The sequence below is a fragment of the Acipenser ruthenus genome, chromosome 28, assembly GCF_902713425.1.
Source record: "Acipenser ruthenus chromosome 28, fAciRut3.2 maternal haplotype, whole genome shotgun sequence".
Taxonomy (NCBI): Eukaryota; Metazoa; Chordata; class Actinopteri; order Acipenseriformes; family Acipenseridae; genus Acipenser; species Acipenser ruthenus.
The window spans coordinates 7,746,191-7,807,138 of NC_081216.1; the positions used below are offsets into that span (position 1 = coordinate 7,746,191).

At 40.1% G+C, this 60,948-nt stretch overlaps 2 protein-coding genes across 9 annotated transcripts in view; both read right to left on the reverse strand.

Moving 5' to 3' along the window:
* Window positions 1-12,788, reverse strand: part of LOC117435177 (ataxin-7-like protein 3) — a 36,453-nt gene extending 23,665 nt beyond the window's left edge. For 2 of the 4 annotated variants that reach the window (XM_034058193.3, XM_034058194.3), the window contains exons 1-3: window positions 11,847-12,264; window positions 5,535-5,648; window positions 1,750-1,863 (exon numbers count right to left, since the gene is read on the reverse strand). In XM_034058193.3, the coding sequence (XP_033914084.2) occupies window positions 1,750-1,800 (51 nt within the window). In that variant the 5' untranslated portion in view covers window positions 1,801-1,863; window positions 5,535-5,648; window positions 11,847-12,264. The other 2 variants (XM_034058192.3, XM_059003207.1) reach the window with 2 other exon arrangements.
* Window positions 12,789-21,666: 8,878 nt separating this feature from the next.
* Window positions 21,667-60,175, reverse strand: LOC117434981 (nucleolar transcription factor 1-like). Of its 5 annotated transcripts, none has more exons than XM_034057750.3 (22): window positions 59,851-60,173; window positions 58,842-58,944; window positions 56,182-56,294; window positions 53,269-53,450; window positions 48,846-48,929; window positions 48,194-48,349; window positions 46,586-46,650; window positions 45,480-45,600; window positions 44,920-45,030; window positions 44,072-44,205; window positions 43,270-43,411; window positions 42,232-42,273; window positions 40,828-40,935; window positions 36,326-36,481; window positions 35,018-35,164; window positions 30,962-31,072; window positions 30,510-30,598; window positions 28,004-28,193; window positions 25,882-25,929; window positions 25,455-25,523; window positions 25,160-25,270; window positions 21,667-24,878 (listed from the first exon to the last, which is right to left on the reverse strand). In XM_034057750.3, the coding sequence occupies exons 3-22, from the start codon at window positions 56,231-56,233 to the stop codon at window positions 24,768-24,770; spliced, it is 2,229 nt and encodes a 742-aa protein (XP_033913641.2). In that variant the 5' UTR covers window positions 56,234-56,294; window positions 58,842-58,944; window positions 59,851-60,173; the 3' UTR covers window positions 21,667-24,767. The 5 variants fall into 5 exon arrangements, with proteins under 5 accessions (XP_033913641.2, XP_033913642.2, XP_033913643.2 ...); XM_034057751.3 differs by lacking the exon at window positions 59,851-60,173 and adding an exon at window positions 59,525-59,728; XM_034057752.3 differs by lacking the exon at window positions 59,851-60,173 and adding an exon at window positions 59,240-59,435.
* Between the last annotated feature and the right edge of the window lie 773 nt (window positions 60,176-60,948).

The window sequence follows — 60,948 nt, forward strand, 5'->3', positions numbered from 1 at the left end:
TGTTCAGTTCTGGTCACCTCGCTACAAAACGGATATTGCTGCTCTAGAAAGAGTGTAAAGAAGAGCGACCAGAATTATCCCAGGTTTAAAAGGCTTGTCATATGCAGACAGGCTAAAATAAATGAATCTATTCAGTCTTGAACAAAGACTATGCAGCGATCTGATTCAAGCATTCAAAATTCTAAAAAGGGGCCGAATGGCCTCCTCTCGTTTGTAACCTTTCTTAAGTTCTTATGAATGAATGAATGGTGTACATTCTATGCATGGGATGACAGCTGAAAACCAGATAAGAGATAAAATGAACATCGACAAAATCTGTAACCGAGAGGTTGATACGTGATTTATAAACAGCATTTATGGTTATAAATCAAATTAAAGAAAGGTAGTTAAAAAAAAAAAAAAAAAAAAAAAGTAAAAATTCAACTCCAATACAACTCTATCCTTCTCTCTCTAAACCAGTTTCACAGGACATGAAAGTTTCTCATTAAAACCACTGGGGACATTACAGAGAAAATCCCAAACCTCCCAGGGGACTCAAGAATGAAAGTAAATTAACATTTAAAAGAAATAATTGCCATGCTTTCAAGTCCTATATGAATGAATCCATGTTTTTTCTTTTTTCTTTTGCAAGCACTTTTAACTCACATGAAATCCCTTATCAATAAGCTTGTATTTCTGATTCTCATAGTTTCCAAGGTTCAATATGAGGGGAAAAAAAAAACATCATGGTGGTGTCCTTATGTTCAACTTTGCTCTTTTGTACTTCTAATACTGTGAATGTTTGTTCTGGAAATACAGTAACACTGAAACCAGTGGTTTATTTGAAACAAAATCTGTATTAACTTCTTGACTAGTTAATGTGCAATCATTCCTCATGGCCTTTACAACAACAAAAAAAGATTGCTTACACACAAATCTTTATTAGACATTGCATTAGATTCCATCTGCTCTTCTCGAGTGCAAACGCCAGGAACGAAGCAGTAAGGGCTGGGTGTTTCCAATGAAAGTAACTTTGTACTTGTACTGTACTTGCATTTACATATACACATGCTACTTAGAAAACACAAAATAATGAATTCATCACTGGACTGGATAATTCGGGTGACAGGGGAATGTTCCCCGATTTCCTCGCTGTGCATCTGCAATGTTGATCCAATAAGGATAAACTGTTACACCGTTACAGAGTTCGGTTCAAACTTAGTTCCCAAACAGTGGCAGATCTGAACACTGATCTTTTTTAACTCTGTATTAATCCAGAGGGGGTTTCCCTCCTAAGGGGTGATTTATTGGCCCCCTTCTTAAATGTAGGTATAGACAATGTCGACCCACGCGACTTTTTTGACCTGAAAAAAGAAACAAGGACCAGGGGTCACAAATGGAGATTAGGTAAAGGGGCATTCAGAACATAAAATAGGAGGCACTTTTTTACACAGAGAACTGTGAGGGTCTGGAACCAACTCCCCAGTAATGTTGCTGAAGTTGACACCCTGGGATCCTTCAAGAAGCTGCTTGATGAGATTCTGGGATCAATAAGCTACAAACAACTAAACTAGCAAGATGGGCTGAATGGCCTCCTCTCGTTTGTAAACTTTCTTATGTTCTTATGTTCTAAATACGTACAATAAGAACACAGTGAATGAAGGTCAGCAGAAAGCGAGGTTTATATATATTGGAGTGGCCGTATTAAGATGCCACACTGCTTAGATCAGACTGAGGCACTGATTAAGCCAGACTCCCTTTCCTTCTTACCTCCAGTTTACTGTTGTCCAGGCCAGATAGAGACATTTCCTCCATTTTCATTTGCAAACACTAAATGGGGTAGAATTGTTGTCTACATAGTACAGGTGGCGTTGGGAAACAGCACTGCAAAACAATACAAAAATAATTCAGGTTAAAGACCTGGAAAGATCATCTCATTCGAACGTCTCATGAGGCAGTCTTGATGGAAACCCATGCAATATTGGCATGGCATATTATGACAGGCTCATGCAAAAAACTGCTTTCTTGGGTCTGTAAATAAATTGACTAATAGAGAGTTAAATAACAGAGGGTTAACTAATAAGGAATCTACAGTTAGTGGATTTTACTAGTTATTTTGCTAGTTGACTAGTTGCAACTGGTTGCGTTTTTTGGAAAAGTGCACTTTGCTCAGTCATTCTGTAGTTTGGATTTGAATGAATGCAAGATAGATTGCAAATTGGGATATGCAACAAAAAAAAACACAACAATCAATGCTAGAACTTCTTGGCCAGTAATAGTTATTTTTTTCATTGTTGTACATCGTAGATAATTTCTGCTCAAGCAGTTTTTCCTCCCCATAGAGGCACATATCCTGACATGGGCCTACAGTATTTGAACATCTGCAATGATTTTCATTAGTCATCAGCTAATAAAATGGACCGTACCCTTTGATGCAGGACAACAATCACTATTAAATGGATGCGTTTTGTGTGTGTATGCGGCAGCATGAATTCTTGCCTTTCTGTTTTTAGCTTGAAAACAGGAGTGAAACAGACAGACAGTCTCAGTCCAAGTGTTGACAAGCTTCTGCTTGCGAGTGCTGCGCTGCAAGTGGAGGACCTCAGTTCTCTACCCTCCCATCCCCAGACCTGCAGCACAGCCTGACATATGGGCAGACAAACAGCTCCAGGCTGGGGGAGGAAACAATTAGGAAATGCAGTAGCCTTGCTGAGGGCCTCCCTCCTTCAGACTATAGCAAATGGCAGCTCCAGGTGAAGGTCACATAATATCAAGTCAAAACTGCATTTTCAGTGTTGATCCAATATGGATAAACTGTAGAGTTAGGTACAAGATTGGTTCCCATTGTGTATCTATTAAATAGGTAATGAGATGTGGCGGAGTGTCCCATCCCTTTGTTTATTATTGTTTTGTATTATGATTTGGATTATATGCGACGGTGAAAAGCTGTGTTTTTGATTTATTGTTTGGAAAGGACGAGCGAGATGCACTTAGCAATTACTTCGTACAGCACAGACATACAGCTAGCTTACATAATTTCCTTGACCAAATTTGGTCTTATTTCCCTAGCATGATGCATGGTGTGAGACAAAGCACATTAATAGTGTTTCTTCTTCACTTCACCAATGTCAGCAGAAACCCAGATAACAAGAAGTTACATTTAAGAGTTTTGCTCAATTCTCGCAGGCACCAAAGCGCTATACCCACGCATCGCAAGGTCAAACGACAAAGCTGGTGACTGCAAACTTCCAATGTACACCAGCTATGTACAGCTTCATTTTAAGAGTTTTGATTCAGAGCTTACATTAAACACAGGAAAATCACACAATGTTTACAGACAGTTTCAATGATTTGTTTACCATTTAAAAGGGGCAACATATGCAACGGGTTGCATAATGGAGAGGAACAAAGGCTGATGAAGAAATAAGAGCTTGTGCAATTTAACTGGATCAGACACCGCCACGCACAGGGAGTGTGTTTATCATAAAAAATCGACATGTTCCATTTGTATAGTGTGTTATTATGCATTCCGTGACACCTAAAGTTATAGCATGTCACTTAACAAAAGTAAATGGTAGAACCAGTTTTAATTGGTTTGTATATAGGTTCAAAACAGCTTATGACAGATAACAAGGACAACAAAACGCAAATATATAGTCCAGGTAAGTGCAGGTTTGTTCTGGGGTATATTCTCAATATGAATACGTCCATTATAGTTATCAAATGTATTTGACAGACATCAAGTCTTTGATAATCAATTGTTTTATGATTTTGAATAAGTTTTATTAAAAACATAATAGTACTCGCTGGAACCGGATCCTTGATATTTGTATCCAGTTCGTCGGTTCCAAAGCAGGAACCGGGTACCCGAATTTCGAAGGAACCTCTAGATAAAACATTTTTATGCCGGTCCTCCTACAGTACCACGCGGAAAGCTATATTACAGTTAATTACCCCTCGCATTCAATTGTTGTGCACAAGCTTTTACTTAATAGCAATGATATTAAAAATAATCACGTCTGTGGAGTTGTGGGCGGTACAATCACCGATATTTTTTGGAACGATTATATTTTGTGTGCCCAATTAATCGATTGCTATTTTGAGGCGAGAGAGAGAGAGAGAGAGAGAGAGAGAGAGAGAGAGAGAGAGAGAGAGAGAGAGAGAGAGAGAGAGAGAGAGAGAGAGAGAGAGAGAGAGAGAGAGAGAGAGAGAGAGAGAGAGAGAGAGAGAGAGAGAGAGAGAGAGAGAGAGAGAGAGAGAGAGAGAGAGAGAGATGCATGGTCATCTTTAAAAGGTTTATTTAAACATTAGCATTCTTCTCATTGCCCCAAACACTGTGTTTCCTAAGTGTTACACTGAAGCATTTTCTGACGAAACGGTTCTTCTAACTGCGTTGTATGCGCGCTGAGTTTTTCCCCTGCTAAGCCCGGTGCCATGTCTCTTTTTAAAACCTGTACAGCCATCCATCACTAGTTTTAAAACGTGTCCTCTGGATGTAGTCGACTATGGAATAACAATGCTTTCTCTTGAAGCACTGCTCCTGAAATGGGAGTGCCTTTTCCCTTTCTTGCATGAACCACATGTACAAGCTCTTTCTCTCGCGTTGTCTTCACAGTCGCACAGTTCTGTGGCGGTGCTTGATTCTATGGTACTCAAACATTTTTTGTTTTGAAGTTTGTGTGTCAGAAATTTGACTTTCCCACACCGTACTCTTTAGCAAATTGAACAGCACATTCAGCCTTTTCCAACCGTTCAATAATTTTTCAGCTAGAGTGAGTACTGTCCTTTTTTGTTTGTCAGCCATATGAATTTGTTGGGGACACGCTTGCAGTGTGGTTAACAAGGCGATTCGGAAGAAAGGGGTTCGAAGTAACAGGCTTCTACTGTGTATGTATATATATTAGTATATATAGCAAGTCTCCGTCCCCCCTATGACATAGGTTGGTACAATGTTGCAATAACATTTTGACAAAAAAGAATACACTTTTTTTATTGTGTTATGACTAGTGAAGTACTTTTTAATCTACATCATTGCTATTCAGGTATATACCAAAAGTCCGGAAACCATCCCTCCACCCCAGCCTGCACCAGATAAAGTGATTTCACCTCCCCACTCTTGCTTTGAAGACAGGTGTTACAGAACTAATTGATGTTCCAGGTTTGGACAAAGGTATATTGGGCTCTGGACAAAGAGACCGGAAAGAAGAGTCGCTCTGCATACTCACAGTTATCAGTCATTGTCTGTCATTCCTCCACACAATCAGTTTTTAATCCCAGCCATATGTGTAGGATAGGAAGCGTCTAAATCGTGGATACGATTATATCATTTCTGTTTTCTAGCCAAAGTAAGACTAAATCTTATGTTGCTTTTATGTTACATTTATGTAATTGTCAACATTTCTTTCTCCCATCAATATATATTTTTTTCCATGGGCCCCACTGTACTTCAGTTCCGAGGAGTAATTTGTGAATCAGCCCCTTCCCCCGATTAGCAGACTTGGGCAGTCATTTTGTAGCACTGGACTCAACTTACTGGCCCTGTATTCAATACTTACAAGTATGTAGAGATGTGCCAACTGGGGGATGGGGCAATCTAGCCAGGGTTTGAGGGGAGTGGAGACTGGCTCTGCCCTGCAGAATAGCCTTTCCTTTCTCAGAGCGACGTTCTCCTTTAAAAGAAACAAAAATCGATATTACCATCTCAACCTCTCACATCAACATTCACAATGGATTATGGGAAGGCTGCTGTGGAATCTAATGCTGTTTTCAGGGCACAGCCTGTATAGAGAAGCATGTAGACATCAGGTCAAGGGAAATGTCAACTCATTCAGGTCGCTTTCTTTATCAGGGTGACTTAATAGGCCCTCTCGTTCTTATTGCTTTGCTGTTGATCGTTTTGTTTTCAAGGCTTTATTTTCAACTTGACGCAGGTGAAGCCCATTTTTCCTAGCACAATGTTGCCTGCTCACTTCCTGTGTTACAGGTAACTGGACCCCACCTGATCCTTACACTCTGTGGGAACAGGTATGGTCCTAGTACTTGGTACTTGTAACACAGGAAGGTAATAGGTCAAACTTGCAGTCGGATATGTGGTGCTTGAATAACATTTCCGTATCCCAAGCCTTGGTTAATACACCTTTGAAATCCAACCAATTCCAGTACATCTAATCCTGTGAACAGATCTCATCTGGGAAAGAATAATTCTATTTTTATGTTTAATAGACGCTCCTGAGTATAAGGTCTGTTACTGTGATTTATAATAAGTTAATACTGTGTGTTGTGCATCTCCTATTATAACAGACATTTTGCAGGTTTAGAAACTACAGTAACGACACAAGATGACATCTCTTAGTTAAACCTAGGAATGACACAATTTGCATTGCCTCCTGAAATCTGCTGCATCAAATCCTCCATTGGACACAGTTGCAAAAACATGAGCACAGGCTACGATTAGCTTGGGAATTTTTTTTTTTTTTTTTCCCTAAATGAACCTTTGTAGTCTAGCAATAGGTAATGCAAATGTCACTTCAGTTCTGCTAATGTACTGTAGATCTGTGTAGTTGAAAGCAATTCAGTCTGATGCCATTTAACAAGAGATCCGCTAACAGTTACAGTATGTGGTGTCTTACACTGTTTTTATTTTACACCCTCTATGCCTATTCTATTTCCCGTGTAGCCAGAAAAAAGTTGTATCCCATTGTTCTCCCTAAGGTTCTCCTGTGAGCAAGCCCTGAAAACATGAAAGTGGGACTGCTGTGGACTTAATAAATATTAACAAGTGCATACATTCATGGTTGCCACAGGGACATTTGAATGCTCAACGGGCTTTAACCCAAATACATATCTTGAGATTGCCCCTGAGCTACTAGGAAAAGGTCCTTTAAACCTGAGTACCCATAGCGATTGCTGGAGGGGTGTGGCGTTCTTGCGTGTTGTTCCCTTACTGAAGCAAGCAGACAGGCAGGGGAGCCGGAATGGAGGCATGGAGACACAGGTGTAGTGAAACACGCCAGCACGGCACTCAGTATTTATTAACACATAAAACAAAGAAAAACCAAACAATAATGTCATGTGACGCTATCAGCGATGGTAGCGCACAGAGGACGGTACAAGACTGTAGACACTAAAAATAAAACACAATACAACAAACTATAAATCAAAGGTGCCGTGAAAACGGCAGGCCTTGCAGCAGCCCCGATCACAGTGATTGCTATGTTTTTATACTGACGCTCCGCTTAGACATGCCCACCTGCCTGCTGGAACAGCTTATTGCTTTCAGCTGCTGCTCCACGCAGACAGGTAATCGAACCCGGCGGAGCATCACAGCAGTTAAACAATTATTTAATTTACAACAAATAACGCAAAAATATACAATAAAACTAGATATTTCCCATGTGTAGGGCTTCCGCCCTGCCACAAGGGGATATCAGTGATGCAAACAGAGGGTAGACTATACAGTCTTACCTATAAGGTTCTGCATGGTATGGCATGGGCACCTGCTTTACCATTGCACCTCATTATTCCCAGGACTGTCTGCTTGTTTTGCTGTTACCTGACTGACTCGGATCAAGTCTATTTTCTTGCCACAAGACATTGTATCTATCAAGGTATTGCACAAGTCTTGGGAACATAGAAAGAACATAAAACAGGTAATGTTCCAAATCTAGCCTTGGGCACACAAGTCCTTAAATGCAAACGTTGTAAATGTAATTGCTTTGCCCCCTGTAAATTACACTTATCTGGTTTCACAGGCTCCAATTAGACTTCCTAATGTTACCTTAGGTAAGGTAGTCCATAATTAACGCTAAATCTGGGTCTGTGAAACCAGCCATTAGTTGTAAAGACCTAATTAAAGAGCAAGTAGCTTCAAATTAATTAAAATTAAATATTGGAGCAAGAGAACACAGGACCAAACAGAGTGATTGCATACATCATAAACCTTTAAGTGAAAGGTCATATAAAAAAGCCTTTGATGCCACTTTTACTTTAAATAAGGCCTATAGTCTAATACGTACACTTCCTTTGTCACAGGTAATAGGAACCCTCCATAAGCTCTCGTCCTATGGTGCACATAGGAAACTATAACAGGAAATGAAGGGGCAGTCAAAACCAAGTACAGTATTTTCACACTGTCGTGGCAGGACGTGTGGACACGTATTAACAACTCTGTAAATTAAATTTCATTCAGTCATGAAATTAAAACATTTCATTTCTGTCAATCTTTTCCATAGCCACAGACAGGACCCATGCATTTGCTGCATGCAACAAAAGCAAAGGCTAGCATTTTCGGCAGACATATGGGTTCTCCCTCTCATTGTATCCTGGTTCCATTACCACTATCTTCACTAGAATTAGCTTTTTACTGGTGCAGAGTACAATAGCACAGCAGCAGCCTGTCTCCTACACCGCACTGTAAAGCCCTCCTCAGTGCAGTAATAGTCATTACAGATCTAGTGAGCATGCCAAAGCTGCAGCAGTAACTGAGGAAACCATATCAGGATGTGCATACAGTATAGGCTTGACTCATGTATTTATTAGTGGTCTATAGCTCCCACCTTAACTGCCATGTGCTGTATCATCTGTGCTTCTGCGTAGTACATGGACTACATATTTTGAAATGGTTTGGGATTAAATGGCATTGCCTATGACAGGAAAGGCACTTTATAAATGCTAATGTGTTCTTGTAGCGTAACAAAGTGATTTAATGAATTCACAGGCCGGTGCACAAATAATAACTCCAACACGTATTTGGACGACTAGGTATCATTTTAATTTCAAAAAAGAAATCCTTGTTGAAGACGAATGCCAAAACAGATGCGATATCAACTGTAGCATTCTTTGCTGTTACCATTGCAGAAATCAATTTACGGGGGACGAAATTAACTTGCTCCAGGACTGAAGGGTTGTCAGTTCTGCTCTTCTGGGGCCACTGCAGTCCCGTTTAATGCGTCTAATATGTGAGGGCCAGCATGGGGGATAAAAGGACTTAACTGTTACTTGCAGAAGCTTATAACACTAACACTGTGTCCTCAATCCAGAAAGTATACTTCAGTACAGCAGCTAGGTAGACATTTCATCTCACAGTCACAAAAAAGGGGGGATTATGCTACAGAGCCCCTAATCTGTCTGGCTGCTCTGTGTTACTGACTTTACAGTTCAAATGAAACATCCTGAATACAAGTACTGTAAATACACCAGCCTTTCAAAAATAATAGAAGTTTGTAACTGGTAAGAGACTCTTTACCCAAGCAATATTAATATATTCGGTAAAAACAGTAAAGCAAATCGATTTGGAATTCAGAAACAGAGTGAAAATATCTGGGATAAGTACAGGCTAATATACTTCTAGAATATTTTCACTAGTTTCAAATTACGATGTTCACTACTGCTCAAAGGTTTTGAAGCCACAAATGTTTCTGAGAACGACTAGGTGCGCGGGCCAGGTATTGTCCGGTTGAATCCACTCAGAGGAACTAAATATCTTGGTCAATTGATGAAATTATTGTTATAGAGCACCATTCTTGGCAAAGCCATCTGAAAGAGCTTCAAAATAAAAAATAAAACAAAGTAAAAATGCCAGTGAGACCAAACAATTAAAAATAAAAGTAAAATTCAAAACCCTGAAAATGATTGAAAGGTCAACAGAATTTTAAAAACGATACAGAATCTAAAAGGAAGCCAATCCCTGAATCCCTAAATACATAACCATCAACTCTGCAAAAACAGCTAAATATTTTTATACTGTCTTGCAACTGCAGTGGTGTACCAAATAGCATCCATTTACTACCAATGCAGAATGTCTGGACGGGATATTTGTTCTTCATGTTATCCCCAATGTTCTGCAATGGTGATTCCCTAGACTAGCCACAAGCTGATAGTTGTGGTACCACTGCCATTACGAGGCACCTTCATAATAAAATATAATTCTTGGCGACTTCTACTTTGTATTAAAAACCACACCTGGTTATCTCTACACTTTATATGCATTACATAACAGAAGTTTTCTTAATGCCACTCCAAACTTCTTGTTGAAACGCCTCAATTGCGAACCAACAAAGGGACTGAAATTTGTTTCCAAATACAATTTGGACAAGACTGAAAATCTGTCAGCTTTACGCAGCCGCACAAAACCAACCGATTGCAAACTTGTGTTGCGTTTTCCCTTCTTCCGTCTAAGAAAAACGTATACAGATGTCGGTGATGCAATAACCAATAGATATACTTGCCTGTTCTCAGAATCTCTACAACGTCTAGCACCGACTTGTCTTACCAACAACAAACTGAATGAAAAAACTGTTGCCCAACACATCCATGATTTATTTATTTATTTTGGCCCTTTGGTAGCTCTACAAAACATAACCGTCTCAGTTTGGAAACGACGTTATACAGCAGAAAAGGACCTGCAGAGTGGAAACCCGACAAAAGGCAGAATTAACTGAAAAACAAATTTATGATGGTTCCGTGTATTTTTGCCATGAGAATAGAAATGTATTTAATATTAATGTATTTGTTTTTTGTTCATGCACAACATAGACTTTTAGCTTCCCAAAATATATCAAACAGACTGATATTGTTTTATGTTGTTATGGCAGCGAGAACAAAACCATTTGTTTATTTATTTTGTTATTAATGCTGTTTTGCTGGGAATAAGACGGTTAATGGTGGTCTGTTTTTTTGTTTTTTTATGGAGATGGTCACAAAATTGTGTGTTGTATTTCCCTTGCATACCCTCAACATCTTTACATTTATGATTGTAATTTCTGAGAAAATTATCTTTAATTATTCAGCTTTATTTAATGATCTATAAGCCTGCAACGTGTGGTTAATAAGTGCGTTTTTAAAAGTAGGACTATAGTGGTGCATGCCAAGGGTTACAGTGGACACAGAGTCCAGATCAACACCAGTTTGTCTTCATTTTTTTATCCTCAGATAAAACTGCGTTCTTACTTTGACGAGCCTTACTGGGGAAGTTGACATTTGTTTAAGGATAGGGTAAATCTTTTTCTTTCAGGAGTGACGTACTTTATATTCATTATTCGGGGTGATGTATAAAATGTAGCATCCTCTTTTTTTCTTTCGTTTCCCTATGTGGTAACACTAATTTACACCAGAAGTCTTGTCGAGAAGGGATATATAAATATTTAACAGGCCTTACTTGAGTTTGAACATCACAATTTACAAGTCACATCAGAACGTCAAAACCATGGAAAACAAAACATGAACTAAACGTGCAAACTGCAGTTTATTTCTCCTGTCGAAACTTCAATGAGTGGAATCTGATTTTTACCGTTTAGAGAAAGGGTTCTTTTTTTATTTGCTATTGCGTGAAACTTTCAGATGCAAGAAAATAACCAGATTTGTGGGTAGCACAAGCTACAATGCATTGTAAGTACAGAGTCAGCATTTACTTTGGTCTGGTATAGTGAAACGAGTAAGTCCAGGATATACCATACTGTCATCATCCCAAAATATACTTTAGGTAATAAATCAACCAAATACATATTAAAATCTCCACACTGAAAACAGAACACTCGTTGTATTTGTGTCTAAATGCAACTGAAAACGTCAATGTTTAATTTCTAAATGCAATGTATTAAAAACATGGATCATCTTATCTTTGCGGCTATGCTAACGTGCCATTTACATCAATACATCGATTAAAAACAAAGCCCAAACTATGCTGTTGAAAAGCAACAGACTGGTTTCATAGAAAAGAATGCCACCATTTCCAGTGCACTAAATTTGCTAAATAGTTAAAACTGTAGCTGTAAATGGGAGCAATGTTGCAATTTGTAAAAACCGTCCAAAGGATAATCCTATACAAGTATTAAGACGCGATTACCTTTAGTTACTTGCAGTTTACTTACCCTGGCTCTTTAGGGTCGAAGCTGGAGATCAGAGCCGAATCCAGCAGCTCCTTCCCCGGCAAGTCATCTCATGAAGACACCGGTGTCCCATCCGACCCCCGCAGAACTCCTTTACGATAATGAAATTTGAAGCTCTCCAAATTCCTCTCAGAAATATACACACACAATTACATATATGTTCCCATTTTTTCTAGAGGCAGAATAAATCAAACACTTACAAAATGCAAAAATAATAATAATAATTTTGCCAGACGCTTTTTTTAAATTACTATGTATTTAACTGAATAGTTTTGTAACCGCAGCGCAATACGTTTCATATGCACGCCTGTTTAGTCCACATTCAAACGGAGTTGTACAAAAACTCATTATATTTCCAAATAAAAAATAATACAGCAGCAATACATACACACAGGGGACAACCTACCTTGGTAGGCCTTGTCGATACGCGCCCAGTTTGACACCAAAACTGACCAACAGCAGAGTGGTTGTTTAAGATGTTCACCAATTATCTCTCTGTGTGGGCAGAGATTCCCTGTTTCAAGTTACGTTGCGCGGTCGTATGTAATTCATATCATTATTGTTATGGTAAATATTATTGCTGTGCTTTTTACTGACTTTGGTGAAATAGAGACGTTATAATGTGATTTAAAACGTTGATATTACAACGACTAATGCACATTTATTCAAAAGCGGGTTAAAGTTACGAAATGACTGTTAACGCCTATTCCTTTCGTGTTCATAAAGTATAGTTAAATAGATATTTGCCGAATTTATATTGTTCTTGTGAATTACTTGGACCAAAAACATTTTATAATTATGAATGCCGGGACATCGACACGCACAACACTTTTAAAGTAGCTTACATTAATTAATCTAAAACTTAAAGACGGTTTTATACATATTTTAGTAACTATTGGACCGGACTTCATATGCGTAGTACGGAAACAGCCATGTGTGGTTCTGCATTCGTGAGTCTATATGCATTACAACAGCACATTGGGATATAATGACGCGGCGAATGGATACGAAACAATGTAAACTAACCCCTTACCAAATCACCGTTAAAATATTGATAAAAAAAAGTAAGTATATCTTATAATTGTGATATCCTGTAACGGGTTTAAACACATAATTATCCTCAAATACATTTCGAATCACAGCCTAAACATATTTGTGTGTTGTTGTATTTGCGCAACTTTCTCCTGGAATAATATCAACCATCATGATAAAATCTACATTCACCTCTGAAACAAAATCCTGGCTACGCCACTGATAAATACCCAGCAATTGTATTTAGTCGCATCTGTTTCGTTTCGCAAGATGCCGCTTCTGCCACATTGTTTAAATGGTTTCCTGTACGAAAGTAAGAAATGCTAAAATTACTACTGTACTGGGACAAAAGGGGGAAGTTTCTTTAAAAAAATACAAAAATTACCTTGTGCTGACCAAAAGTGAAATATTTACTGTGGAAGTTGTTTCACCATTATAAGTTACCGCATTATAAAATATCACATTACAGAATATCATACAATATAAGAGCAGATATGAAAGTACAATAAAAGTAAGAGCAAAATAAGGCATACTAAAAAGTATGAGTGAATTCGACTAAGTGCAGTTAAACCTTATAGTAAGTATTTTCTTATATGAGTAAAGTCCAGTAAGAACACATAGTAAGTATGATAAATGGATGAGAATGATTTCAAATAAGAGCAGTTACAGAAAACGTGAGTACAGCTACCTATAAGAGTAAAATCAAATACAAGATATAGTAAGTAGTTATAGGTAGGAGCAGTAGTTGAATGCAGCAAGGTATGGAGCAGTTCAGTGCAAGTACAAGCTGGTGCAAGTACTGGTACAAGTGGGTGCCATATAGTCCAGCAGGGTTGAGAGTTGTGAGGTTTACAGATGCTGTCTGAACAGGTGTGTCTTGAGGAGGCGCCGGAAGGTGGTCAGGGACTGAGCAGTCCTGATAGCCTTGGGTAGGTCGCTCCACCACTGAGGGGCAAAGGTGGAGAAGGAGCGGGCTCTGGAGGCGGTGGAGCAGAGGGGGGCTACAGCTAGTCTGCCTGAGGTGGAGGAGCAAAGAGAGCGAGAGGGGGTGTAGGGAGAAATGATAGTCTGGCGATAGGAGGGAGCAGAATGGTCAAGACAGCGGTACGCGAGTACAAGAGTTTTGAATTGGATGCGAGCAGTGATAGGGAGCCAGTGCAGAGAGCGGAGCAGCGGTGTAGCGTGGGAGAAACGGGGAAGGGAGAAGACGAGGCAAGTAGAAGAGTTTTGGATGAGCTGGAGTGGACGGGTAGCAGAGGCAGGAAGGCCAGCCAGGAGGGAGTTGCAGTAGTCAAGGCGGGACAGTACCAGGGCCTGAACTAGGAGCTGTGTGGAGTAATCGGTGAGGAAGGGGCGAATTCTGAATGTGTTGCTGAGAAATAAGCGACAGGAGCGTGCCAAAGTAGAGATGTGTTGAGAGTAGGAGAGGGAGGGGTCAAGGGTGACACCAAGGTTTTTGGTAGATGAGGAGGGAGAGAGGGTGGTGGATTCAAGCAGAATAGAGATAGAGAGATCAGCAGTGGGGGAGGAAGAGGGGGGAAGAAAAGGAGATCTGATTTTGAGAGATTGAGTTTGAGATGATGTGAGTGCTTCCAGGAGGAGATGGCCGAGAGATAGGTAGAGATACGGGAGGAAATGTTGGAGTCAGAGGTGGGAAAGGAGAGGAAGATTTGGGCATCATCAGCATACAAGTGATATGAGAAGCTATGGGAGATGAGGGGACTCGGAGCAGGTGTACAGAGAAAACAGGAGAGGTCCCAGGACTGAGCCTCGGGGGACACCAGTCGAAAGAGGATAAGGGGCAGAGGGTGAGCCACTCCTTGACAGCCGGTACGTGCGCTTGGAGAGGTAGGAGGAGAACCAGGCATGAGCAGTTCCACAGAGTCCCAGGTCAGCAAGGGAGGACAGGAGAATAAAGTGGTCAACTGTGTCAAAGGCAGCAAAGAGGTCGAGGGGAATTAGGACAGAGGAGAGGGAGGCGACATAAGCAGAGTAAAGAGTTAGTAGAGAGAAGAGCAGTTTCAGTGGTGTGTGCCGGGCGAAAACCAAATTGGAGGGGGTCGAGCAGAGAATGTGTTGACAGGAAAGCAGAGAGCTGGTGGTGTACCGTTCGCTCGAGGGTTTTAGAGAGGAACAGGAGGGAGACAGGACAGTAGTTCTGGAGGGATGAGGGATCCAGGGAGGGTTTTTTTAGGATGGGGGTGATGCAGACTTGTTTGAAGGCAGAGGGGGAACAGCGATAGAGCAGAGAGGTGTTGAGGAAAGAGGAAATAAAAGGGAGTAGTGCAGTGGCAGCAGCCTGGAAGAGGTGAGGGGGGGGGGGGGTTCCAGTGCACACATGGTGGGTTTATGGCCCTGGAGCAGTGAGCACAGATCGGAGTCCGAGGGACTAGAAGGAGGGTAGAAGTAGGGGTTGCAGAGGGTGGTGGGGAGGGAGTGAGCAGAGGACGGGGTGCGTGGTGAAGGAGGCGAGGTAGTGAAGAGGTAGTGAAGAGTTTGCAGATGTCTGTGATTTTGGAGGAGGCCGAGATGGAGGAGGGTGGAAGGAGGGGGGGGGTTAAGGGAGGAGGAGAAGGTAGACAAAAGTTTACGAAGTTTGTTAGTGGAGGACTGAATGTTAAAATGAAAGTATGAGCTGGAGCGTTCAGTTCGAAGCGTCGGTAGAGAGTTTGGCAGCCAGCCCACGGTGCCCGTCCTCGTTTGAACTACCACAGTGTAGACCAGTGGTTTTCAGCCTTTTCACTTCAAGTACCAGTGTTTCCAGCAGGGACCACCAGGTGTACCAGTAACTATGTGCAATCTTAAACTGTTGTTGTAAAACCGAGACCTACCCCATTACAACCAGGTTTGTGTCTGTACTCACTTGTTTGTTGCCTCATTCTGCTGAATGGTTAATCTATTCATGAACTCTGCATGTTTATATTTTTAATATTTTGCAAGTGTTGTGTTTGGAATTGGTGACCGCACCTTTAATTGTGTACAATTGTACAGTAATATGAAGACAGCATGCTGCAGCTGCCATACTCAGTGTTATCCTGATCTGACAGCATGTAAGACAGCTCTTATGATTTGAATACCGTTTATTCTTCAGTAAAAACAAGTTTAAATTGCAATGAGTTCATTCTGCTATATTTAGGATATTAAATACACCACAGCAAGCACATTGTCATATATTTCCATTAGCACAATCCGAGAGCTAAATTTAGTACATGGCATTTTTTTGTAGTTTGTTTGGGGTTTTTTTTTCTTTGTTTTGATAACTGAAATCAAGTAAACTGCAGTACATAGTACACTTCCTAATTACAGTCCCAAGTATTTCTGTGTTCTGCTGTCAAATGGTCAGTTTGAGAAATAAACTTTGTTTTCCCTGCAACAGCTGACCCTGCTTTAGTACAAAACTGACGCTACGTACTGTTTTACATAATGGGAACGGTGCTCATACGATACGGTAACCTTTTCACTTCCTTGTTTGTTTAATTCTTGCGCTGTTTGCTGTATTACAGCCCTTCATTAATTATTTTCTTTAAGTTTCCAGGGCATTTTGTTAATGGCACGTGTGCAATACACAAACCTTAAGTGTATTTGTATTTGTTGCTGTTCTTGTTCTACGTTTCTTAAATGCAACTGTTCATTTTAAGCTACTTTTTTTGTTACACAACAGTATTCACACATATTTGGTCACAACTGTTGCAAGAAACCGGGGTTTCGTATTCTACTGATGTTAATATACCTCTCTGCACTTACAAACATTTTTATTCAATCGAATTGTTATCGTCCTTATCGCCCTTCAGTATATTAAAACATGTGATATGCGTTATATATATATATATATATATATATATATGTACAGACCGACGTCATATCGCATTCGTAAATATTGACACTTGCTTTTAAAGGGAGATGCAGCATTTTTGTGCCTATAACCCCTAAAAACAGTTGTCAAAATGTTGTTTTTGTTGTTGCATTTGTAACCATTTTAGTCATTTTTAGTCACAATTTATCATTTCTCTGTGATTCAGTGGTACAAACAGTTTGATACAGGATGGTGCGATTGAGGGAGCATTGTGTTTGGAGGAATCGCATCGTCATAAAAGAACTGTCGGTGTGTACCAGTGGCAAGCCTGTCATGTACCAGTAAAGGTACGTGTACCACAGGTTGTAAACCACTGCTGTAGACAATTGGCTGCAAATTATTCTAAATCCAATCATCTGTGCCCTGTGCGAGTTTGGTCGATTGTTACACCAACACAAACGGTCACCTTACAACCTCAAATGGCAATCATACCATAGGGTGTAATAAAATTAACCACTACTGCCACATTTTCCCCATGTGTACCAATATATTTGTAGGCAATTAATTTTAAGATCATTTTAATTCCAGCTTGCATCTGCCTTTAACAATATCATCTTTTAATATTTTTGTCATCTCATAATGTTAAACAACATACTGAAACTGGCGCTCACAATAAAATGGATGCAAAGTGTGAACCTTAAACTGAGCAAAACTGCGCAAGTTAGCCTATATAGGATTCAGTACACAAGGAAGAATGTGGAAACAGGCAAGTTCATTTCTGCAGGTATAGCCTGTGGTAGTTTCATTAAAGGTGAAGCTACTTTTTTGGCTGTCACTTGTTGGCAAAATTCCCTTCTTATAGACTCTTGTCCTTTGATAATGGTTTCATGCAGCTCATGGAAACTGCATTTAGAAACGTGTTGCTCCTGGTTTACTTAGTGTTTAGACTAGTGCTTATTTTCCGCATTTTTTTTTCTTTATATTACTATAGTAAAGGTCAAGGATGAGAAATTTGGTAGAATGTTGTGTTTTTGAGTGTGTGAGTTAAGTGTACCGTATCCACGGGTTATGCCCATTTGCTTCAAATCGTCAGAAATTCGGGCATAAACTTTGTCCACCCACACATCTACCCACAGAGAAACTAGAACCTGCACTTCCTCAGCGTCCCAAGGCTGTACTTTTCTCTCATCACACTCGCTGCCCGCCATGTTGTTTGTTGTTTGTTTTTCTGGAGTGTACTGACTGACTCAAAGGAATGTTAAAAATCCTTAACCCCACCCCTGGCCAGGCTCAGCTCCGAGCCAGATTCTGATGTCTTGTGAAGCGAGAGTTTCTCTGTTTGGTTCTTGCTTGGCTTGACAAATAGCCAGTGGAGAAGCACCCGTTCCCGTACCGTACCGAGCCCTCACGGGTTGGATGTGCCAGTGGAGAAGGGGTATAAAGGACACTTTTTTAAATCAAGTATACTGCCATAATATTTGAAACCACTGTCAAGATTTACTTCAACACTACAATGTGGTGTACAGCACAAGAAGTGATTATGGACATAACAGGAGTCTGTTTGAAAGATCTACGTAATATCGTGAGAAAACATGAAAGCCATCAAACAAAAGATCTTTAGCTCAACCGAAGCAGAGGGGCAGTGGCAATTGTGCTAATGCTAACAAGTTCAGTACTGCCACAAATTATAGAAACAACAAATGATTTACCGCAAGCGGTGGGGATTGTATTGCACCATTTTTCCTCACTCAGATCCTTTACTTACTAAATACCCTGGTATCTCTGAATAGATAATCGTCTCCTCTTAAAAAATATAAGTATTTGAATGAGTGAGATATCTCACAAGCAGAATGGTACCCCGAAATGTTCTCCATTTCCAATGACAGCAGTATAACTGGGGATGGGGAGTTTGTTGCCAGATAACTTCAGAATAGTTTAGAATAAGGAATGGTAACGAATTGCTTCTGTGATAGTTAAGACCTAGATGTCTTTAGGTAAGCAAATGAGGTGTTAGTAGCATGGGATATTACAATGACTATTTGTTGTATGTGGAATAAAGTCTTGTGTTCTGAAGAGCCGTGTATAAATACGTGATATGCAGATGGATGGACAGACACCTCCATATTTACCCAATGACCTCTGCTAAGTAATGTGAATACCAACTTTCATCACAACATAATGAGAAGGGTTCCAGATCTATGCAAAAATTGAAGTGTAACATACAGAGGGACAAATGTATAGACAGACATCCCCTATACTGTATCCGCAGAGTCTGATAGCCTCAATAACCTTTGATGTTATTACCAAGTTCCATCATAAACTGCTTTCCAGGTATATGGAAAAATATAGTCTGACATAAATAGATATGACTGCCTCCACCCTGTCGTGCAGTATTTAATCCCTGCGGCAGGTTTCATTTGCTTTGTGGGTATGAGGCTCCAGTGCTTGTCGGTATACAGTTTGGTAATGCTTGGTTGTCCCCTTTGTCCCTGCCAGTGATTATTGCTGATTTTGATCTTCAGAATGAGTGGGTGGTGTGCTGGTTTTCCACTTGCTGTGTCAGAGGAGACTAGCTCTGCCAACGGCACACATTCAATACGCCCACAGAAACTCAAGGCTGAAACTGTAGAGCAAATTCTCTGTAACTGAGGCAACGGAGGGGATTAGGAATAACTTAACTGTGTCAATAGGTGAGAACAGTGCATTGTTTTGCATTTTTTGACAACAACCAAGACAAATGGTATTTTTCCCCACTAATTTAGCCTAATATATATATATATATATATATATATATATATATATGGTTATTTAGCAGACTTTCATCACAGCAGGAGGCTGTGTGGTCCAGTGGTTAAAGAAAAGGGCTTGAAACCAGGAGGTCCCCGGTTCAAATCCCACCTCAGCCACAGACTTGTTGTGTGACCCTGAGCAAATCACTTGACCTCCTTGTGCTCCATCATTCGGGTGAGACGTAATTGTAAGTGACTGCAGCTGATGCATAGTCCACCCACCCTAGTCTCTGTAAGTCGCCTTGGATAAAGGCGCCTGCTAAATAACCAAATAATAAATAATAGGCAGTCTTGAGTGTGTCTGTTATCCGTTTCGATAGCCTCTGTTTAGACAGGGTTTTACCATAGGACTTCGCCCCATAAGACAAAAAAACTGTTCAGACTGCCTCCAACTCTATGTTCTGTCCACATAATATGCTAGTACCCGCACAGGGCAGAGCGTATGGAGCTGTTGTTCCCTGTCAGACTGGAAAGGAGGTGGATAGAAAACCTCCAATTCCACAGACTTGTTGACATGAAATGCCGAGGTTTCGGCAAAAAAGCAGGATTGATACGAAGCTTAACCTTTCTCCTGGCTTCTGTAAAAATGAAGCAGTCTTTCGCAATTGAGAATGCCCTCATCTCACTGACCCACTTTTCAGAGGAAACTACAAGCAAGAAAGCTTCTTTAAGCGATAAAAATTTCAGCTTAGGTTAATGCAAGGGCTCAAATGGAGGCTTCATGAGTGCTCTGTTGAGCTGAAAAAGCTTCAAATATGCAGCTATTCTCTGCACTCTGTCTGACAGAGTTGACAGCATGGACCTGGAGTCCAAGTTGCCAAATGGCAAGACCTGGAACTTGTACTGTTCCTTGAAACGCGAACCGCAGGTACCTCCTGTTCCCTGGTGTTATGTCAACATTTTGAACTTCCTGCGAGTTCAATACTGTCTGAGGTCGAGGATTGGTCTGAGGCTGCCATCCCGCTTGGGTACCAGGAAGTACCTGGAATAAAAACCCTTCTCTCAAGCGCAGCAGGTGTACCGTGCAAATAGCCCATTTTTGCAACAGAGCTGTCACCTCCTGAGACAACACCGCAGCGTGTCATGGGTCTGTGACTAATGTTGGAGTCTCGCCCTGAAAGGGGGACCATGTCTGAATTGCAGAGGATAGCCGGTCTGTATAATAGTAAGCACCCAGGTGTCTGTGGCTTCCTGAAAAAGAGCCCTGGGCTTGTGGCAGCAAGCTCCTAGGACACTGCTGGGCTTGTGGCTCAGGCTGAGGTTTTTGCCTCTGTGCCTGGCAGCGGAACTTAAAGTTGCTGCGGCGCGCAGCCACAGGCCGGTTATAAAAACCCCCTCTGGCTGTAGATGCAGCCAGCTGTGTCGGTCTAGGAGGCTGCTGGGCCCTTGGGCACTAGTTCGCAGCTGGTTTGCGCACTGGAGGTGGTCGCTTGGGAAGCAGGCAAACCATTTCCTTTGTAGATTCCTGTGCGTGGTGAGCGCTGCAGCATCTCATCCAGCGCAAGACCAAAAGTATGCCCCGGTGTAATGGGGGCATCTAACAGCGGTGCTTTATCCACACAAGGCATGCATGCCTGGGAAAGCCAAAGCTGCCTTCTTGCAGCTACCATTGCAGCCAGGTTCCTGCTCACAGCCTGCCCATTTAATTTGACAACACGGAGCAACTTCAGCAAACAGGACTGGTAAGCAGCCAGTATACCGTTAGTTACCCAGCCGTGCGAAATGTCACATTTTCTTAATTTTTGTCAGCTTTTCATTAAGTATATGGAAAACTACAGCACAGTACGTAACTCAATATGTTAACGTAACATTCAGGTTTCATTGAAGCAACATGTGTTAATTCTATTGGGTAAGGATGCAATACTTCTGGCCATAGCTATATATCCATATTACTTATGTGTACGTCTTGTAAATAACTGCTAGGTGTCACCTGTTAATTCTGAAATGTATACAGACTGGCTATTTTCACAGACCCAAGATAGCACAAATTACTTAATATAATTAGGCAGTCCAAAATTAGATACTCAAATGCAGACACACATCACAGTCCTTTACTGGAGCCCCAGTAGTAGCCTGGTTTTCAGGGCTAGATAAAACTGCCCTGTGCAGCTGGATTTGGTCTTTGGACAATGAGCTGGACGTCTGTGTGTGTGTGTGTGTGTGTAAGAAAGTCAATAAAAAGACAGTATTAGATTTTTTTTTTTATTATTATTATTTTTAAACAGTTTACTTGCTCAAATAGTAATCACTTGAAATAAAGAACACCTTTACCTATAAAAACTCTTACAGATTTCAGGTTTTAAAATCAACGATACAAATCTGCAAAGCATTTTTTCTTTCTTTTTTATTTCTACAAAAAGAACACTTTCAAAATATTAGAAAAAAAGTCTCCCGACGATCACCAGTGTGACAAGGTGATTTCGGAAGTGCAAAAATGCACCAAGTTCTTTTTACAGTAAAGAACACATCCCCTCCCCTCCCCTCCCCAAGCAGTGTCCCAAGAAATGCTGTAAGAATAACAAAATAAAATATACATGTAAAACAAAAGCCACGTGTTACAAAGAGCATTATATACAAATAACGTACAACCATATTAAACCCCACACAAGATAACCCTCCCCCCCCCCTTCAATTTTTAATACCCCTGTGCAGTCTCTTTCACACGTTAGATATTGTATCATTGGAACAGTCCTCTTTCTGACCTCTTAACCTGCACTATAGAAATGATGCATGCCATAAACTACATAGATTGAGTAAACTCAAATTCACTTTTTAAAAGACTTTATGGCAGAACCTCAGTAACTTCTGAGGGACTGGTAAAATTTTCTATTACTTGGATCACATTGGATTGCACAAACGGCTCAGGCACCACTCCAGAGCAGCTTGGACTACAATATCAGTATGGTTTTGGGGAAAGGGACCCAGCCACCTGTGATGTCTCAGCCTCAAGATTAAAGTCAACATCATTTAGCCTGAATGAAGCTACACAGCAAAATCGGCTTATTCCCGATGTTTCGGCATCAGGAAAAAAGTGTATACAAAAAATGTACGGCAAACACAGAAAGTACATAAGTGATTAAAAAGTACATTTTGCCACTTGTGTGCTGCGATGGACAAATAACATTCAGCAATTAAACTGGTTTGTGCACGAAATGATGTGTGTTATTGGATCAGCTTCTTAAAAAGGACATCTTGGAGAAATGCAGGATGCAGCTTTTTGACTGGGAAGCAGGACTCCTATTAATGGAGAGAGTCTTTCAATGTTTCTTAGACATGGCCTTCCACAGCTGCATTGCAAAGTGCTAAACTGACTTGATCCTGTTTAATAATAATTAATAACCAAGGAAAAAACAGATGTTAATGGGAGGATTTTACAAGACATTTAAGGGACCTGGATGTTGAGAACTTTGGCAAAAATGAAGTTCATAAATATCTATAGCAAGAATTATAGGGTAAAACATTGCCATCTATAAACGTTTAGGTTTGCTCTGCCATTTCATTCAGCTTTACTAATCTCTGTTTCTGCTTTTGTGAAATTATTTTGACCTGTATTATCATTATTCTGCTCTAAAGCTGTACGTGTTTAAATACAATTTCATAACAGCAGCCCGCTACTAAACTACGCCATCTTGTAGAAATACAAAATAAAATCTGAATCGCAGATTTGATTTAAATCAGATAAATATAATAATGCAGTCCTAAGAGGGTGTAGCGAAATAAAACATGCAGGATTAGAAATAGTTCTTATTTTAACAGCAGCCTCATAAAACTGCTGCACTCGCTTAAATAATAGGAGGACTGTTAACTGGGGGCTTCAATTGTAGTATAAAAAATTATTATATTATATATATATATAATATAAACAAACAAGGGAGGGGGAAAAAATCATCCCTGCCTATCTCCGGAATCTAAAACCTTAAATTATCCTTTTCTTTTTTCTTTTTGGTTGATTCGGGGTAAAACGGTCAATAAAAATTAAATAATTAAAATAGTGGTTAACAAAAATCATTAAATAAAATACTTGTTATGCCCCTGATCAATAGGACTCATCTCCACCCAAAGAATATCTACTTTATCTAAACCCCTCCAAAAAGGATAACCGTCTGCAGGCCAATTCTTTAACATAAAAAAAAAAAAAAAAAAAAAAGTGTACAGTACAGCGGGCATCTTTCACATAAAAGATTAAGGAAGGTATAGGGTATGCCACAAGGACTTACTCTGAATTAGTCAACTTTAAGCTTGCTGGTTATAAATACTCTACTGGTAAAAGAAAGAAAAACTGAAATATAGTGGTCTACCTCTGAATTTAATATTTAAAGTGCCTTTATACGCTTTTCCATCTGGGTATTTTAATAAACCTAGTCTTAAACCTGGACCCTCGGATATTGTTAGACTATATGGTACCAAATAAACAATAAATACATTGATAATTCATTTTAGGTCTATGCTTAAAAATGAACTTGTGCTTCACATTATATATATTCTGTTTTCTTGTACGATTAAAACTCGATACACTGAAATAACAGAACATTTAGAAGCAAACTGCCTGCTTTTATTTGAACCACACACTTAGACATGGCTTTAGTATTCCTGATATTAAACTATTAAATTAATTAAAATATAAAAATAAAATAAAAAAGTCCCTGTTGACTATACACTTTCTTTAGTCTAAACTAAAAGAAAAAAAATAGTCTGTGGTCCTCTATCCTGTTTATTCATTCTCAAATTCAGTGTCAGGGAATTGAACCTGTTTAGAATACATCAATTGATTGTTAACTCAGCTTTCTGTGTGCAGTGACTCCTGCTGGCCACTCCGTGGTACTAGATTTAGTCAGTACCTAAATATCTGAGAAACCCCACCCCCTCCCTCCCCCACTAATTCTCCAACTACAATCAAGCCGTAAAATAATCTTCATGACTGACAGTCCCAAGGTGAATCCGCTAGTCTGAGGATTTTCTCATTCAGTATATTTGAGTGGTGTTTTTGGTTTTATTTATTTTTTTAAACTATCTAGTGTTGAAGGGGTGTGGACGGAGAGGGATGCTTTTTTGGCAGGACAGACGAAAGAACTCTGTATGGGCTCAGGGAAGGTTTAAAATAATGGCTGGGGATTAGGAAAGGGTCAGCTTTCTAGTTAACCAGAGTGCCAAGGTTACATCCATGCTGGACAGGCTATGGGTTCAGGAGTCAAAAAGGGTGAATGGCGCCCCACCTCCCCTCTTTTTAAAACTCAAGTGCAGTTGAAGCAGTTTGAAGAGGGAGCTGGTTTTGGGATGGGGTCTCGGGGCTCAGTCCGAGTCGGAGTCCGAGGTCTCCTCGGAGCTGGAGGAGCTGCTGCTGCTCTCGGACTCGTTCTCCTTGTCATCGGCCTCCTCGTCACCTTCCTCCTCCTCTTCATTCTGCAAGGACAAACACTTTAGACTCTCTCTGCTCCCTCTTTATAACACTGTATTGAGGATTATTTGAACATCAATTCACCACCGATGAAATGCCAATGGCATATCCCACTGATACTCCTTTCCTTCCTGCATTTAAACATATAAAGCAAGCAACTGACTTGTGTTTATTCAGACTGCTGAAATCCATCTATTCAAAAGATCTAAGGATGGTGGCAGATACCAACGAGGCTGCCCCCTTTCAACACCCCAGTTCACTGGATTAGAGTTCAGGGGTCCCCTACCTCCTCCCCCTCCTCCTCCTCCTCGCTCTCCTCATCGCTGGAGGAGTCTCCCTCTGAAGAATCTGCTTTCTCTTTTTCCTCTTCCTCGTCATCATCCTCCTCCTCCGTGTCCTGGGTACAGAAAAACACAAGATTTATGAAGTGCTTGTCTGCTTCCGAGCAGCTGGTTGAGCTCAGAACATGTCAAGATGTCTTAAATGGATCCCACTCATATCAGATTACCAGGTTTTACTCAGATTTTTTTTTTAACCCTGTTGGCAAATATACTAAGAAATAAAAAAACAATTTAACTTACAGATTTCACGGCCACGACAGCCTTCACCTTGGCAATTGTACCCCTGGGTTTTGCAGTGCTTTTGCGTTTCTGTAAAATCAAACAATGACGTTTTAATGATCTTAGACTGGGAGGCTAGTGCATCTTCAATAGCATGGACACCAAGATAAAGTAACTGAATTATTTGACCCAAGCGTTCATTTAAAACCAGACAGCAGAATGAGTTCTGTTTAGCCCAGCCCATGGGCTTCTGGGTCAGTATCTTAAGGCTTGGCATGGGAGTAAGGCTTGGTAGTAGTTAGAGATGAAAAGCTCTAAGTTAACATACTTGTCTGAAGTAAATTAAAATTAAACTTTTTAAAGTCTACAAAAATTCTCAGCTACACGTGCATCCTGATAAAGTGACCAGGCTCTCTCCCACAAACCTTGTTCATTGATTTTTACTTACATTTGATGTGTACTCTTTGTATATTGCTCTATCTTGCGAGGACAGGCTCTGAAATAAAGATGGATAAATAAAAGTTGAAAAACACAAAACACACTCGCATGTAAATACTCTTGTTTGGAACTTCTGATGTTTCATTACAAAACTAGACTTCTGGTTTAGTAAGCAATACTAATGTAAACTCATCAGCTCCAGTCTTGGATTAACTTTCCTAAAATCAACAGGAGCAGTCCACGATTAGTGCAAGTAACAAAACTAGTAAATTAGGGGTTTACTTAAAAATCGCAGAGAGTTTACACATTTCCCCCCCCAGAATGTCGCTGACATTCTGTCTGTGCTGTGAAGACTTGCCCATACATTGAGACTGCACGTTCTGCATCCACTGAATTGGTTGGAAGTGTAACCTGGGACACACGATACCGCGGTACCGCACAGAAAAAGCAGCATTTGCTGCCATATCGCTCACCATTTATTATAGCCTTTTGATTAATGTGTGATTATGAAGCTAAATAGCGATCGATCGTATTTTCTCCAAAGTCACATTACAAGATGTGCAAAACAATTTACCTCCATCTGCATATAACGTTTCTTTGGGGAAACTTCTTGACACGATCCTCAGCCGAAATATACTACGCTTTTTTTGCTCTGTCGTCCATTTTTGGTGTTTTACCTGAAAACTAGTAGATTTTAGCAACCTAAATCAAAACAACAACGCAACGCTGACTTGGTCCCACCTCCTACTGTACAGTACAGGTCACAGAAAAGCCTGTACAGACGCACAGAGAGGCTGATAAGAAAATCGTTGTCCCGTGAACAGTAAACAAGACAGTTAACCACTTGAGTATTTTATTTTATTTATTTATTTTTTTTAAATGGTATTTGTCTAAGGACTTTTCTTTTTGCTTAAGTGCAAGGAATAAAAAAATAAACAAAAGCCTATCTACAGAATTAAGATATGCAGTTTGCGTCGCTTGCAGTATGCAGTAGTTCATTTAAAATTTGGTATTATTATTATTATTATTATTATTATTATTATTATTTGTTTATTTAGCAGACGCCTTTATCCAAGGCGACTTACAGAGACTAGGGTGTGTGAACTATGCATCAGCTGCAGAGTCACTTACAACTACGTCTCACCCGAAAGACGGAGCACAAGGAGGTTAAGTGACTTGCTCAGGGTCACACAATGAGTCAGTGGCTGAGCCGGGATTTGACCCGGGGACCTCCTGGTTACAAGCCCTTTTCTTTAACCACTGGACCACAGTCAGGTATACATTGGCCCCTAAAAGAGGTGAATTTTGCAGTGACCCCTCAATTTCCCGATTTCCGCAAAATCGCAGATTAGGTGGACCCCTATTCATAATGTTCTACACTGAAGCAGGAACAAAGAGGTAGCATTTCACAGCTCAGGTTGGGAATTCCAAGACTGCAAATTCCATTATAAACTCCACAGACACACACAGACACACCCTTCACTGGGGCAACAACTGCCAAACATGTGGATTCAATTGAAACAGACTGTTACAAAAGACGACATGTTTCCAATAGGAGAAGATAGCCCAGATCTGCTGCTTAGCAAGACAGGCTTTCAAAGCATGATCAGGAATCTCAGGGTTTTCACAAGGTACAACATTACCTGTATGAGCTGTGCTTTTATACATTTCCCTCCCCATTCTACTTTTGTTTTATGGTACAATTAGCCTTCAAAATTGGTTATGGCCAAAAGTTTTGCATCACTCTATAGAATTAACATATTTTCTAAAAGGTCGAAAGAAACCTGCTGTATCATGTTACATTAACATATTGAATTGCACACCGCTGTAGTTTTCCATATACTTCACGAAAAAATGACAAATATTAAGTTAAATTTTGAAATCTAACAGGAAATATTGTACCTCTATTATGGCTTCCGGTAGACTTTTGCGGTATCATTTTGTAGTTTCTTTGATTACATGATGTTAAATAAAAGAAGAAGATCTAACACTATGTTTATATAGGTTTTTGTTTATTCTGTCTCAATCCTAAAATTCCAGGCAATGTAAAATGTTTGTCCACAGCTGTAGATTGTGCATCATGTGCAGGGCTTGGCCTCTCTTGTGACAGCACTGTCTCCTCCGGCGCTTACCTTCAGCCAGTGCTCCAGCTGCACTTTGTACTGTTTCTGCTTCTCCTCTGCCATCTTCTTGTAGCGGTCCTTGTGAGCCTGCGAGAGCTTCTGCCAGCGCCCCCCAATCTCCACCATGCGCTCCTTCAGGGGCAGCTGGTTCAGCTCCCCGTTCGACAGCAGCTCCTGAGAGAACTTCTGGTATCCGTTCCTGAGAACCAGACAAGATGCACTGCTTAGAGACCAGGCCAGCGCTGCGGCTAGGACCTCCTTCAGTGTACTGATGCAATCAGCTTAGTATCATTGAAGAAGGCCCTAGCAAAAACGTGTCTACATGACTTACAGTAAGGGTGCAAATGTTTTAGAACACTTCAAGATTTGGGAATTTATATTCTTTACATACCTACCTGCATGAAAACCTCAGGGTAGGAGAATTGTAATTTTCAGTCAGTAAATGTGTGATAGGCACTTGTGTGAAAACGTTAGACCACTTTGTGCTTTAATTAGGCATCTTAAAACAACTTCTAAAAAGTCTCCTGCATTTTACCAATTTGTGGCTCTGAGCGCCTTTTCTCTTACTATTTAATTGCATGTGTGGCCTATTAATGTCAATTAAATTAGACAATCACTAATTTGCTCAGATTTTCAGTTACAGTGGTTTGATTTCATATGCACAAACAGCAGAAGCAATGGGATGTTCTAATAAATGTGCACACTGCTGTAGGTTCCTACAGTTCTACCTTTGAATTTAGTTGATTGAGTGTTTTTAAGTTATGGATGACAACAACTTCTGCCTACAAGCAACCCAGAGACAGACCAGGCTGCACTTCTAATACACTGGAGTCTGGGCTTGCCTGGGTCAACCCAAAATCACAAAACCACTATACAACTTGGCACTGGGCACCTTTTAGGGCTGGGTATCGGTAGTGTTTCATGATACGTACCGCAATACGAGGGTCACAATACTACACATATCACGATACAGTAAATTAAAGCAAGAAACATACAATAATTTGCTTGTGCCAAGTGTTTGCAATAACACTGATAAAATCACTTGGTCAAATAAGCTTCACGGTCTTAAAAACAAAATTACAAAATCAGGGCTCCAAACAAAATTGGTCGCCAAATCCAAATGCTGTGTGCCGCTTCAGAAGCAAGCTGGTTCCTGCCACATTCAACTGCTTCAAAGACAACAACTTGTTAATGCACTAAAGTGATACTAAAACAGTAACTTCTGTTAGTACCCACTTTTTTGTTGCCACATTCTGCTGAATGGTTATTCTATGCAGCAGATGACTGCAATAAACTTGAAATATTGTTGTGTCTAGAACTGGTGATGGCACCTCTAAATTGTGTAGTTGTAATATGGGAATAGCATGCTGCAGCTCCCATGCTCAGGGTTAGTGAAGTCCTGATCTGACAGCATGTAACACAGACAGCTCTTATGATTACATGTAACCGTTTACTTTTAAGTAAAAATAAGTTTAAATTGCAGTAAGCTGGTTTTGTTATTTATGATTTTAAATACTACATTTTTACACAACACTCTAACACATCTGGTCACCACAACTGTTGCATGAAACTGGTGTTACAGTATTCCGGTGTTAATACAGCACCTATCTGCGCTTAACCATTTGTATACGATTACATTTTTGTTATCATTATTAGTTTATTTGTTACCGTCCTTCTCTCACTTCCGGTTTAGTAAAACATGTGATAAGCGTTTTTTCCCCTTACAGACTGATGGTATAGCACATTCATAAATATTGACATATGCTTTTAAAGGGAGAGGCAGCAATTGTGTTAGATGCCTGTCCCCCAAAAAAATAATATAATCAATTATCGTTGTAGACACGAGCCATGTTTGTTAGACAATCACATTTTACTTGCATAAAAAAAGAAGAAAAACACTGCATCGCTACAGGGGTCTATCAATAATCGCATTGTCAAGAAAAATATCACGGTTCACACCCCTAGCATCTTTGCAATTTTATTTCTTGTTTAAAGCCATTGAAAGTAAACTGCAACCTTGCCCCACCACAAAGAGTGAAAGGGTGGCTAGTACTGTCTTCGGTTACTCAAAGTAATTCACCTGTAACTGATTTCGTAAACCATGCCCGAGGTAGACATTAGGCAACTTAGTACAAATTTTAACACAGGGCCAGAACTCAATATATATTTTAATGCTGTCATTTCTAGTTTAATCAATATTAATTAACACATTTGCAATATAACATGGTGCCAGTCACTTATTTCTACCAGAGCAAACAGACAATAGAATGGGAGACACCGGCTTTGGTATTTTATATTTCAAGCCTCCAAATCCATACCTAGGATCCCCGACTATCCTTCCCCACTCCAATTTGACTCGAGTCACGATTTATTCGACCCATCAAAATTCTACTTCTAGAAGTACTAAAAAGATTCTCAGTTTTGACAAAGCATTGCCAGAAAGGAGCGGTTCATGTTGAGTGGTCAGGATTGCCAGAAAGGAGCAGTTCATGCCGAGTGGTCAGGAGGTACTCACATGGGCGGCTTCTTGGGCTCTCCTTCAAACTTCATCTTCTTGCCAGTGCCTGTCACTGTGGCAGGGGCACGCATCTCACTCAACTCCCTCTGAAAGACAACAGGCATGAATACAGAGCAACCCACGGGACAGGCAAGCACAGCGACAAGACTTGAGAAGATGTTGTTAATGCTTAATAAGTTAACGACTTTGAAGGCCCACCAGTGCAGGTATGTGACCTGTTACAAAAAGCTGCATTGTAAATCAGAGGATTAAGCTAACCAGCCTGTGAAACCTATGTTGGGTTTATCCCTACAGTGTCTGCAGGTTTCACAAGCCAATATATCACACCTGCCTTTTAAACATCACAGGCTGTGTGTGTGCCAAAAGTGACAGTAAAGTTTGGAATGGCTCAAACTGCTGTGCAATAGGACAGTCGTTTCCAGCATATCCTGGGTTTGTCCGCTCTTTACCTCGTATCTCTTTTGATCCTCAGCTGCCTTCTTGATCCACATGATCTTCTCCTTCTTCTCCATGGTCTTCCATGTGGCCTCCATGGCTTTCAGGGCTTTGGCACGGTCGTTCTGGGATGGAATAGGAAACACATGGAATAAGAGGGGTTGTGGCTAGGGGTGCTCAGGGCTTGAATTTCACAGCAGGATTGCAGGAATCGCGCATTTTCCAAGTTGCTCCTGCATATCTGCAACTTTCAGTGTGGGAAAATCCCGCAGAGATATTTTAAGACACCAAGCTACTGTATTTTTTCTCCCAATTTAGAATGCCTGAAACACTACAACAGTCTCTAAGGAAGTGGGTATCAGTGACGAAAGCACTGAGCCGCATTCTGAGTAGTTCTGGTTAAAATAAATAAATAAATAAATAAATAAATAAATAAATAGTAGTACTGGATATTTTAAGTGCCGCAAGACTTTCTCTCGTACGTGGGTCTCGGCCGCTATCTTTAAGCACTATAGAAACTCAGTACAATGCAGTAAGTAAACAGTTTTGAAGAAAAAAAAAAAATGATGATATTAAGTCTATGTAGGTGTTGTTTTGCAAGCAGTGGCTTCGCTTTAACTCTTAAAACACAGCCCTATTCATTTTTGGGTGCCAGCGCACCGATGATTACGCACATTACTCGGGCACCGTAAAAGCCACCTGGTTCATGGCTTGTTTAAAAGTACACGGGGCTTTCCAATGACGTATTCAGTGTGTGTATGCGGTACTCCTAGCCGGAACTAAGACTGCCTGAAGTTAAGCCTCTCATCATGCGACAGAGTTCACAGCTTAGGTTTCGTTTTGCTCCGTCATTGTAGCAGCTAGACTGAAAGGGGTGGTATCGTTGGAAAGCTTACAAGCTCAGCTCCTCCCCCCATGTTCATTTCATATTGAGGTTCAATGGTGTAGTGGTTTTTTAAGACATCTATGATTACAATATATAGAGCAGTGACCAAACATGATTTTTTTTTGGAAAAGCATTTCATTTTTTTATCATCATCTCTACCACATATAGTATGCCTGATCCTGTTGCAACTTACATAATATGAAAGGACGTTTTGTGGCCTTTCATTTGATATGTTATATGCATGCAGTATAAACTATCCAGTAGTTAAACATAAATGAAAACAGTGAAAAACAGGCGAAAATAGTGTAAAGAGTTAACATGTATTTATACTAAAGTAATACAAAAATGACTACAAAAGATTTAGAAGTGAGTAGTTTTTCGAGATTTACGATTATACTGTAAATCACTTTCACGAATCAGCCCCCAAATGTAGTCTCCCATCATGTTCTCGTTATACTGTCCTTGGTAGCGGCGTTCAAAGTCCAGTATATCCTGGTGGAAGCGCTTGCCTTGCTCCTCCGAGTACGCTCCCATGTTCTCCTTGAATTTATCAAGATGAGCATCAAGGATATGGACTTTGAGGGACATCCTACAGCCCATTGTACCGTAGTTCTTCACCAGAGTCTCAACCAGCTCCACATAGTTTTCGGCCTTGTGATTGCCCAGGAAGCCCCAAACCACTGCGACAAAGCTGTTCCAAGCCGCTTTCTCCTTACTAGTGAGCTTCTTGGGGAATTCATTGCACTCCAGGATCTTCTTTATCTGTGGTCCGACGAAGACACCGGCTTTGACCTTTGCCTCAGACAGCTTAGGGAAGAAGTCTTGAAGGTACTTGAAGGCTGTCGACTCCTTATCTAGAGCTCTGACAAATTGTTTCATAAGGCCCAATTTGATGTGCAGTGGTGGCATCAGCACCTTCCGGGGGTCCACCAGTGGCTCCCACTTGACGTTGTTCCTCCCCACAGAGAACTTGGTCCGCTGTGGCCAGTCCCGCCTGTGGTAGTGCGCCTTGGTGTCCCTGCTGTCCCAAAGGCAAAGATAGCAGGGAAACTTGGTAAAACCGCCTTGGAGACCCATCAGGAATGCCACCATTTTGAAGTCTCCTATGACCTCCCAACCGTACTCATCATACTTCAAGGTGTCCAGCAAGGTCTTGATGCTGTTGTAATCCTCTTTGAGGTGCACCGAGTGAGCCAGGGGAAGAGACGGGTACTTGTTACCATTATGGAGCAGCACGGCTTTGAGGCTCCTGGATGAGCTGTCAATGAAGAGGCGCCACTCATTCTGGTTACAGGCGATTCCGATTGCCTCGAACAGACTGGTCACATTGTGACAGAAGCAGAGCCCATCTTGACGGGTGAAGAAGCTGGAAAAAGGTTGGTGACGCTTCCTCTGATCTGCGACTTGCACACTTTCATCCAACAAGTTCCACTGCTTGAGCCTAGACGTCAAATGCTCGGCATTGGACTTGGTGAGACCAAGATCTCTAATCAAGTCGTTGAGGTCTTTTTGGTTGGGGTAGTATGGGTTTCTCTCCTCAGCTCCACCTCTGAAACTGTCATCTGGATCTACAACGTCTTCCTCGCTCTCTGACTTGCTGCTCTCTTCTAAAGACGGCTGCTCTCTCTCCGGAGGAGTGTGTACGGGGAGCTCATGGCAGGGTGGCACCGGGGTGATGGATGAAGGAAGGTCCGGATACGTGATAGCAGGTGCATTCTTGCCAGTCCGACGTTTGGAAGGGTCCACCATGCAGAAGTAGCAGTTGCTTGAGTGGTCAGTGGGTTCCCGCCAAATTCTTGGGATAGCGAACTTCATGGCTCTCTTTTCCCCTCTGTACCATCCTACAAAAATACATTTATTTCACCCATGACTAATGTGCAAGAGATTCTCGCAACATTTTTCATATATGATATATTTTTTCAATAACATTGAAAATTGTAAAACATTTTAAAATTAAAAACTTTTACAATTTTAAAAATTAACAAATTTTATAACATAAAATTCCGAGCAACAATTGTCCATCTTACCTTCCAGAGTTTTTTTGCAGTGCTCGCAGGTGAAATGAGGAGCCCAAGGTTTGTCTTGATCCCCGACAGGCATGCCGAAATATGCCTTGTAGGCCTCACACATCTTAGCAGATGCTTCCACGGAGTACTTTTTCACTCTTGTCTTGATAAATTGGCCGCAGACATAGCAAAATGCGTCTGCCGGATGCTTGCAGCCTCTTGATGCCATCTCAGAAAAATGCAGATATGTATCCACTTAGGCAGCTGGAACTATACTGAACTGGTGGTCTTAAGGCCCCTGTATTTATACTACTATTTATATTACTGGAAAGTTCTAGAAAGTTCTAGAAGTTACTCCAAGTTTACTCAGCACTGAATCTATCTGGAATGTTCTGGAAAATAGGTAAATTTCAAAATATCACTGTCCTGTGTTGTGGGGAATAATAGCCATTTTCTATACTTTTGAGGCATAAGCAATTAGGAAATAACACTTACGACCCAGGAACAAAAAAAAAATAAAAATTGTTACACGGTGTAATGTAGTAAAATATATATAGTTTTTTACATGCAAAAAGTGCCTTCCCCCTAAAAGTTTGGAATCCCCCCCATTGGCTGCAGCATAGTGGGAAATCCCCCCAGCACAAAAAAATGAAATTCAAGCCCTGGTGCCAACATTTTAAACTTTTAAAAGGATAGCAAAGTGTTAGCCTTAGTGTAGGGCAGGCCAATTTGTGTTATTCTATTTTTCTTCCCTTTCTTTTCCATATACAATTAAATGTCTCTTACAGTCTTAAACATGTTATTAATAAAAAGTGATGCAGAGCTTCCCACGATGGCTTTTCTGAGTGGTTACAAAAATTCCCAATTTGTTAAACTTTTTAAACATATTTAATACAAAAGTTTAAAGGTTCAGGAAATTAAATGGAAACTAACAATCCTCGTGTGGGCTGTATGTAAAGAAACATAAGACTGGATTCGGGGCTCACGCCGCATCTTGGAGAGGACTGGTACTGCACCTCAGGATAAGACTTTGGGGGTAAACACATCCCCCTACAGGAGAAAGCTTACAAGCAACAGATACATTTCAAAATATATCCCCAAGCAACACAATGAAAAGGGCAATCCCCCACCAACCCCCGCCCCTATTTAAATATAAACAATGTTGTGCTGTTACTCACCCGGTACCTGGCCAGGTAATCCCCGATGACGCTCTGCTGCCAGATGTCCTCTGCTGTTTTGGGAGACTCCGGAAGGCGTCCACGCTCCTCCAGCTCTTTCTTCTCTGAATCTGCCTTCACCGCAGCCTCTAGACGCTTGTACTTCTCCTGAGGAGAGGCGAGGAACGGCAGCCTGTTAGCATAGAGGCCCGGCACAGCTAGCCCTGACGAACACAAACTCACCGCTTAATAAAGCCCACTGCAATACTCAGAGAACAAATCACAAACTACAACTTCCAGATCCCAATACAAAGAGCTCCTTAAACAAAGCTCATTCAACTATGGGCCATTTTGTTAAAAGGCAAAATGCATTCCAACCATTATGGTATCTACCATCTAGAGATATGGACAGATTAAAGCATATGGTTTAAAGGTTCAGGAAATTAAATGGAAACTAACAATCCTCGTGTGGGCTGTATGTAAAGAAACATAAGACTGGAGGAATTGGGGCTCACGCCACACCTTGGAGAGGACGAGGGGAAAAATAAATCCTGGCAAACAGTAAAAAAAAATTGCCCAGTTGATTTACTCATTATGTGTATAAAAATAGCCAAACAAACAATCTGGATTATATTTAAATATAAACTGCTGGGATACAGAAAAGGTACAGTAAAGTAATGCATTTCTTGTGAAAACTGCAGGCTGTGCTGTAACACATTAACAGCCTTAAATGGGACACTCAACCTCTAAATAAAAAGGGCAATATTTTAGATCTCAGTTAGCTATATATTATACAAGGGCTAGCCAAGGAGGCACTGTGGTCCTGTGGTTAAAGTCCAGGGTTTGTAACCAGAAGGTCACCGGCTCAAATCCCACCTCTGCCACTGACTGACTCACTGTGTGACCCTGAGCAAGTCACTTAACCTCCTTGTGCTCCATCCTGTGGATAAGATGTTAAATCAAATGTCCTATTGTAAGTGACTCTGCATGTAATAAACAGTTCACAGCCTACCTCTGTAAAGCGCTTTGTGATGGTGGTCCACTATGAAAAAGCACTATATAAAAACAAAGATTATTATTATTATAGCCATTGGACGGTCCTGGCTTCTGTAATGGAAGTCCTGTCGGTTACTCTAGACTGTGTGCACAACCTTCACAACCAGTCACTTTTGGATTTCTCTCTTTTCCCCTAGTATCATGAATATCTTTGTCTTTTGGTTGTAACGGCACTTGCATCTCGGTTGACAAATCCTAAAGAAATAATTTCCAATAACTACAAGAACTAAAATATCCAGCTCTGCCTCGCAGCCTCTGAACTGCCACGCGTACCTTCTTCTTGTCAGACAGGTCGTTCCACATGCGGGCCAGCAGCCGTGTCAGCTGGCTTTCTGCCAGCTCAGGATGCTCCTCCTGCAGCTTGTGGCGCTTCTCCTCCGAGAAGATGAACATGGCGGAGATCGGCCGCTTGGGTTTGTCTGAGCTCCCCTGGAACAGCAAACGGACAGCGAGGTGAGAGACTGTGCCAGGGCTGGGGGGCAGTCCCGCCCCAATCCCTGAACCCAACCCTCCAATACAGATGCACAGCCTGCATGCACTAATACTGCAAGAAACCTGATCAATTCAACAACAAGCAGCCAAGAGTTTACTTCAATCACTTTGGAAGATACAGATTCAAGCCAATCTGCGAGACCAAGAACATGAGAGGATTATCCATTATTTGTCAAACTGCACAACACTTACTAACAGAACTGAACTAAGAATGATTTCATCATGACATCACAATAGTCATACACCCTGTTTTTTAGAACCCTTGTTAAGGTATAATGAATTAACCAGGTGCCAAGAATTTGAGCAATCAGGCCCCCTACTAGAGCTACACTGACCTGACCACAGTGTTGGGACGATTATCGAAAACATCTTCTGACCCGGACCCGCTACTACAGGACCTGACCTGAACCCACAACCCACTGCAGCACCGTCTGCTTACCAGCGACCCAACCCGCTTCTATAAGACCTGCCAGCCGCAAGTGTTTGTCCTTTAGAACCAACTGGCTGTGTCTTCTGGCTCTCACATTCACACACAGATATCTCTGCCATTCTCCACAGATTGAGTTTATACAATAGTCTATACAGCGTGGTAGCTTTCTCTACCGGTCTGCATATATTTTAACATTATTAACTATCTCTACTTACTTTACTATAAAATACCTGTCTATTCCTTTTGTGCTACCAGTTGAAAGGGAGCTACACCTGTGCTTTTGCAGAGATGTACCAGTTTTGTGCCTGTCGTACACAAAAACATAATGACAGGTTTTACAAGCAACAAACTCAGTCACATGTTCATCGCTATGATTCCAAAAGAATTTCACACTTCTGATTTAGCTGTTGAACTATTATCCACTATATGATATAAACCCTGTGCTATCTTTTGTTTCACCTCGTCCACAGACATTTTTAATATCACCAAGCAGACGTGATAGAAGGATCTAGCGACGTATCAAACAAGTGGCAGTACAAACCGAGAACACTGCTTAGCCAGCTGACTCCTCCCTAATCACCTCCTGCTTTAGTGCAGGAAATACTGGTACATTTACCTTCTAGTAGCCTACGTTATTTGGGAAAGGGTTACAGACAAGTACGCTGAAAGGACAGAAAACACTTTTTGGCGATTCAAATTCAGACTCGAGCCTAACCCAAAAATGTAATTTTTTTTTTTTTTTTTTTTTACCCGCACCCGAACCCGAACCCCGAAAGCTCACATTTTGACCCCGATCCGATGCAGGACTCTACCACAGAGTGAGCAAATTGTTTCTGTGTAATGAGACGGTTTCCCTACTTGTTTGTAAAAATTCTGACAGGACACAACAGAGCTGTGCCTGTGATGCACATTCCCATAGCAACAATGCAACCTGGATCTTTAACATTTACACTTTGACCAGATGCACTTAGTTTCCCCTATTAAGCTGCAGTCGCACATGTCAGTTTATTTCTTTTTACCTCGCAACTAGTCGCATGGGCTTAAATAAAAAGCGGAAAGGAAGAAATCATATATGGGAGACACGCATTTCCAGGATGGGGACTAAAACTAAAACTTGTTCAGTTTTTTGTTTCAAAATGAAAATAAAACAACTCAGAATAGTAAATATTTTACATTTTAGAAAAACAAAGAGAGGCAAACATAGCTGGCCCATTTTAAATATATATACAGTACTGTGCAAAAGTTTTAGGCAGGTCTGAAAAAATGCTGTAAAGTAAGAATGCTTTCAAAAATAGACATGTTAATAGTTTATATTTATCAATTAACAAAATGCAAAGTGAGTGAACAGAAGAAAAATCTACATCAAATCAATATTTGGCGTGACCACCCTTTGCCTTCAAAACAGCATCAATTCTTCTAGATACACTTGCACACAGTTTTTGAAGGAACTCGGCAGGTAGGTTGGCCCAAACATCTTGGAAAACTAACCACAGTTCTTCTGTGGATTTAGGCAGCCTCAGTTGCTTCTCTCTCTTCATGTAATCCCAGACAGACTCGATGATGTTGAGATCAGGGCTCTGTGGGGGCCATACCATCACTTCCAGGACTCCTTGTTCTTCTTTATGCTGAAGATAGTTCTTAATGACTTTCGCTGTATGTTTGGGGTCGTTGTCATGCTGCAGAATAAATTTGGGGCCAATCAGATGCCTCCCTGATGGTATTGCATGATGGATAAGTATCTGCCTGTACTTCTCAGCATTGAGGAGACCATTAATTCTGACCAAATCCCCAACTCCATTTGCAGAAATGCAGCCTCAAACTTGCAAGGAACCTCCACCATGCTTCACTGTTGCCTGCAGACACTCATTCGTGTACCGCTCTCCAACCTTCAGCGAACAAACTGCCTTCTGCTACAGCCAAATATTTCAAATTTTGACTCATCAGTCCAGAGCACTTGCTGCCATTTTTCTGCACCCCAGTTCCTGTGTTTTCGTGCATAGTTGAGTCGCTTGGCCTTGTTTCCACGTCGGAGGTATGGCTTTTTGGCCGCAAGTCTTCCATGAAGGCCACTTCTGACCAGACTTCTCCAGACAGTAGATGGGTGTACCAGGGTCCCACGGTTTTCTGCCAACTCTGAGCTGATGGCACTGCTGGACATCTTCCGATTGCGAAGGGAAGTAAGCATGATGTGTCTTTCATCTGCTGCAGTAAGTTTCCTTGGCCGACCACTGCGTCTACGGTCCTCAACGTTGCCCGTTTCTTTGTGCTTCTTCAAAAGAGCTTGGACAGCACATCTGGAAACCCCTGTCTGCCTTGAAATTTCTGCCTGGGAGAGACCTTGCTGATGCAGTAGAACTACCTTGTGTCTTGTTGCTGTGCTCAGTCTTGCCATGGTGTATGACTTTTGACAGTAAACTGTCTTCAGCTACCTCACCTTGTTAGCTGAGTTTGGCTGTTCCTCACCCAGTTTTATTCCTCCTACACAGCTGTTTCTGTTTCAGTTAATGATTGTGTTTCAACCTACATATTGAATTGATGATCACTAGCACCTGTTTGGTATAATTGTTTAATCATACACCTGACTATATGCCTACAAAATCCCTGACTTTGTGCAAGTGTACCTAGAAGAATTGATGCTGTTTTGAAAGCAAAGGGTGGTCACACCAAATATGGATTTGATTTAGATTTTTCTTCTGTTCACTCACTTTGCATTTAGTTAATTGATAAATATAATCTATTAACATGTCTATTTTTGAAAGCATTCTTACTTTACAGCATTTTTTCACACCTGCCTAAAACTTTTGCACAGTACTGTATATATTATATATATATATATATATATATATATATATATATATATATAAAAAAAATCTATAAACAATAAAAATGTAAAAATATAATAATTAGCCAAAAGATTATTTTTGTAGGATGTCTGTACTCGTTGGGGTTCCACAGCAGCAACGACAGAGGTTTCTTGAGAAGCAGGAAGCAGTGTTTACAAAAGACTGCAAGCTGGAGTTCAATGCCATCTATAGAAGACCTACCAACACTAGAAGACCTTGAAGTTGTGCTCATGCCTCAAAGTTTAGTGGGGAACAGACACCTTTAGTGGGGAACAGTATATCACAGTATCCTTCTTTCAACCTCGGTAGTCATATCTTGATGGTCTGCTTATTCCGCAGGAGAGTGGTCATCATGGTAAAAGAGCTTAAGTGAACAATCAAGTCTGCTCTTAAAGAGATGGCTAACTTCACTGTAATTCTGCACAACAGCACGTTTCTTGATCCTCGCTTTCGTGCACTACTGTTAAATGTTGAACACAAACATGCTACTACAGAGTGTATAAAGCTTTAAGTTACATTTTTGACAGAGCGTATAAAGCTTAAAGTTAAATTCTTGTGATTGTAAAGATTACAGAAAATACTGAGCATGAGTGTAAGCTAAGCTCTAAGAGTAGCTAAAACTTAAAGGCTGAATATTTTTTGTTAAAACTTTTTTGTGGGGGGTGGGGGGGGGTGGTGGTTCAGCACTAAGGCAAAAAAACATTTACACGTTTTGAAACATATTTCAGATGACCAAATCGTGATACAAAAAAACTGCATTATCGTCCCAACACTACTGACCACACTTACCACAGCGTGAGCAAGTCTTACCCAAATCTTTAGGTTTACTTTTAGGTGTGGTTCATGCAGCGCTAATGGGACAATAGTTTATTTAACAAATATACTCAGCTGAGAGTAGTTCTGAAAGCCAGGGCTGGGTGCAGCACTAGGGTGCGTTTGTAGCCCTGTTAAGTGGATTTTGTGACGGTAACAGGCCTGTCTTCAAGCCCCTGTATGCACTGTGTGTTCACCTTGGAGGTGGAGTTCTTCTTGGAGGAAGAGTTGCCAGCGCCTTTCCTGTTGAAGCCCTGCATCTTCTCCTCTCCCAACACACGCTGCTGCTCCTCCTCCGAGAGACTCTGACAACACACACACACAGAGAAGGGAAGTTAGACAGAGAGAGGCCCTTCCCAGCAACACACTCATGTAAAACTGAAGGGGCTGACTTCACAGAATGAGATAAGAAAGTGCAAGAGTAGAGGCTGCTCTGGTATCAAGTTTATTGTGTTGAAGTCATCAGATATCGAAGCTGTAATTGACTTCAAAGTTAAAGAAAAAAAATGCTACACAAAAAAAAAAAAAAAAACCTTAGAAAACATACATATGAATTTTGTTCAGGTAACTGAATATACAACATTTTCAGGACATTTTACTCAACTATATTCGTCACTGCACATTTAAAATGGTCGGAAAGACTGGTATAACTGCTAAAATATATTTAACACAACTATTTTAATGCCAAATAATATTTGTGTATCTGAGCAAGAAAGGTAATTACGTAAATGAGGTAATGTATATTTTTTGTGCTAAACTCCACATTGAAAAAAATTATGCACCTGCTACTATAACAGGCAGTTTTTTGATAAACTGCAGACAAACTTTTAAAAGATAAAGCAAAACGTTTTATTTGGTGTAGATGTGTTATATTTTAACAGTTTTTAACAATTAATAAACATGTACATTGTATTTTTAACTTGGGGAAACCATGGGATTATTATAGTTTGAAATTAATTAATTTGAAAGAAATTCATTTTATTGTACCTCATTATAAAGTTTTTGGTGACAAGAGATTGACAGTAGCTGGCACAGTTTTAATAAAGAACAGTATGCAAGGCAATATAAAACAGACTTTTAAAAGATAAACCAAACGTTTATAACATATATTATAACAGTTTTTAACAAAATTAATAAAAAAGGAGGTGGGGTGATTGTGGGGGTTACAAATAGGTTTTATAAAAATATATTTATAATGTTTCGCTTCTCAGTTTTGTCTTTTGTCAGTGTCTTCAGTTCTGTCAAAAGAGTTTTATTTTCCCGCTGGCATTTACTGTTTGCTGCTCGGCAACCAAAAGCCACTGTACCTGCAGCCGTGACGTAACAACAGACCGCCCACTGACTTTACCCTGCCACGTTTGGTGTGAGCAGTACTGCAGCGCGGCGCGCAAGCAGGAGGCATGCACGCCGTGTCCGGTGTGAACGCCCCTTTAGGAGACTACAGTACTAGAAGGCACAAGCAAATTGCTTACATACGGTTTCTGGACTATTTGTGAGTCTGAACAATCATTGTGTAGCACTGATTTTAAAAATCGATCATTTAACTCTGCATATTACTAGGATTCAAATAAATAAATAAATACATTTAAAAAAGCACTTACACATAAGAACCGGTTCATCTCAATTTCATATGCCTTCTTCCTCTGAAAATAAAGAAATTTAAATGATTTTAAAATCAGATTTCATGATAAAACAAACAAATTGCACCTTGTACTTTACGATTAAATATAGGGGCCAATTCACCAAAATCTAACCACAAAATACTGCAGTAAACCTGACAGATCTCTTTAGTAATGTTAGGTAACTACAATAAACAAAGTAACCCTAACCCTATAATAAACGAAGAACGGTTCCTTTTCAATAAGCAGAATTCAAAACGGAAAGCTTTGTGCATACTTCCATTTTGATTGACTGCGTTTTTCAATCAAACATCATGGTTCTTTACTTGCAATGCAATAATGTGTAGCTACGTATATCCAAAGCAAACCATTGGAAAGCAAGAGAGTTGGATGGAAAAGATACAGTAGTGTGCAAATGTAGCAGAACACCTCAAGATATGTTGCTTACTGATCATCATGTAAGGTTTTGGCTCTGACTGTCAAATGATGTTCATTCTCTCTGACATTTTAAATCGTATCACCAAACGATGTTAGCTGTACTGGACTCTATTTAGCAATTAAGTCATTTATATACCTACCTGCATGAAAATCTCTGGGTGTGAGAATTTCAATTTTCTGTCAGTTATTAGCGATATAGAAACAATAGGCACTTGAGTGAAAATATTAGACCACTTTGTGCTTTAATTAGGCATCTTAAACTTCTAAAAAGTCGCATGTATTTTACCATTTGTGGCTACGCATTCCTTTTCTCTTACTATTTTAAATTGCATGTGGGACCTATTAAAATCATTAATTAAATTAGACAATCAGGGTTTTAATACATCTGCACACTACTGTACATATATATTTTTCCTAACTTCAAATTAACAAGACACCCTACACATGATGTATTAACTTCTTAATTCACAAAAACAAGATTGTACTCTACTATTCAAGCTGAATGCATCAGAAAGACTCCCACATGAACAGGTCACGCCAGGTCCAGTTAGTGTATTCTGTCACCCCCTCCCCCTCCCCCACCTGCTCGCAGCGCTTCTGAAAGCCATCCTTCTCTTTCTGGGTCAGCAGCTTCCACTGCCGGCTGCACATCACCATGCGCTCGGTGCTGGGGACGTCCTTCATGTTGGACATGAGCTCGGCACAGTACATGGAGTAGCCGTTCCTGAGGAGAGGACAGAGGGGCAATTTAACACATTGCCACTCAATCAATCAATCACGAATGTATCCCACTAATGGCTAAACAGGATCAGTTGAGCTTCTGATAGAAGCGCCCCACAGTCCCGAGAGACAGTACACTTACTTTGCAGCCAATTAACTTTGATTAGGTACAGCACTCCCATATCAACAAACTGCTTGACAGAATTATGAACTACTTATTTTAAAAAATAAATAAATAAAAATAAATAAATAAAACACAACAAAAGCAGTTCTCTAGATATGTACAAATGTAAGTGTGACAGACAGAGACCAACCGACCGACCCCATATATCCCCAGATTATGATACCATCAAAAACTAAAAAGCTGGTCCTTGGCAAGTTTCATTACTATTGGACAAGCAGTTTTCAAAATACATGTGAAAATGTAAGTGACACAGATAACATCTGCATACAAGCTCTGTATACCACCCACCCACCCCCCGCTACCCAATTAATACACGATCAGTAATTTGTGGTATAGAATATCTTTAGCAAGTTTCATCACTAGTGGACACACAGTTCTATAGATACACAAATAACTACACAGTGTTACACACATACAGTATGCAGGGGTAACTGTGCTTTTAAGACTTGTTTTCCACTCTCTGACAGTCCCTGTACTCACGGAGGGGGCTTGGTGGGTCTGCCATCGAACTTGTCCTTCAGCTGCCGCTCAGCCTTCGTAAGGGTGGACTTGGTGATGCCCTCCTGGCTCATGTTGAGCTCCGGGTGCTGCTGGATGTACCCTCGCATCACCTCCTGCTCAAAGCAAAACACAAACGCGCTTTATACAGAAACACTGGGGGAATTCACAAAGTCATTTACTCCAGGCCTTTCAGTGGAGAAAAACACCCATTGAAGCTACATGATTGAAATAAACCACCAAGGAATTTAACTCAGTGGCTCTGAAGTAATAAAGTTCTTCAGCTATAGTTTTGCGATATGAACAGCTTCTTTTCTCTTTTAATAAAAATCACAGTTCAGTGTACATAGCTTTGTGAAATACTGAGGGGTACAATTCCCTGTCAACAACACTAAACCACAAATTAATCCAATTTCTGTATTAATCACATGGTGAAAGAACAAGGGAGTATTAATGGGCTTTATATCCAGTATACGACTCCATAAAAAGGGTTTTACCCTTAAGAACTAAGGGTTTAATGACTCTTTGTGCATGATATGCCGTATTGTATTGTAATCAAGAACAAATATGTTTTATAGTTGGTATGAAAACACACTCGCCCTATATCATGCACTTTTTGCCTTGTCCATCATTAATTGACCATTTGATCTTGTTATGCATCATACAAGTGACCAATCACATGTATCATGATACACATCGTTATCACAACATGGATATGGCAATACACATTGCATCGGGACATTAGTGTCTCGTTACACCCCTAGTAAGAACCCTTACGTGGGGATCCCTAGGACGGTATCATTCCAATTGCTGCACGCACACGCACGCACCTCATACTGTTTCTGCTGCTCCAGAGACTTTGTGATCCACTTCAGCCTCTTCTTGTCAGGCAGCTGGGACCACTGCTTGCCCAGGCCTTCTTTGATATCCTTGGTTGTGGCCTGAAGAGCAAGAGGACACCCAACCCAGGTCAGACAATATTTATGAAACGAGACAACCAAAAAAGTCAAGTGGGCAAAGGTTTCAACACGTGCCTTCATCAGCGTAACCGTTTGAGTTTTAAATGTCATCTTCCGAAACAGGAATAGGGGTAAATAAATCAAATTAAAAATGTAAATCTCATTTGCATTCTTACAAGTATTGTTAGGACCTCAAATTAGCTTTATGCTGTACATAAGATCAGGTGGGATCCCTACACAAATGTCCACAATTTAATAAAAAACACTGAAAAATGAACACTAGCTGACTGTAATGCATGTTTTTTCAGACAACTAAGTTCTTCTATATAGAAGAAAAAAAAAAGTCAGCCCTTGGTAAAATGGAGTTTGTAGCTGGAAGATGTTGTGTCATGTTGCTGTCCCTAGTGGCAGGGGGGTGGAATTACACTTACATCAGGGTGTGTTTTTAAGTGGATCTTCCTCTCGTGACAGTACCAGAGCTGCTGGGGTGTTTTGGGTTTCTCCGGGATGTCCGAGCGCTTAAAGTTCTCGATCAGGTCAGGGTGCTCCTCCCTAAACAGAGGAAGAGTCATAATAAAAATGCAATTGTGAGCATTTACATTTATAAAAATAAAAAAGGTACAATGCAACTCTCAAGCTGCTACAGGTTTCAGATAACATGTCTGCAATCCAGATTTTATCACTGCACCGCTGAGTTTCCACATTAAGATTATATCAATAATTGAAAGTTACGTGCTGGTAAAATGCTCAAACTAACATTAATAGAAAGAACACGTTTTAACATGACCACTTAGAGACTTCAGTAGCTTCATTTAAATTGCTTTTTCACATCTACTATTTTATGCCATTTGCAGTCCTTCTGAATGGTTCTAGGTTGTTCCATTATTAAGTAATATCACGATTCTCTAAAATCAGCCTTTCCCTGGCTTTGAGCTGTTTTGAGCTTGCTTGGAGAATTCTAAGTGCCAGGACTGAACAGCCTTCCTCATTTCATTCAAATCATGTGACAGTGTGGACTCTGCTCGCTCCAGCAGTTCAAATGCAAGTCAAGGCAAAATTAGCCTAATTTGATAACTCAATATTGGAGCAACATAACCCATAACCATTGAGAATGGCAGTAGTGTGGAGTAGTGGTTAGGGCTCTGGACTCTTGACCAGAGGGTCGTGGGTTCAATCCCAGGTGGGCGACACTGCTGCTGTACCCTTGAGCAAGGTACTTTACCTAGATTGCTCCAGTAAAAACCCAACTGTATAAATGGGTAATTATATGTAAAAATAATGTGATATCTTGTAATAATTGTAAGTCGCCCTGGATAAGGGCTTCTGCTAAGAAATTAATAATAATAATAATAATAATAATAATAATAATAATAATAATAATAATATTATTATTATTATTATTATTATTATTAATAATAAAATAGTACCAACTTACTACTAATGCATTAGTCCCTGTAACAGGGGGTCGGGACTAAAGTCCTGGTAGTGTTTTGTGTTTTACCTGTAAATAAATAATTACAAGAGACATCCAACTCGCCTAAATCTTGCCATATTGCGTTCAAACTCTTCCTTCTCCCTCTGAAAGTCTTGCATGTATTTCATCTGCAGCAAGACAAGGACAGGAAAGATCAGGCACCAGAAGAAAGACAGACAGAACAGAATAGAAATAGCATAATTATAAAACTTCATGAATTGCGAAGGCTGATAAGAAAGGCACAAGCCACTGTGTCTGCACTGCTAAGGTTGGACAGAGGGGGGAGGCTGCAGAGGACAAGTAGAAATACATACCTTCTATGAAAGTTGCTGTAAGTATTAAACCGTGAGTCTTCATGATGGTTTAATGATCTGTAACTGTTTTTGCTTTTATAGTAATGCAGAAACACAATGTTGTTTTCAACACAATACTGCAGATTAACTCTTTGTGGTCCTATGTCAGACCAGGTCCGACATTACAATTTTCCCTTTCCGGTCCAATGTTGGACCCTGTCCGACATCATCAAAAAGACGCAAAAAACAGGTCTCTAGTCGTTTTTTCTCCGGAAAAAGCCGAGAAAACCATTCAATGGCCAAGCGAGAAGCCAAAAAAAAAAGGGGGGGCGGATCTGAGCAATACACATAGCCCCAGCACCACAGAGATAACACGGACATAAACAAACAAGATAGCTGCTTCTGCATCCAGCACTCAAAGAATATCACAGACATTTGCAGAGCTTTTTGAGATATAGTAATAAAATAATGACTTGGATTGCATTATTGAGGAGTTTGGTGATAAAACGAGTGATCAGGAGATGATTTATCGGTATGCATGACTATGAAGAGGTATTTGAAAAATACAGCGAACAAGAGGTGGGGCGAGGCTGGAGATGCAGTACTGAGTGTCCTGTTGATATGCAGTGCCTTTTAAACCTGTTCCACTGTGAAAAATAATACAGCGCGTCTAAAATAAACGGCACGTGAAAATAAATTGGACCTGACGCACCTGAGACGTGCTGAATAAATGGATAGCAAAGGGTTAAAGGATCAAACTGCTCCTTCCTGGTACCCATATCTTACTCCAATGGCATAGCTGCAATTAGACCACATGAGGTTGTGGGAAGCAGCAGTTAAACTATATAAACCTGTTGCGTACTTAAAGAATTTAAAGCGAATGTGCAAATCTCCTATTAAACTACTACTACTACTGATAATAATAAATAGACAAAGAAGAAACAGATCTATAATAAGGGGACCAGTGACAATGTTGCTAAAGTCATGGTTAGCTCTTAAAGTACACCAAATGAAATATTATATAAATAGTTACATACAGCAACCCAATTCAGTCCTGTGTTTTGTTTTGCACTTCAAGACCAATTGGAGCAAATGTATTTTCCAATAGACTATTCATATTTGTATTACTGAACATGTCTTAAAAGCCACATAACAGAAGTTCAGATAGATAGCTCTGGTGAGCACTGTGGACTAATTCACTGATAAGACCCCTCCCTCCCCCTCAGTCTCTTTCAATTTAGAATCTATCTGAATTTCTCTCCAAGTATCCAGCGCTCCAGTAAGACTGTTTTACTTTCGGTGCTTGGAACAGTGGGACTCTGCTGACCTAACCCAGAGAGGGGGAGCGCTAGCCTCAGTGCCAGTGCTGTATACCCACCTTCTTCTTGTCTGGCAGCTCCTTGTACTTTATGGACAGGATCTTGGTGAGGTCCAGGTTGCTCATCTCTGGGTGCAGTTTGGCATACTTGGCTCTTTTCTCCATGAAGAAGCGGAAGTAGGGAGTCAGGGGTTTCTTTGGGAAATCAGGGTGTTTCTGGAATACATAGAATACGTCATCGCTTATTATTATTACTACAAGATCGGCTGCGTACTGAAACCAGAGCACACCATGAACATTCATAGTATCCCATTTCAGTACAGTGTATGGAAAAGAAATCTTAACACAGCTGAATTCAGGATTAGTGCAATTCGCCTAGTCATTTTGTTGCAATATACATTCCAAAATTAAATCAGGTATAAAAAAAATAAATAAAAAAAAGTTATCAATATCATCGAGTGAATAGTTTTTTATATTTTTACATTGGACTTCTCAGCACTTGCTATACAAGATATAATACAAGATATAATATTCAAGCTTCAAAGCTTATACTGTACATGCATGTGCATTGTGAAGGCAAAACTTACCAGGACCTGCATACAATGATGTTTTAAGTTAAGAAAAGGTATTTAATGAAAAGCTGGACTATGCCAATAGTGGAGGGGTATGAAAACTGCAGCCCGAGAGCTCCATTAGACACAGCTGTACCCACCTTGAGCTTCTTGCCCTTGTAGGGGTTCTTCACATGATCCTGAGCGTCCAAGATGATTTCCGACAATGTGCGGAACTTCCGCACCTGAGGCAGGAAGGAAGGGAGGAGCCAGGTCAGCGAGCGTTCAAACACCCTGCTACAGGGAGGACAAACTACACAGTGACACAGCAGTGTGCACGTCTATTAGAACACCTCAAGATGTGTCATTTGTATCCATTTATAACTTATGGCAGAAGTTGCCTATATGCCCACCCGTCATTGCCGCCAGTGTCCCTCAGCACCAGCACATCTGATCTACATCCAATTCACAAACTTGCTCAGCTGGCCCATTCTATCAATTAAATTTAATTCTGTCTAATCTCGTCCTGCGAGAGAAATGACTCATTATATCATAATGCATTATTGTTGCAATTCTTTTTACTGTGCACTTCCCAGCACTAAGCCACGAAAAAGACGTACTGTATCATTGGTTAATGACGTGCAAACAGAGGGAGGGGCATTGTTAGACTGAGCTCCATATGACCGCACCTCCAGGAATTTTCAACCACACCTGTTCACTGGCAGTGTCACGGTGTGATTTTTCCCATCTGTGCGCTCTATGTTAACTCAAAAATGTTTAAAAAGAAAGAAGGAAGAGCAGCTGTCTAAAGCAGCAGCAAAGTGTTCTAGGATTTCCCTAATGTTCAGGTAAGAAATGGGTGCAGAGCAATTCAATATTAATGTGAACTCACATCAAGTACTGCAGAAATTGGTCGTGCCTTCATATGTTAAAAGCCACTTGCACGGTTTACATTCCACTGTGTTTGGATCATTTAGGCATTTCACAAAAAAAATATCAAAACAGCAGAGGGTTTTCTGGCAATTTCTTTAGCAGCTGCAATTTAATTTGTTTGCGATGCTTTGCTGTCCGCTATTTCACATACACGTGAATATCCTTCAAATAATGTAGACCTATATTTAAATTTCCTTTAATTTACAGCTTAGTAAAAAAAATGTATACCACATTACACATAATCTATGACCATATATTATATAAGGGGATCGGATGTTATGCTTAAAATTGCAATACTTGCAATGGTGCAGTACACATTCCGACTGCTTCCAGGTCTTCAGTGTATATAAATTGCTAATTTATAGAGACATTTCAATGACCGTTGCTGTTTTGTAATTTGGTGTTATTCCCCTCCAAAACAACGCTAAAAATGAACAAACAAATAGGTAGATAATCGTTAGTTTTGCTCAAATCCTTACACCAAAATAAATAAATAAAAATAAAAGCCGAGCAAGTAGCTATGTATGACATGGTTCAAGTAGCAGCTCCCTGCATGTAGAAGAGAGATAACATAATAGCGAGCGAAACACAGAGAAGTGGATCGATTTCGGTTTTCATTTATTTTTGTATAACGCCTTCTCACTACCTTATGTAGTTCTGCTTTTTAACCAGTAAAACATGTTAGCAAACTACAGACCGAACAACTCACTTGACCACTAGCGTTATTACACTCCAGCCATGGGTAAATCTTCAGCCAGTTTGCCTGAAAATCTTTAACTTTCCCTTCGCTGACATCGCTTATTTGTGCTGCTGTATCACCAATGCTGTATTTTTTCATGCTTTGATTTCTCTATTTCAAGGAATTGGAACCAGTGCTGTGTAATAATAACATCCAATTCTCCGTGAAAATCTCAATTTCTGAAAGAATACTATTTTTAGCATTTAAAAATGCATTGATTAAACATTCACTTCACCAGCGGACAACTTGTTATATGAAATCCAGTTGAACTTGCTTACCCTAAATTATAAAACACATGGCATAGAGGGTTTTTAAAAAGCTTTAATTACAGGACACAGACAAGCGCTATATATAGCTCTTGTTAACAGGGTGACACTTCAGTAAAAATACCCTGAATATTTATTTTTTGCCAAATTACCCATTGCATTTTTTCATTATAAAAGTTTGTTTTTAAAGTGGATATTTTTATACCATTTTATTTTTACAATGGAAAAGTGTGTGAATCACCCAGAAAACACTGATTTGTGTTTGTTTGAATTAACATTTCATCAACAGAATAGACTCTGTATGTATTTGTTGTTGTTTTACAAATTTGGATTGGATTTGCATTTTGCCTTTCTTCCCCCTAGAACTGCCTTGGTGCCCCTAAATTTTCACGGCCAATGTAGGCAACATTGCCTTGCACTTCATGCCCTTAACTTCATGCCCTGTAGGAATATGTAACCCTCTCCATGAAGTATAGGTACCTACACGCACCTTGCATCCCCATATCCTCCCAGTAACCTGTGCTGTAGCACGCAAGTTACTTTACTATCAGATTAACTGGAGTGGTTCTCCAGAGAAAATGTAAAACCAGTGAGAACAGTGAGAACCAGTACAGGGTAATCACTATGTCAGCAGTTAACCATCTTAACCTATACAGTATAACAGGCAGAGAATTTATTTTGGTTTTACTGGCGGTTTTGATTGGATAGCCCATAATACTTCAACCAATCAGAGGGTTGCATACAGTGCTTGTAGTGATCCCGCCCTCTGGCAGACTGGTATACAGAACAGGTTAAAGAAGCGCTGGTCAAGGGAAAGAATGTATCAGATCTAAAAGTGGATATGAGAGTGGCAGTGATGAAGCCAATTTGCTTGAAAACATTAAAAATAGACTGGACATTTCCATTAATTAAAAAAAATCTGGAATTGACCGATGCGATCAGAAATTCAGAGGCAGTGGAAACTGCGCCTGCTACTGTAGTAGGACTTTAATATTAAGCATTTTTGTGTTCTTTTTTATAAGGGTTTAAGTAATGGACAAAATTGTTTGTCAGACTTGTTAGAAAGTCTGTAACAAAATGTTTGATTGTTACTGTTGATACGTTGTAGATACGACTAGTATTACTGAAGACACCCACCGTGCAGGTATCGCAAAGTCCATAAACAAAACAAACGTTAAAATAAATGTGTTCTGCACTGTATAAAACTGAGCTGATTTTGCCAGTGCTTGCTAGTCTATTAACCAGTTTGAAATTATTTCAAAGCAAATGAAAGCATTTTCATTTCAGCTTTATTGTTAAAGTTTTCACACGTGGCAATACTGTCCTACAATTTACATGGTACTATGATCACTACACAGTGTTATGTTGTGAATCATAGCTAAGTTTTAAAACTGAGAGATAGCAAATGCTGCAGTGACATTTAGGTGTTTATAACAAGTTACTGTAAATGAGGTACTGTTTTAGCAGACATACTTCATTAAGTAAACATGCATTTTAATGTTTTTTTTTTTTTTTTTTTTTTTAATTAAAATTGCAAAACTGTGGCATTTCTTTGTGAACGTGCCAAGCGAAAAATGGCAATTAAAAAAACGTCAAAATCCCCCAAGGTAGCAAATCCACCGAATTTAATACCAGCCAAAATGTCCCGTTATACAGTATATGTTAACTTAAAACAAATCTTTCTGCTGACACCTACAGGCATGTCAAAGTTTCTAGATGCCGCTGTGCATCTGACTGGTGCCTTTTAAGCTTGCATATTTTTGGACAAAGTATTATTATTAAACTGAGGTGCAGAAGAGTTTTCATTGAAAGAACACTGGGTCCCTGTATTTGCAAATTATTTGCTTCAGAAAGTTGATAGCTTTATCCATAAGTGCAACACAGCAACTCTGGATTTAATATGTTACATGCAGGAACGAAACTTCAGAGTTTGTTAAACTGAACAAAAACAGTCCCATGGATTAGTGATAAAAGCCAATGCCTGGTTTCAGCGCAGGGAGCGGTGTCCTCGCAGGCTCCAATCTACAGCTCTTGCCAAAGTTTGGCATCATCCTCTATACAGAATTAACTCATTTTGCTTCTTAAAAGTAGAATGAAACCTGCTGAATAATGTTCCGTTAACATGTTGAATTACATACCGCTTTGTAGTTTTCCACAGTATTAACAAAAAATTTGACATTACAAAATCTAACATGAAATACTGTACTACCAATGGCTTCCGGTAGACCTGTGATATAAATTTGTAGTTTCTTTGATTTACATGATGTTAAATAAAATATCTAAATTATTTTTATCCTAAAATTCTAGGTGATGCAAAACTCTTTCAGCCATAGCTATAGGCTGTTGGTTGACCAAAAAAAAAAAAAATTCTGAATAAATAAATAGTTATTATTAGGTTAACTGTGTTGTTTCTTTCTGTGATCAATAATTTGCTTTAATTTAGCGACCTCGGTGCCCTCTACAAATGTACTGAACGGAAGGCCATTTTGGCCTTTCCCTTTTTGTTGCCAATTAAGAGCCCTGTGTACATCCACTACATACACAGATGATGCTGGCAGATTGTCTATATAGCTGTATATAAAAAAAATAAATAAATAAATAAAAATAATAAAATCACACACACATACAGATCCCATAACCACTGACCTCATGAGAAATCTCGAGCCACTTCTCTTTGCACATGTCTCCTGTGTACTGGTTGAAGGCCACCTTGCCCCAGTCCAGATGAGACTCTGCAGTTTTGAATTTGGTCAGGTCATTCTGGGGAAGGTTGATCCTCATGCTCTCCAGCAAGCCCAGCAGGTCCTCTTTGGGCCAGTTTTCTGAAGCTAGGGAGCAAGGAGCACAATCAGCTGAATAAGCCCACTCCTTCAGTGGAACAAGAAATATAATTAAAGCTTTGTGAAGCACAGCTTTCAGGCTCCCGAGACAGAACGCGGAGTCTTCTGTGCAGACTGTGCATCTGTCTGTCACACTCTGCATGGTGAGCACGGGACCTGCATTGCATTCTCTCCAACAGTCTCCAATAGACCTTTTGTATTGTATTTGGGTTAATCCATAAACTGTCTATTGTACTTAAAAAATGTTACATATACTAATGTAATCTTGAGGACCCTCCAAGTCCGTATGCGAGTGTATATCGTCAAGTTCAATTTACATTATACTTGGGTTCAATTGACTGTGTGAAAGTAAAACCAAGTAACTTTAATTGCTAAATTTAGGTCTGAGCAAATTAATATAGTTATTGTCACAGTATAATCTGTCAAAACAATTAAATCCTAATGTTTTTAGCAAGTTTCACGACAATTGGATAAGTGTCACTTGATGGACTTTCCCTAAAAACAATGAAACACTGGCAGGTAGCAAATCAGCAGGAAACACCCCCTATACAGTTACCAAATTAAAACAGACATTTCATTTAGTTCTAACTTTTGTTCTGCACTTTGTAATGTTGTACCCTCCCCAAGCCCAGGCAGTGGACTTCTGTGTTTTTGGTTTTTTTTTTTTTATGTCCAGCAGCCGTGCTTCAGTAAGTTCAATGCCTAGCAGTATTACTTTTTTTTCACCACTTGAATAAGTGTTGGTGTCTGATTCGACTCATCCAAAATCTCATCTAGAGTTTGGTTTCCCAAAAGATCAAACTTGATATACCGAGTTGTCAGTCACCTTTACTGCGAATTTAAATTTGGCTACTGTTTTTTTTTTCAAAAGTATATATTAAATGTTTAGTTATGTTTATTAATATAAATTTAAATGGGTACCATTTTTTTTCTTCAAAATTCTAGTGGCATATGGATATCTACAAGTGACTCGCCCCTTTTTGAAAAAAGCTTCAGCCCATGGGGATATGCTGTAATATTCACAACCCCATGTGACCTGTTTTGACCAATCAAGATAGAGTACTTAAAATGCTATCTATCTATATATAAAATGTATGCAATAAGGCCAAACAGGGTGTCCGTATACGTCGAATATATGGATGCCTTGGGGTGTTGTGCGTTACGAGGCGAAGCCGAGTGCCTCCATCCGCCCCCGCCCCCCCCCCCCCCCCGGATAGGTCTGTATATTCGACGTATACGGACACCCTGAAGGGCATTATTGCATTTATAAGCCAGGTTATATCCTTATGCCAATAAAAGGGACCACGAAAGTAGTCCCATTTATAACTTTGAACTGCACACTAAGTTAAGCTGAGTAAATGTATTTAATTGAAACATGCAATAGTATGGAAATGTGTTGAATTGCACACTGCTGTACATCTGTAACTGTAAACAAGATGGCTACTGGTACATACATATATATCATTGAGAACTTGACAAAGACTGAAAGGATGTATCGTTCTGAGTGCAAAACACAAGACTGCGCTTATGCAATACCCAGTTAATTGTGAAAGGGTATTTTCACTCATACGTACATTAAAATGTAGTCAACATGATAATGCGTGATGCAATAATGATGGGAATAATGAAGGGTACTTTTGTTATTTCAATCATTCTCTTTCTGTCTACAAAATAATGTATACAGGGTTACAAACTGACACTAATTATGCACCCAAACCTAGATGTCAGTGCTCCCCTTGTTTAGGTATATTATTGAAATGACCAGGTGCAAGCCATCAGGCTTCCTGCTAAACAGATTGCATGAATAAGTCTGTAGGGTTACGACTTGTTCCTGCAGCGCTAGGAGAGGAACAAGTTATTTAACTTGGGGTTCACTGTTCAAACGTCTGCCTCCTGACCATGTAAATAAATAATCTACTTAATTGAGGGTAGTTCTGAAACCCAGGACTAGTTAACCCTTTGCGGTCCTATGTCGGACCTGGTCCGACATTGCAATTTTCCCTTTCTGGTCCAATGTTGGACCCTGTCCGACATCATCAAAAAGACGCAAAAACATGTCTCTAGTCGTTTTTTCTCCGGAAAAAGCTGAGAAAACCATTCAATGGCCGAGTGAGACTGATAAGAGCCGCGAGAAGCCGAAAAAAAGGGGGTGTATCACGAATACTGATAGTCCCAACACCACATAGATAACACGGACGTAAACAAACAAGATAGCTGCTTCCGCATCCAGCGCTCGAAGAATATCGTGGACATTTTCAGAGCTTTTTGAGATGTTATAGTAATAAAATAACGACTTGGATCACATTATTGGGAAGTTTGGTGATAAAACGAGTGATCCAGAGATGATTTATCGGTATGTACTATTATTAAGAGGTATTTGAAAAATATAGCGAACAAGAGGTAGGGTGGGGCTGGAGCTGCAGTACTGAGTGCCCTGTTGATATGCAGTGCTTTTTAAACCTGTTTTACTGTGAAAAAAAAATACTTTTAAACAGCGCGTCTAAAATAAACTGCGCGTGTGAAAATAAATTGGACCTGACGCACCTGAGACGCGCTGAATAAATGGACCGCTAAGGGTTAATTTCTAATCTGTTTATAGCAAAATCATTTTTCATCTAATGTACATTGTTGTTACAGCACTATTTTAAATTAAGTAGACATCCAGATATTTCCTTTGTGTTCTTTTTGTCCTAAACCCAACCCTTGCTTCATCCCTTACCTTTTTCCTTGACAGCAATGACTTCTGCGGACAATTCCATAGTTCCGTTCATTCTCGGGTGGAGCACACCTGGCTAGGTCTCAGTTCACTGCTCCTCTGTTCTGCAGAATGGTCTAAAACACAGCAATGTATCAAGATTTCAGGGTGTAATCAGTTTAGAAATACTGAAAACAAACCTCAATAAAATTAAATGTCATTCCTGGTCTTGAAACTGAAGACACTGTCATTTAACTTATTAGAATAAAACATGATCCATTGGTCAGTTTTACTACATTCTTCCATTTCCTCAGCAATGTCTGGAGATGGTTTTGCTGAATGTCCAGTTTGTTTATATTCTCGGGTGTAATTCTAGAAGCAATTCTAGACGGTCTCCAATTCGGAGGAGGTGTGACTAATTAAGCTCATAATTCTGAAACAGCCTTAACTGCTATGCAATAAGAGTCTTCTGTTGTTAAAGAAAAATATTGCGTTAGTGTGACGTAAAAACAGGTGTTGTCCGATGTTTTAAGCTAAATTGTAAACTGAAAAAATATTGTTTTGAAGTCTTCTATAGTTTTCGTATACCAGGGGTTCTCAAACTCGGTCCTGGGGACCCCCTGTGTCTGCTGGTTTTCATTCCAACCGAGCTCTGTTACTTAACTAGACCCTTAATTGAACTGATCATTTGCTTAATTAGACCTTTTTACTTGTTTTCAGCTCTTGAACAGTTGCAGATTTCAAGTTAGCTGTAACATGTGATAAGTAACTTTAAATGCAACTGTTTAAGAGCTGAAAACAAGTAAAATGGTCTAATTAAGCAAATGATTGGTTCAATTATGGGTAGTTAAGTAACTGAGAGCTTGGTTGGAATGAAAACCAGCAGACACAGGGGGTCCCCAGGACCGAGTTTGAAAACTCCTGTCCTACACTGTTGCTTGATCAGACAGCAGGCCTTGTTGGCAGCCCTGGTTGTTTACATTACTTAGTTTGTAACATACAGAAAACTAACAATTAACCACACATTTTCATCTGCATTGCTAGTTTTTTTTTCTTTTTTATTTCCCAAATTAAGGCAACAGTCTTTTTTTCAGTTACTAAGTCTGTAAACTCTTAATATACATATAATATACTTAATATACATAATAAACAGACATCATACTGACATGTTTTTATTCACTATAAGAAATGGTTTATAAGAAAATATCATCTTTGCCCGTAAACTCTGAGACCCCATCAATATGTTTAAATGCGCTGCACTACACCGCCCCTCCGTGCGTTTGCATTGCATTGGGAGACACGTTTATTTATAGAGTAGTGACGGCTACAGACCTCAATGTTAACGCAGCCGTCGATCAGCACAGCGAAACAGAACTACCTTCCTAAATGCTTTGTATAATTTGTCTCTCTCTGAACAAGCACAGGCAACTAACTCCTTCCGATGCTGCGGGCTGAACAAACATGGACACTGCAAGAGGAGGGGGGAAAAAAGCAACGCTGACAGGCTGCCGCGACGAACACCAGGTGATCACGGAAGATCTCGTCTCAGCCCCTGCTGTTGAGGGGAAATGAAGGCTGGCTGACTGCAAACCGCTCGACTCGCCTGAGCTATCACCCTTAGCATGCGGAACCAGCTGCTGCTCCCTGCCTACTCCCCCATCTTCACGTCTGTGCGACATTTTCCAAATGAAATGCGCTAATATTAATAACAGACAAGCTCTGTATCTGGATATTCTGTGTAAAAGGGAGTTACAGTTTTTTTTTTTAAAGCCAACTAACAAAACACTTTACAATTTTGTTTCGGAAAATAAAACTAACCGTGAAAGGTTTTTTTTTTTTCTACACCCAGGAGTTTCGAAAGCTCAACCCTGAAATGGCGGCTGTTGCTGCTCAACCGGCGTTAATGTTTCTGTGAACGGGCGAGAACTCGTCTTATTAAAATTAAACCAGACCGTTTTAGACATTAAGTGCTTTCTCCCCCTATTTAGTCGTGTTAATACGGGCAACAAAAAAAGACAAACCAATATTATATGTTGTAATGTGTATTTAGAGTTTGTGACTGACTAAAAATACAGTACCTTCTGGGTTTTTTTAAACCCCATTTTCCCCTCAATCGGGAAAGAGAGCAATATTAACTAAATGCGTTGGTTTGCAAATATACTGCCTCCAACAAGGATTACAAAAAAATTCAAATGATAATCTTTTCATAAACGAGTTTAATTAAACCCGTCTCATCCCCTGTGTAACCTAAATTCACCCCGACAACTGTAGCACCACCATCAGCGGTTTAAGGGGTAAGAATCGATACTGTGTATCCAGGGGGGCTTTGCTTTCATCTCGGGTGTGTTTGATACACCCCCCCTGGAAATCCGTTAAATGTAGCCACTTTCTGTCTATAAAAAATGGACCCCATTTCTTTGTGGTCCATTTAATGTTATTTAATGTTATTTTAACCGGGTGAAGAATTTAAAAAAGAACCGAAAACGGCAGCTGCAAGCTGAAAACTGAAACTGAGATGACTAACCAGACAAGCGGCGTGGTGACCTCTAAAGAGTCGCAAGAAGGCGATACGACAAACACGAACGATTATAAAAAAAAAAGGTTTAAAGCAACAAAGTGTATTTTACTTATCAAAACGCGCTAACACGTAATTCTAGTTTTAAATGAAAGTTACACATTCTTACCTTTTAGACGTCCAGACAATATGGGCGGTAAGCAGGAGAGTGAATCCGGGAAGAAGGGGCTCTCAGGCGGTATGGCGACTTGAGAGAATCGTCTTCAAATAGTCTGTGAAAAAGAAAGAAAAAAGACAGTTCATACAGTAACTTGTGTCTGTCGATTCGCTGTTGAAACGGGGTAACGTAATTTAAAAGGCGCTTATGGTGTTTGCATTTGAGGTTTCTAGGGTGAAGGATTTATTCAGCAAGTAAAAATGTATCTCAGATCCGAAATTGTGATCAGTGAGCTGGCATGGCGACCAGTGTGAGCCTCCCCTGAACTGAAGCCGCCATGGTCGTAACTTAGCTAGGCTAGAGAAGCTGCATAGAAAAAAACGTTTATGATAAAACTACGTTACACCAACCTGGGTCAAATTTGATATACGATTCAGAGATAGTAACAAGAAAAGCAATCGGTACACGGCAAACCAAACATTAGGTTTCACAGAACGTAAACGAGGCGATTCCACACGGTGAGAATTTAACTTAAGATCCCAGATGGCAAACCAGGGAGGCGGCACGGTTATCCCGAGAACCACCGCGTGGAGGTACAGTCCTAACAGAATTGGATTAAATACAGACAAAATTAATATAAAACAAAACACGAAATAAATCAAAATTAAATAAAAAGACATCGACGAAATACCCACCACTAATGCATGCGATGTATGCAGAAACGAGTCCCGCCTGTAGGAAGCAAACACGAGACTAGACTGTGCAAGCCAGTTCAATCCGTGAAAGAGAACCAGAGAATCGGCATGGCGACCTCACAATGCGCCTCCCCTGCAGGACTGGGCTTCCCGAAATACTCGCACCCATTTTTCAAAACAGGAAAACCTCAACAAAACAACCAACGAGACCATCATAACCGTTTTTTTTTTTTTGGTCCGGATTTACAAAATAAATTCGAGGGTATTCTTTTCTTGTTTTTTATGTTTTATTTTTATTTTTTTAAAGAAACGCCTTAGTGTCTTACCTGCTGTTTTTTTGTTGTTGCACGCTTATTGTGGAGGGCTGGGTTGAATGTTAGCCAGATCTGCAGCGCTGGCCCTGGGCATGAACACTTCAGTCCCCGCAGAGATGGAAACATCCCCCGCCTCCATCTCACTCGCTCTTCTCTTCTCTTTATCCCAATCAACACCGGATCCCTCTCCAGCACCATTACCCAAACCATACACCTTCGCACATCGCAGTTTCTTCACGATGCTCTCATATCATTTTGGCCTTACAGATTTATTTTAAAATTATGATTTATTATTTAAGCATATATGAAAATATATGCAAATGCTGTTTTATGTATTATTATTATTATTATTATTATTATTGTTATTATACATTTAACATTACCCAACTGCCAACCTGGAAATAGAAATGTTTATTTTCTTTAAAGTTGCAGTATTATAAAGTTACAAAAGTAATATTAAAACCGTAAGGTTATACTTGGCATAAGATGACAAGGTAATGCGCAAATTTTTTTATTATTATTATTTTAATGACTTTTCTTTTTCATCAGTAATTTTCATTGTTCTTTGCCCCCCCTCCCAAGTAAATTAAACAATATGATTGTTGATGACAGTTTTCACAGCGAAACACCCGAACTGCGGTTTTTACAATTGATGAGTTTCAAGTGTAGTTTTTTTTACTCCTAGTCTTCAGCTACGTTTCATTTTAATTTCTTCCAACGCCACCTTTTGTTGTTTGTGGGCGTCGCCAGAGCCAGCCAATCCTGTAGTGGAATCTCACTAACAAATTAATGAAATTCCAATAAGCATGGAGGCATTAAATGTTATAGGCTATGAGAGAGAGAGAGAGAGAGAGAGAGAGAGAGAGAGAGAGAGAGAGAGAGAGAGAGAGAGAGAAAAAGGAGAGAGACGTCACGTTAGTATAATATGGGGAAGTAATTTTCATTGAGCTCCATTATTTGTTCAAGTAGCATGCATTACGAGTTGGAGCACTAAATGTGTCTGTTGCACAGATTTCCAATTACTTTAGCCCAGTGTATTCCCCGGTTTGTCTAAATGATGACACGGCAGTGGCTGACTCGGAAAATGCTAGGCTTTGGCATTAATTCCGG

Bases quoted from the DNA above. Each gene is read 5' to 3' on its own strand.
- LOC117434981 (XM_034057750.3), bottom strand. From the start codon at position 56,233: ATGAACGGAACTATGGAATTGTCCGCAGAAGTCATTGCTGTCAAGGAA. The intron at 43,412-44,071 runs GTGAGTACAGGG...TCCTCTCCTCAG, and splicing joins AGACCCACCAAGCCCCCTCC to GAACGGCTACTCCATGTACT. The intron at 25,524-25,881 runs GTAAGTAAAAAT...TTGATTTTACAG, and splicing joins ACAAAGAGTACACATCAAAT to AAACGCAAAAGCACTGCAAA.